This window comes from Symsagittifera roscoffensis, chromosome 5, assembly GCF_963678635.1.
Source record: "Symsagittifera roscoffensis chromosome 5, txSymRosc1.1, whole genome shotgun sequence".
NCBI classification, from domain to species: Eukaryota; Metazoa; Xenacoelomorpha; order Acoela; family Convolutidae; genus Symsagittifera; species Symsagittifera roscoffensis.
In genome coordinates, this window is record NC_087066.1 from 50,390,216 (window position 1) to 50,461,902 (window position 71,687).

The following is a 71,687-nucleotide window of genomic DNA, read 5'->3' on the forward strand; positions in this document are numbered from 1 at the left end:
TTTGACCACATTATTTCAGAAGCACTAACAGACACACAAGCCTACGAAAGTTTTAAAGAACGCTTCCAAATATTTTCACTAACCTTTCATTTCCTTGCACCACATGAAAGAGATTTGCACTGCTCACACGATATTATGTTGCGCACTAAACAAACACACACATATACTTATTATCATTTCATCCAAAATCACTTTGACCTACACACTCCCTCCAGACAACCACACCATCGTTTTCAATTCATCAATTCCAAATACACCTCACCATTCTTTCTTAACTTCACATATTGCATTAAAGATACTAACCTTCATGGTATTCTTCGAAATTATGATCCCATAACCCAAATGTATATTTTTTGTCCCATCACCAAGACCTTCAACGCAGAAGAATCCCGACTCTTCCTTATCCCACACGAGTTTGTACAACCTATAGAAATCCCCATTTTAGAATTCATCCATAACACTAAATTCAATCACAAATTATATAATCTATTCCAAAACACACCTTATGAATTTGCAGTTGGCACTGAAGAACTAACCACCATTAAAGCACTTCAATTGCTTTGGCCACTACTTCAAACTAAAAATATCATCCGCATTTTAGCTAAATTACTAACAACTTCAGATCTCATCCACGACATCTTCCCCCACGGTTTCTTCCCCGACGACTAACAGGTAAGTATGAATTATATATATTACTAACTAATTAAAATATTAGAAACTCACCATTCTTTATCCATGTTTTCTTTAGAATTCAACGATTCATCCAACGATCATCTGAAAAATTCACAAAAGAAAAATAAAAAATAGCAAACTTCTTCAAAACTGTTTAAAACCCTATTAAATTTTTGCACCAAAAATTAAATAAATATAATACCAATGCAGTAATTTAATTTATAAATTTTCCCCCCACAAGCAGTAAATCTAAAAATGATGAAAATTTGTAACTTAATTTTCCCCAACAACTAGCAGTAAAATTAAAAATTCTATGTAATAAATTGATAAAACGAAAATGCAGTACTAACCTTTTGATACTTCCATTCATTCGCACAAACATTCTATCCACACTCGCACAGCTCGCCCACGAAGAATTGTTTAAAATAATGAATTTCAGTTTCAAGCTTTCACACTCGATAACTCTAACACAAGATAACACGTTTCAAACTTTCCTTTAACCCGGTTGGAAAGGAATTATACACTAAACAACACTAACCAACGCAGCTTACTAAACACCACAAATCATAGAATAACAGCATGACTAAGAAAAGGAAACCAACGGTACCCAAACCGGATTAACCCAGTTTAAAACTGGATAATTTATTCTTTTGAAGACTACTATAAAGTCTAAAAAAGAAATAATAAAACACAAAAAAGTCAAAAGACAAACCCATACCACAAACAAATTGATTTTTGAAAAAAGGACACAACCAACGAGACATAAGAAAAACCACAACAAACCCAACATAAAACGTTGTCACATAACAGGACCTCTCACAAAAACCGCATGCAATCATACTCCCACTCCTGGCCTAACCCACCAGGAAGGACGTCCTGAGCATGCTCTATAGCCGGCCTATCCCACCGCGCTACATCCACGCTTTGTGACCACACTCCTATTTTTAATAAGAGCTACTCAAGGGTGAGTAACTCTTCAAAATAACTGAACTAAAACAAAAAGCTTTTGTGAAAACAACTAACCAAAATCATAATTAAAAAACATTAAACTAATAAAAGTTTTATAAAATTTAAATTATATTATGCAATATATAGATCAGCATACAACACCAAAGACGAACATCCAAAGACAAAATGAACCCACTACACTCGAAAAAGAATGGCCAACCACAATCAATATGCCGCCCACAATCACAACTCAAAGGATTTAGAGTACGACTCGACTTCACAGAAAAGGACTTCATTGAACTAGACCAATGACCACCTCGATGTTCAAGTATACGTACAGATCCGAGTAACCAGGCATCCCCTCCACGCACAATCTCCACGCCATTCCCAGACAAGATCAAAACACAAAGAAGTTCTCATCAATGAAACAGAAAAACCTGACATAGCCAACCATTCTGAAATCAGATTTGAGTTTGTTGCGAAAACCCAGTCGTTGTCATGAGATGACACAACGATCGAACCTGGAACTTCTCTAACAAGAGAACCCAGAAGAAATATGATTTTCGCCTAACACCAACGTCCATCATCCATCCTTTGAATTACAGAAAGACTATTCTAAAAAACTCTGTAAAACCCGGATGGGTGGAACCTGATCTAAACTACATTTTATGATTGGATAAATTAGATATTTTACCAATGTAAAGTATTTAATATTAACCAATCATGATCCATCTGACTAACAATCCACTTATTTGTAAGTGCTGAAATTACTTGTAATTTCAGCACCAGAGAGATTTGAATTTAACTTAGAAGTTAGTTGAACTCTCCCGAGTACTTCAGCAGCCGCAATAAACCAGTATACCCTAGATCTATTGAGCCTAGCAGAGACTAGTTAAACAACCTGAGACTAGATAGTATAAGAGTAAGATTAGGACCGGTATTAGACTAAGAAGTTGCACGAATCTATCCGGCCGAAAATAAGATAGCGTGACGAGCAGACGGTGTACCCTATCCGAAATTACTCTATGAGTTATACGCTTCGGTCATAACTCAGCATGTTATCCAAAATTATTCTTCTAAATTGAATTTGGGCAATTCTATTACTTGTTTTATCGAGTCGCTTGTCTAATTCAATATTAGTTTGTTTTTCTGCTCTTAGACCATTCTGCTCATAAGTGGCCACCATTTTTTCAACGGTGGCGCAGCCGGGTAATTAATTATTTGACAAAGTTTTCCAAAATTTTCCGAAGCAATTTGCTGGCTTCCTTTTTTTGAAACTAAACCTTAGCGCCAGTAACTTCGGGAGAGCGGTAAAAACTTGATGATAGATGTTTATTCTAAGACAGGGTTGAGGGAAGTTAGAAAAATAGGACAATTTAATGAAACATAAATCCATCTGATGAAAATAAAGCTGGGAATTTTACTACTGGCAGAATCCTAAAACATAGGGGTACTTCTTCAAATTCAAATTGAGAATTTACAATAAAATTATTTGAAATTATCAACTTATTATTCGACTTTGGTTTGCCTCTCGTGAATTCTGGCTTTAAAATAAAATAATTGCATTAATCGGCGTTGTTTGACCTTTTGCATTTAGTTAATGTATTTTTTGGAGTTGAGCTTCGTTTTGGTTTACAAGCAGGTTTTTCACAGAAATCGATAGACGGAAGTTTTCTGATAGACGGAAGTTTTCTGAATAGACGGAGGTTTTAGTTCTATAATCTATGTCCTATCTTTTCTGTTATAATCATTGCTATTAAAAGCCTTTTCAAGCGCTTTTCTGATAGATTATAATAAGAAAAAGTGAAAAGATTATTAAAGATTGTTGATTTATTTCCGTCTATTAAAAAATCAACAATGGTTTTCAGGCACAGAGCTGAGAAATCTGCTCTAAAACCTATTACAACCTCAAAAAACACAAACCACGCGACAAATAATTCGGTGATTTTAATAGTTTGAGAATTAAAAAGCCTTGGTATAAGTTTTCAAGGTATTTTTGAGATTAAAAGAATATTTTTACGCGGAAAATAATTAAGCAGAAAATTCTTCCCGATTATTTATGGTTAAAAGACGAAATGAAAAATGGGAAAAACAGGAAAGTTAGTTGCTTTATGTACAATTTGATTCAAATTTTTTCAGGAGAATTAAATTATTTCTTTTGTTTGTTTCTTTCTTTCTTTCTTTCTTTCCTTCTTCCTTTCTTTATTTCTTTCCTATTTACTTTTCGGTCATTTGAGCATTGAGTGCTTCTCTCGTGAGAATAGCCCACAAAAATTTTTTCAGCCCATTGAATCTACCTAAAAAAATAATATTGGAAAATGCATTGCAATTATTTCATTGAAAAACCCTTGAGTGGTTGATTAGATTGCAAAAAAAAACATTGAACAACATTTTAAACTTTTGAACTCAATTGAGCCGTCTCATCAAGTTTCTAGACCTTTTTCTGTAAAAATTTACGTTCGCTTTTTTCAATTTTAAGAAACATGCAGGTCAAAAGATAGCTGAAAACTTTTGAGGCGTTGTCCAAGAAATCTGTAGCTAACTATATACACATACGAGAGGCAATGAGCCGATGGATGACTAATCCTTAAAAGCCAAATAGCAAGAAACTGCGACTACAAGAATGACAGCTAGAGAAATGTAGCCGAGAATCTGGCATGTCTTCTTACATCCCCTCCCACACTCCTCGGAGGGGTCGTAGTCGGAAGTGATGGAATCTCTATCTGTGACTGGGTCTCGTTTCTTAGAAGCGCCCGCTCCTCTTGTTCCGTCTCCTCCGAGGCCGCCATCGCCACTAACATCCTGCAAAGGACTCAATGGTCAAGTCATTCGAAAACAGAAAAGCTCAACAGAAAAAATCGGCAATAGTACTTAACTACCTCTGCTGTAAAGATTATCGATTGATACATGCAGGCAGTGGCGGATCTAGGATTTTTTCGAGGTAAAGGGGGGGGGGCGGATTTTCAAAAAACTTTTTTTTAGTTCGACCAAATTGATTTTCGAACTCTCACAAGCACTGTTTTGTCCTTGTTTTGGCCAAATTTTCTGCGCCGCAGGCAAAGTTTTGAAAAAACAGGCCAAAAGAGGCGTTTTTAGGCACTATTTGGAAAACTTTGATTAAAAAAATCGCGTTTTTTCGACGCGCTACCCCCTCAAAATTAGTATATATTGGCGCCGAAGGCGCCTTTAGAAAACTTTTAGGGTCCATCACCAAAGACCCTTTGGGTCGGCAGGGGGTCTTATCCCTGAGGAAAAGGCGTCCCCCCTAAATTCGCTGGTAGTTTTCGTTCTATAGTGGTCAAACCGATGTAGGGAAATTTTTGCCAATTATGAAGTATCTATTTTATTTTTGCGTCACCTTTTTGATAAAACTGAAAACTTATTACTGGCTGAAGAAAGTGAAATATATATGTGACCTTCATCTCTATGGCAGAGGGGTCATTGTCCACCACTACTGTGACCTCTATGTGTCTCCTCCAGTAAAGGTCACTTTCCTCGTGGGTGAGAACAGACGCCTTCCTCATCTCCTGGTAATCTGTGTGATCAACTGTCAGTTCAACACTATTCTGAGGTGTGACGTTGCTCTTCAACCTATCACTCACGAACACGTCATCCTCGGTTATCGTGACGTCACAAGTCGAAATTTCATCGTTGCTTGCGGAAAACTGCTCGTTATTTTTTATTTCACGCTCATGCACAGGTGTTGTGACGTCTCGGCGGCTCGACTGTGATGTCGGCTTCCGAATTCGGACGAATGAGACACGTCTCTGTCTTAGGACTTTGCAAGAAGGCTCCCATTGGAGGAAGAGAGAAGGTAGATTCTGGGTACCCTGGGGGTCGGCTAGAACCGACTGAGACTGAGGTAGAGATTTGAACTCGCTGAAGGAGCTGTAGCCACTCGACTCTCCGAATGACGAAGAGGTGTCGGCTGATCTTTCAATCCGTGATTTTTTGCAACAAGCTGAAATTTACACTCTTGATAAAGTTTAAAGAACTTTTAAGTAATTTGAATTTCCTCATGTGCCTAAGTTTACAGGCCAATATAATTTTTCAACAGACTCGTGAATCCTTTGTTTTGCTTGGAGACGATTTCTGGTTGAACACTTTAAGGCGCTTGAAATCTTTGAAATAAATGACCTTTATAAAATAGTTCATTTTAATTAAATTTTTTCACCTGTTAATTAGAAATGAAAGTACCTTTTCAGGGTATTAAGAACGTTTTCACTCACGAATAGTAAAAAATAATACTAAACCTCCTCTTGCTGGGGCCCCAAAAATTAATTTCAAAATTTGGAGAGAAAATGAATTTTCTCTTATCTTATATTCAAAGACAAATGTGACAAAAATATTCATGATCACAATTGAGCTACAGTCGCTGTTTTTCTTTAAGCCGTTTTAAATTTTTTCAAGCCGTTTTTTGTGAGCTAGTAAGCTGAAAAAAGGGATAACCTGATTTTTCCACAATTGTTTTCAAAAAATCTTTCCCCGTCTCTTTTTCGAATTGCTCGTAAGGCGATATCTCCATACTCGTGAAGGAAAGAGACCGATTCAGCCATCTGTGCTCGGGTTTCAACTCGGATCGGACATCGGAAAAATCCGAGAGGGACATTGTGTCCAAGTTTTCCTGCGTTACGTCATCGTATAAATCCGAACACAGCATACGACCATCCGAATCAATTCTCTTCAGTTGTAGAATTGTTTCCTCGAAAGCTTGTAGTGATTGGTACAGACCAAACTGGTCGAGTGCATTGGTAAAATAACTCGTCGGCTCAATTGGGCCCTCAACCGACCATCGGTTACCCGTGTTGTCGACTGCATACGGCCGAATATCGCTGGGTAAGTTGTCGTCTTCTTCGTTGGATTCTATTGAGGCACTTTCCTTTACCCTGTTTAGCGTCGACATTTCTCCACAGGTCCCAAAAATTTATAATTCAAAGCACATTATTAGTAAAAACAGAAATTGACTTATTTTTCGATGTCGTTTTTTTATTTACATTTGAATATATAAAATGGCGAATTTATTCAAAAATAAATTCATACCGCATACTTGAAGAATAATTGGGAAAAATAAAGCGCGGGGCTTCGTTAGTGAGTTTTTCTCCTTCTAAAACAATAGAACGTTGCTTTACATTGACTGAAAAGCTATTTTAATTGTCGAACATCTTTTTGTAGAGGAAGCAGATAAAAAAGCTCTATACGTTTGCGAGCGGAAATAGAATGCGAGAGTTTTTAACCTGTTGCCTTCTGGAGAAAAAAAGACACCCACATATTTTCTAGCCAAAAATTGAGTTCAACCATTAAGTTCATTGATAAGTTTTTGCTGTAGCCCTCATAATTTTTGACACTCTTTGCCAAATAAACTAAAATCTTCCTAACTGCTGGGAAAAACTTCAGTATTCGAAAAGAATCATACCATTAACTGTAATTTTAAACAAATTGGTAATGGAATGTAAGGTAAGTTATGCGGTCTAAAAACGTATTCTAAATAGTGGCGGTTTTGTACTATAATGGCAAAAAAACTAGAAGGTTGGAAATGGATTAAGTTTAACCATGTAAATTTAAGAGAAACTAGAAACAGGAAACAAACGTGGAAAATATAGCAAAATTCACCTCACAGAATGGCGTAATATAACTTTGAAGAAGGTTTGCTTCAAATTCTATCATCGCTTGCGTCCGTTGTGACGAAAAAAAACGCCATTTGCAGTTTGAAAGAACCCATTTTCAAATGAATTGAACCCAATTTAACGGATGAGCTATTTATAGAGCTTTTATTTTGACGATGGAACAAATCAAAGAAGCGAAGCAGCAAAAAATAACCGAAAGCAGCGCCAGTCGTTCTTCAAAGATCGATAGGAGCGAAAATCTTTTGAAGGTTGATTCAGTTTCTTAATTGTTTCGTAATTACACAATTGCTTTCAAATTTTGTTTTTGTTCAGGTCGCTAACAAAGCCGACAAACCCTGATATTTTTCCAATAGCCTCAATACTATTCCAAAAATGCGTATCATACAATTCCATTATTGCAGTCTATTAAAATAAATGCTCAATCAAACAAATTCTATTGATAAAAACTGTTTAATAAACATTTTCCACAAACAAAAATTCAGACAGCCTTTAAATTCGTTTTTATGTAATTTTGAATAAACTTTTTGCCGTTTTATTTCCTGATTGAGAGTCCTAGGTTTGTCAACAATTCATGTTTTTTGCATGTGAAAACTGCTTGTCATACAATTTCTAATCATGGGAAAAAGCTAGTCATGCCATCTTTATCATTTTTCCATGGAAGGGTATTTAATTGTATGATAATCTTTCTTCCCTTAACGAAAATTGTACGACTAAGATTTGTTGGCAACCCGGGAAGCGCGAGCCAACAACGCTAAATTTTGTTTAAAAACTTCAGAAAAAACGGAAAAATATTTCATCGAATCATTGAACTATTTTAATCTAAAAACTACGGGTCGTAAAGGCCTAAAAATGAAGCTCGAAATAAACTCCGCCTTATGAAAATAAGCTGGAAAATTTTTTCCAAAAAACACTGCCCATGTGAAAAAACCCAAACAGGAGCTTCAGAAAAACAAAACAAAGCTGGAGATAATTTCTAAAAAAAAACAAACCCCGTCCAAATTTTCTAAAGAGTCATTTTTTTCTCAGAGAAGAAAACAAAAAACAATTTTGATAGAAGCATTGTCGCAAGCAGAAACTTTTGACCGAATAGGCGGAGCTTTTATTTTGGCGCGCGCTTTCCCATCAAGTATAATAATATCGCGTCACAGGTAAATTTACAAAAAAGAAGGACTGGTCAGCCATAAAATGACTTTTTAAAGTTTTTGTCTGAAAATTGCGTTTTTTGGCATGCGCTAGCCCCTCAAAATATTTAGATTTCTTTTCAAGTTCGAATTTCCAAAAAACTATTTTTATTTGATATCTGTAGCTCGATTAGAGAAGCCAAAATTACACGCAGCTAAATAATGCAGCTACATAACGCTGATCTTCAGCTCTAATACTTTCCTCCCAACCTATTTTCCTCCCAATCTATTTACTTGAAGCCTAATTTCAGAATTGGATATAATAGAAATATAATCAAGTAGGCTACCACAAATATTCCGAGTGGTTTTTTTCAATTTGCCATAAATTTACAAATTTACGAAACAAAAACCGATATTTTTCGTATTTTTGCGTTCAAGTCATAAATGATTTTATTTTGATATAACAAAAATGGTCAAAATTGGTTTGCATTTGATCCGTTTTTATGATACCCCTAATAAGATAAATTTTTGCAAATCAAACTCGAAATTGTGTTGATTTTAAGTTGAATTTGGTATCAGGGCTTAAACCAGAGCCCATAATTAGCTCAAGAAGCCCAATTGCAATGATGCAGAGAAATTGTAGAAACCGACCGCATTCGATTTTGTATTTATGCGGTTCATGCGGACAAACTGACGAAAAAATTGAAAAATAATTATTTTGAGTTATTGTAGAACAAATTGCTTTAGCTTCTCATAAAATATGAAACAGAAAGTTTTGAAGAAAAATCTATGCAATTTTGTATTACAAGATTTAACTTCTGTTTTCCATCCAACCGTTTTAGATTTGAAAAACTGGCCAAAACAGATACCTTTACTGAACTGAGCATATTGGTCGAAAATAAGCTTTGATTTTGTAATTTTTGCTGATAAAACCGTTATGATTTCAAGCTGTGCTCTGGATACGCGCATCGTTTGATGTGTGTAGGTCACTAGAATCCAGAGAAGAGTCTCCAATTATGCTTAAACTTTGTTCAGAGATCAAAAGAATCAGAAGAAAGATCGAAGAGAGGGTCTTCTGCGGAACCCGCTCACAATTCACAAAGGACCAATTAACGTCAGAGTTTATTTAAAACGTCATTTACTTTCAGTTGAACATAGCCAACAAACAGCCGGACAAAAGACAATGAAACCAAAAAAAATTAGACTGTGTTTTGAAAAACTTTTATTGTCTATTTAAAAAATACATGTGGTCTTGAAGGTTTTTGAATTTCAAGAAAATCTGATGATTAAAATTTTGTTTTAATCAAAGTTAACTCAATTTGAAAAACTGAATAGTTAAGTGAAATTTTGTTTTGCTGTGAAACCTGAAAACTAAATTCAACTTTCGTAACTAGAATTTGATCACAATTTTGGTGATTCTTACGTCTTAATAGTGCACGCTTGAGGCCACAATCCAATATTTTTTTGAAAGCATATGCATTTTAAACACGACAAAATGATTTCATTGTTTTACACCAGTCGACAAACTTAAATGCAAGGTCAAGTTTTTATTCTCTGAAAAGCCTAATTGAAGGACCATTTTAGACAATATTTACTTTGAATTTTTCAAAAAAGTTATATTTACCGATGCAAAATATCTAAAGTACCCTCTCTGAAAGTCTCAATTTTTAATTTGAAGCACTTACGATTATTTTTGGGTCTGAAAAAGCCAGTTTTCGTTATCCGCACTGAGTATTTCTACTTCGCGTGAAAAAGTAAGAAAAAGCCGTTGTTAGTGAAATTTCCTCTTTATTTGTTTCAAATTTCTCGCTGAGAAGGTTTCACGTCGCGCCAAAAAATTTAAGGCTGATGAGAAAAATTGGCGTTTTCAGACCCGGATTACATTGGTAAGTCAATAATAGTGTCATAGAGGGTAGCTCTGATACTTTGATCTTGGTCTTTGTAAAGATTTTGATTGATTTCAACATGAAAATTAACCAAAATCATCCTTGAAAACAGGTATTTGAAAGACAAAAACAAAAATTTGCGCTCAATTATGCCCAGTAGTGTAAAATGACACGCGAGACAGAAAAGATTTTCTATAATTGTTTCCCCTTTTTTTGCTAGTTTCCATTCTGTTTTATGTAACATTTTACGCTGTGTTCCCTCAGACTTTCCATTTTTATTATTAACATTTATTTGCATTATCATTATCCTTATCATTATGATTAAGATTATTATGATTGTTAGTATTAGAATTATTAACATCATTGGATCTTCTTAATATTCTTACCCCCTCCCGACAATATTATTTACTAGAGAATCTCCATCCGTTTAAATAAATAAAGTAAATTAGCATTCTGTTGAGAAATCGAATTTTCCTGCATTCTGATTGGGCAAAAATTAACCAACTTAATCGATGTAACAACCTCTCTCCTTTTCTCAAAAAGGGTTGCCGGAGTTGTTACTTAAATCCTTAGTACTATTAATTTGATTATGTTTATTTTGATTGTTATTATGGTTATTAGGATTATTTTTGTTATGATTATGATGCTTTTTATTTTTTTTAATGATTATTGTTTCGAATATTATGATTATGATTATTATGGTTATGCTAACAATGATTTTCATGATAATAATTATTATTATGGTTATCATTTTTGTACATCTGCAAAACTTTTCTTATAATAACAATATATTGTTTCCAGTATAGATTCACATTGATCAATAAATTTTATATAAATGACCACTTGACAGACCCCAATCTGGGAGATCGTCATTAGACAATTTATGCCTGTTTTCAGACGTCTCTGCGAGCTTGTACTATTAGTTACAGTCTCTCTTCACATCTTCGTTTGCCTATCTTTCCTTCCCCCACCTTTTCTAGTTTGTCCGATTGCAAACAATTTTTGCGTGAAACTGGTTTTTTGTAATGCAAGTTTTTGTCTGAATTATAACCAAGTGAAATTATAATAGAACCACGTAGAGGGCGCAGGCTTGCCTTCTCCAAACTATTTCCTAACATCAGAGCGCAAAAAAAAGACAAATTTTAATTCGGAGGTGGTGTAATACCACCGTTTTTTTTGTTACAGTAGTATAGAATGAAAGTTTTCTAAGAAAATAGAAAGAAAACTTTTAGTTAGAAATTTGAAAAATTAAATAAGAAAATTTTGGTGAGATTTAAACATTTATTAATTTTATTAACTTTTTCATTCCTATTATTGTGGTCTCTACAAACTTATGGAGAAAGTTGTTAATTCTATTCCGTTCATTTTGCTAATCATATCAAAAAATCGGGAAAAAGTTTGAGAAACAATTGTAGAGTTTTCGTGTTTTACTAGCAATTGAAAAGTTATGGTGTTTCTCAGAGTTGATAACTAATTTCACGTTCACCGCGAATAACTAATTTCACGTTCAACGTTCACGTTCACCGCGAGTCACCAATTTACGTTCACCGCAAATAATTTCACAGAGAGGTTTTAAGTATAATTGAAGCACTTTTACGTAATATAATTTTTTTTTACGCGAAATGCATATATATTGATTCGATTTTTTTCTCGAAAGTTAAGAATCTAATTAATCTGTTAGTGTTGAGATCAATCTTGTCAAGGTTTGATTTGGACCCGTATTTCAACAAGCAATATTGAACAACAGGTTTAATGTATGTTTGGTAAAACTGGTTCAGTTACATTTTATTCAAAATTTTATGCAATTGATATACGAATTCTCAGATTTAATTAAAATTAGTACTAAAAATATCAATGTGATCTATGAGTTTCAGTTTTTTAACGAGATACAAATTCAAATTTTTGAAAAGGGTTTTTGTTCTATGTCTTTGTTATTCATTTTAATTGAGTGGTTGATTTTTTGCCATTCCGGTTTGTGAACTTAACTGTTTTATTTTTATATAAGTTCAAAGTCAGCTTGCTTTCGTCGACCCATTCCTTTGCTTTTGTCAATGCATTTTCATGGTCTTCAATCACTATTGATTTTTCAGTCTGAGTTTTAATGGCTTTATCATCGGCATAGCGATAAACATTTGTAATTGCATTGAATTTTGGTTTACCATTAATAAACTAAATGAAAAGTAGAGGTCCTAGGATTGAGCCTTGCGTTACTCCGTCTTTTATTTTTTCACTTTGCGATTTGGTCTGTTGATGCTAACAAACTGATTACGTTCTAATAAAAATGTAACTAGAATGTCATATGCTGTTCGTCTTATACTGTAATCACAACATTTGTTTAACAGAAGCTTGTGATCAACATAATAAAAACTTTTCCTAATTCAACAAAAGTACACTGAATTTCAAAAGTTGGGTTGTTCCAATCAAATCAAACTTGTTCCAAAAGCAACAGTACTTCTGTCTAAATCCGAACTGAGATTGATCCAATATGTTTTGGTGATTAACATAATGTAAAGTTCTATTGTATAAAAATCGTTCTAGTATTTTTTCAAAGACAGGTAAGAGTAATATTGGTCCAAAACCGGAAAGTTCGGGTTCATTTGCCTCTTTCAGTGTAGATATCTTTTTTGCATTTTTTTAGTTCGGAAAATGTCGTTGTCAAAACACTTCTTGAGGACGGGCTCAAGTTGTTCTCTTATTGAAAGAATGAAAGCATGATTGATGTTGTGGCAACCCAGGCTGAATTTCAATTTCAAACTTTCCAAGATTTGTTTATTTTCATAGCTTTTCACTGGTCTCAAAAGTATTGATTTTTCAATATCTTTTTTGCTGTTTTGTCTGTTGTGTGGATTATGGAAAGCATTTGCTAATTTTTTGCCATTGTCAGCAAAATAGTTGTTGAATGAATCTGCATCTGAGATAGTGTTCTCTATGTTAAATCGCTTATTTTTAGCAGTCCCAGTGAGATTGTTAAACAGTTGAAAAAATTCGTTTTTTTTTGCGGCTTGCGTCTGCAGTTTGTTCTGATAAAAATCTTTTTTCCATTTTGCTATAAGTTTTTTCAGTTTGAATTTTTTCACTTGCCACATTTAAATGATGATTAACCAAAAAATGATCTGAAATCGATGTTTTCCTTGCCGTACTGCTGCCTTTGTGACTTAAAAAAAAAACAAATTTATGCTTGTTTTGACTTCATTTTTACCCTTGTAGCTTCTTTGGTTTTCATGCAGAAAAGTTCAATCTCCATCAATTAGCTACTAAATTAATTCCATTTTTTTGGGCTATTCATACTTACTAAATTGAAGTCTCGCATACAATTTGATAAGATCTTGGGTCAACACTAAATCTCACGCACGAAGATACCTACACCTCCGCCCATTTTCTTCCTATCACTACTCTCGATGTTTTTTGTATCCTTCTAATAAGCACAATAATTTAAGATACTCCAGTTTCAAACATGTTTCCGTTGCACATATTCATGGAGTTGTTCAATCTGAACCTGCAACTCATCGACTTTTTTCTAATAGAGCGAATAATTTGAAGTAAAACAATATTTTTGGTATTTTTTGTTTCTCCTAGCCTGCATGATTTGATATAAAAATTAAGTAGAGCTATCTTCGCTTGACCCAGTTTGTATTCTGCCCTAAAGTTCAATTTTTCAATAATTATTTTGTTGTACCACTAATTTTTGAAGTAACCTTATGCTGCAGGTTGCTACTATGCAAAATTTACCTTTAAGATTTTTTTCTTTGTTAATTTGTTTTTACGAAGCACTTTCCTTGCACAATCACAAGGATGCATCGTATCAGTGATTTCAAGAACCCCTGCTCTGGCTCTAAAGCTGCAAATCACAGCGAGCCAGAACGCCCTGCGTAGTCACAGGAAGGCTGAAAAAACTGCTCTTCCTATGTTCAATTTAGTCACCTAAAATAAAAAAAACGCTATTCGCTTTGCAAACTAAAACCAAAAAAACGCAGATTTTCTTTCTGGTGTATTATAAAAAAAAAACAAAAAAAGAAATCGAAGCCTAGCAGTTTGGGTTCTTTTTCAATAGGTGCTAATGGTTATTAAGTTTCAAGTACGTTACGAATTCGACGAAAAAAAAATTTTGCATAGTTTCAAATCAGTTCCTGCCGAGTTCGTCTTTCATAATATCTTCTCTTTAAAAAAAACAGGTTTTTTTCAGTTTATCTTGGTCATTTATATAGTTGACTTTAACAAATTTTCGTTTATTTTTAGTGTCATTGATGGCCACTGATACAACGCAGTTATTGGTAACCGTCCTCATTGCACGTTTCGCCGCCTGTGCTCTTATTTCGGCTTCCGTTGCAGGAAGTCGTTAAAACACATTTTTTATTGGGTTTTTTTATTTCGCAGAATTCGTCTCGCGTGAAATACTCTATCTTTGTCCGAAAAATTCTAAAATTTGCTTATCACACTCAGAAAGATACCATGAGTGTTTATTGGTAGTACTTGGCATGCTTTTATTTTTTGTGTTTCAGCGTTATTCTCAAAAACTACCAAAAATTCGCAGTGTTTCCTCAGAGGCGTCTGAAACTCTCTTAGCATCAAACAACGGGCTTAGAATAACTACACAGTTTTTGCTAGTACACCGTTTTTGGGTCTTGGACAATCATCCATGTTTGTTTTTTGCTTTTTCTGTAGAAGTTCAATCCGTTTTTGTTGTTCCTCAGTCAGGGCTCTTGGTTTAACAACCTCGTTTAATACATCAACTATTTTATCCCCCTCAACTCGATTTGTACTCACGGATACCCCTCCTTGCTGGTCACTAAGGACGGCATCCATGGTGTCGTCCACGATTGGTGCCATAGCTTCTTGAATGTTCGTTTACAAAAAAATATAAGCAAAGCTTTAAACAAACTAAACTTTTCAATCTTTAAAGGTCTTCAGAAAAAATTCAAATTTCAGTTCAAATTCATGCTTATTTGTTGAAAATCAACCGACTGTTTCGCAACCTCAACGTCAAAAGACTGTTTCTCAATCTCAACGTCATCGTCAACGTTATAGTGGTAATGCGTGGTAAAGCATAGTGGTAAGGCGTTCACTTTGTGATCGTAAGATCGTGTAATCGATCCCCTGCCACGGCAATGATAGTGTTTGAGAACGAACTCTCACTTGACCTCCAGCCTCAGGTCTACCACAGCCTGACCAATTTCGGCTGCAATAGTGGTACCACGTGATAGTTCTAGACGCAAAAAAAAACGACCTTGAGTCGCAAAAAAAGAGCTTGGCTCAACAAATTAACTCAGTCAGGAATGTGAGGAAATAGGAGAACTTCAGTATGCTTAGACAAGCTGCAAAGCCTTTGGTAGATCCTCTGCGAATCGCAGGAACGACAATTATTATTATACTTCTTAGTTTCCCACATATATTTTTGACGTCGTTTAAATGAAGCATTTTCTCTGTAATTCAAACTGCGGTAAAACATTTCTTCTTTCTGCATTTTTGCCAGTTTCGAGAAAACTTAGTTTAAAATTTCTGCTTCCAAATTTCCAAAAAAAAGAATAAAATAGCCGTTTCAATGCTAAAAATTTTGGGTGAAAAATGTTTGATTGTTTGAGCAACAATTACTGGCGAAGTAAAATTTTAGGCTGCTAGCACAACGACCATTTTTTTTTCAATTTGAATTCTCCAAATTTTTAACCAAGTTACAACCAGACAGGAAACATTTATGTCCTGGCTACAATTTTTTTTGTTTTCACGTAATAATGCATTTCATATCGTACAACCATTCACATGGCAAAATTTTTTTGACCATTTTTTACCATAAATTTGATAAATTAAATCAGAAACCATATTTGATATATGAACACTTAATATGAGGTTAATGGACATTTTAAAAAGTGATATACAATTTTTATTCATTGTCTTTGATCTTTGCCGTATAACTCTTTGATGAATCCGGACAACTCCTCGACATTACTCATCGTCCAGATCTGCTTCGCATTCAAAGGATCGCAGTGCTCCAAGTTGAGGGATCTTCTGTCCTGTCCGACAGTCAAACACATTGCAGATGTCTTGTGAACAATCTGTTTCGTTTCCTAAAAATGGAAAAATAGCAAGTATAATATTTTATTCGAGTGCACGTTCATCTTGAAAGGAGGGGGGGGGGCAAATATTTTCAACATTGTTTGGGTAACATCTTTTTGTGGATTTAAAATAGGTTTTGGACAAAATTGCTTTCAGTGTGCTCTATCTCCGCAAATTTAGTAGATATTAAGGCCTATAGAGCGTTTATTGAAAAAAGTTCGGTCAGACAAAACTTGGTGTCGTGAAAAATTGCCAAAAAAGAAAGCTTTTGGGTGCCAATCTTTTTCATTTTAAAATTTAATTCTGGCAATAGCTTTTCGGTCGGCCAAAAAACTCAATGTCAATCATTTAGATAAAGTGTCTTTTTCTGTCGCTTCATTGAAGTTCTGTACCATCAAATCAAAAGATTGAAACCACAGAGATTTCTAACAATTTACATTTAAGCTGTAATTTTTGTAAGTGTAAACTCAAAAGCTCAGACTATTTTGTTTGTCTGCGATAGATTTTTTTTGTATAAAAAAAGACGAATTTTTTCGTATCTTAAATAGAAATTTTACATCATTTCTTAAAGATTTTTTGCGCCCTAACGAACATATGAAACGATTGTCCAATTCAAAATATATTTTTTTAAATTGTCAATAAATTTTTCACAAGTTGTCCTCTAATTAGCAACCCTCGAAAATTTTTTACTGAAAACAGACATAATTTCTATAAAAATTTCACATGCACAATTTTAAGCATCTAATGGAAATGAACTGCAAAAAAAACGCAGATGTCACGTAACTCCTTTTTCTATCCTTTTTCGTCCTTTTTCAAAAAAGTTGGACACAACTTAAGGAATCAAATCGCCCCATAGCACGTCTCATTTTATGTTCATTTGAATGTAAGTTTTCACCTTCGTGCAATTATTTTTCTAAGAGTGCGGTCACACGCACACACACACACACACACACACACACACACACCCAGCATACACTTGCACCAGACACTCAAACGTCTTTCTTTCATCGTATGTATAGGTTACTATATCTGCCTTGTACCTTTTCGTCGTATATCCAATACTGGTTGCCCCCCTGCAGATGACATGGCCAGAGAAGCACATTGTGTTTCTTGTTAGTGCTGTCACCGTCTAGACACAAGTTGTCCTTTCGGATCTCGTGACGTCGGGTGAATGCAAACACCTAAGTAGAGATGCATGATTTTTCTTGATGTTAAGGAGTGCTGATAAAATACTGTTGTTTTTCCTTGTTACAATCAAAACATCAGTCGCTTCATTTGCAAGAAGTCTGTTCATTTTGAGAATTGACCACAAGGCTTTGCTCATTTCACAGGCCAAAGGTCAACTCTGTAGGTCATATAGGTCGCTTCATTCTCGTTAAGACCATTTATCCACGAGGGAAAAGACCAACATTCGAGCTGTACCGCTCATCACGGCGAATGATTAAATTGAATGCGGATTCCTGTATAGAGAGTATCTTTCCCTCAGAATTAGTAAAAAGCTAACAGCTTAAAGTCTTAAAAGTAAGGGGGAAAAATATTTCTTAAAGCTTAAGCTTTTTGTTTTTCTACTAATTCTTTTAGAAAGATACTCTATACAGGAGTTTCTAATCAATTCAGCTGCTGATTTTGAGCAAAATTGTGATGGCGTAAAGATCGATTTTGCAAAAATGAGTTAAGAAAATGCTGTAAAAATACTATAAAAATGTACTTGGTGTCCACCCTTGTAGTGACAGCCAGAAACTCCTGCTGGTTTCTCAGCCTTATGTCCCATTGTGTCCACACATAGACTCGTTGCTGGGTTTTTGATCTAGATTCAAACATACAAAATACAAAATAGTTCTGTTCACTTTTAAAAGTGACAATGGTTCGTTGCATTAAGTATGGCACAGTTCAGCAGCTATGGACCAACTATCAAAGACATGCAGTTGAATTGTTTAATCTAAGTTTCTACGGTTGATTTTTTCAAATACCAAATAATTACACTCAGATCACAGAAACCCGAAAAAAAACGAATAAGTTAAACAGTTTTTTTGTGTCAGACGAAAGCAGGGGCGGTTTGAATAGGAGAAGGGGGCGTCCACCCTTTTACCTCTCAGGGATTTGACCCTCTGATCGAGCAAAGTGTCTTTGATACCACTCAATCGTTTTCCATTTTAGAAAAATTACTCTAAGCAACCCTAGGAAAACTACTCTAAAAAGCGCCTTTGCCGCTAAAATATAGTAATTGTGGCGAAACGTCATCATATGGTCTCAAATACTAGCGTCATTTTTGGTCGGTTTCTCAAAATTTTTCCGGCTTCAGACATTTATTTTGAAATAGAATCTTAGTAGTGTATTGGAGAAGCTCGGAAAATAATTTTGATTGGCCTAAAAAGCTCCAAAAACATGTAAGAATTTTTTTCGGAAATTTCACAGGGGGCGTTAAACATGCCGGAGTACAACAAAAAATGTGTTCAATAGTGCCAAAAATTGACGATATTTCAAAACTTTGAGTTCTGTTTAAGAATTGCTTGCAATTTTGCGTGAATACTATTATGTTTTGTAGCGAAACCGAGAAGAAACTCAATTTGCTGAGTTAATTGTTTGTTCAGAAATGTTTGTGGCGCCACGCGGGGAACTGCGGAATGTTTGTTTGTTTAGCAAGCGAAATCAATTAAAATGGCAAGTTGTGTCTTTTCAACTTCTGTCGATTTGAATTTATTTACTTGTCAGTGATTTGGGATGATTAAAAACAATATGTAAAATAATTTTCTGTATTGTTGAACAACATTTAACTTTTTTTTGGCACTTTTGTACTGCCACACCCACAGTGATAAGCACCCAACCTGAACACGGATTTCTTCAATTATATTCCCCCTTTTTGCAAATCTCATATGCTTAACCGTTGATTTATTTCTTTAGGGAGGATATTCGATAAACTTTGGAAAACTCTTACATAACCCAGGTTGTATACACGGAGAGTGAATCCAGACTCAGGCCAGACATTGTCCAAATACCATTGGAAGCTCTTGCACTGCAGTTTGGCTCGCAGGGCTTGTCTATCCGAGACGTCTCCAAAGTCAATGTGTTTTGTTTCTGAAAGTAAATAGGAATCGCCTTGGCGGATACGGTTCATTTTTTAAAACTTATAAGTAGGAGTTTTTTAATTATAACAAGAGTGCTCGTATCAGGGCAAAGCCCTGAATGTTCCGACTGCCTTTTAAGGTGTATGGAGCAGTAATAAAATTTAGAAAATATACGAAATTTAAAAAAAATGAAACATTTCTTTAAAATTTTTTTATGAAAACCATCACCCCACACGCCATATACAGTACAAAAGAATCTAATTTGCTCCTTGTAACAAACCAGTAATGACAAATAGGCTTCTTTCAACCAATTTGGAACGATTTCTAAGACGGATTAACTCTCCGCTTACGCGTTAATAGCGCGAAATACATCGCGCGTTAATTGTCCCAAATTGGCCAAAATGGCAATCTTTAAACCCCCAAAACCTTAATGATCCCCAAAACCGAAAAATGATCACAGGTAAAATATCTTTCCAAATTTAAGCTCAGGACAACAATAGCTTTCGAATGATATGAAAAAATTCCGTCAAAAATGGCTAGTTAAAAAGTCGAAATTAGTCTGAAGAAAAAAAACCCACCCCGGGCACAAATATTCCGTTACTTTCGTATCGAAAGTCGGAACAACTATTCCGCAAACGTATGAAAATATATTTTTGAAATAAAATGTGTCCAACCATTTTTTGTTCAAAAGTAGAAATTATAAAAATTTCGTTTTGTAAATGGATTTTTTTCACCCGCTCTTCGCTAAGTTGAAAATTGAGTCAGAATAGCAAAACTTCAGACTAGTTTTTTCAATACTTAGAAGTTTTTTGATTCTTTTTGAGGGCTCTTACTTACAATTTAGACGGAAAGATAACTTTCAACTAACTACTGAAAAGAATTTAAAATTATATAGTCGATGGCTTATGAGCATTTTTCTCGGCACCTAGTTTGCTTGAAAAATCCACACAAGCTCTAGTACACCTCCCCCCCCCACCTCCCTCATCCGAATAATCTCACTTCTACATTTAAAAAAAGCCATAATCTATGAATATCATTCACAATTTGAACTATGGATATCTTTGCTGTTTTCATTTCAGAGTGAGAAAACCAAAACTCGATCTCATTATAGGTTTTTAGGGAGCCCTATTTTTCATCAAACTCAAAATTTCTGAGGCGAGCAAAATTCTAAATGAGCTTTCAGAATGAGATTCGTTTAAAGGGCTCTTTTCTTAATTAATAGCATCCTGTGCTAAAACTGATCCTGGTTAGTGATTTTTGTGGCTTTTAGAATAAAGTACTGCTTTGCTTCAATGGAGGTATCGATATCGCGATAGTTGAAGATCAGTTGGCTTACCTGGGACCACATACATCCAGAAGAACCTATATTCATCCATCCACACTTCGGCCAGGCGTCTGTTGTTCCTGTTCAGGATGCTGGCCACGCCCCCTGGCCACGAGTAGGGCGAGGCATTTCGGAACACGTGACCAACATGTGAACAAGGAGAGATCTTGATGCGACCTCCGCATTGCCAAATCTAAACAAGAACTGGGGTTTTTTGTTTAACCTACACCAATCGAAAAATTTTGTGACAAAAACTGGATTACAAAAATCAAGGCATTATTTTTAAAATCGAGGCATTTAGCATTAGAGGCACTTAGCATAGTCGTAAAGCGTTCAATTTGAAACCGTCAGATCGCGTATTCGATCCCATGCCATGGCAATGATAGTGTGTGAGGACGATCTCTCACTTGACCTCTAGATTCAGGGTCTACCACAACCTGACCAAATTTGGCTGCAATAGTGGTACCACGTAAAAGTTCTAGACGCAAAAAAACGGCCTTGAGTCGCAAAAAAACAGCTTCGCTCAGCAAAATAACACAGTCTGGAATGTGAGGAGATAATACAAATGGACAGGCAGGGGCGGATGTAGGTTTTTCTCTTTTTCTCGAGGGGGAAAATTTTGACGACCTTTTTTTTTTTTAGGTCGACCAAATTGATTTTTCGAGCTCTCCCAAGGCACTGTTTTGCCCCTATTTTCGCAAAATTATCTGCGCCGCAGGCAAATTTTGAAAAAACAGTAAAAAAACCGTTTTTGGGCACTTTTTGAAAAATTTTGGTAAAAAAAATCGCGTTTTTTTGGCGCGCGCTCCCCCTCAAAGTTAGTATATATTGGCGCCAAAGGCGCCTTTAGAAAAATTTTAGGGTCGGTCGGCCAAAAATGGATTTCTGAAAAAGTATCAAAGGGGGGACATTATTATTAAACTTGATTCCAACAGGTTAAAATGCAGAAGTTTTTAAGATTATTGCATCAGAAAGGCGGCTCTTGTAGGAATGTTGCTGTCAAACTCTTTCGCGATAACTACGAAAAACCTTTGCGAAATAAAAATGAGTTGTTGTATCCCGGATAAAATTAATGTTTTATAGCAAAATTGAGATTCACCCTGAATGATATTTCGACATTCTCTGCTCCCCACACATCCATGCCATCATCGTATCTTCCCAGCTCCTCAAAGTATGACTTGTCTATGGAGAACAGGCCACCTGCCATTGTGGGCGATCTGGACGGGAAGAAACACAGAGCAAGCTTAGTTCTATAAATCCTCTGATCATTCGGCTTTTCTACTGTCGACCCACCAGCCCAGCCTCCTAATAAATTCTTCAATGAATCTATCCATAGCTTTTTTTTGGGGGGGGGGGGCTTCAGTCGAAGAGTTGATTTTTCGTCCGTGAAAAACTTGGGCAGACCTGTTCACATTTTCTTTTGTTGGAGGTAATTTTAGCCAATCAGATTAGAGCATTATGAACAAACTTTCAAAGTAAAAGAAACATCTGTTTTGGGTGGTACGACAAAAAAGACCCTATAGCTAGCTTAAATTTCTTCGGCTGGCTTAAAAGTTTCATTCGTACTCAATGGATAAACTGTTGTCGCCAGCTATTCTCCGCTTCTCCCTCTCTGGCATGGGGAACCAGTTGAAGGTGAGACTCCACTCGAAACCCCCCACCTGCAACAGGCCAGTGCCCATGCTAGCATAGTTGAAGGTGTTTAGGTTTATGTTGCCTATCACCGGAGTCATCACTGTCGTCCTAAAAAACTACTTTAAGCCAGCTTGTTTATAGTCTAGAATTGTTTTTGCTAAAAGCAAATCTATGCGGTTTCCGAGTTATTTTTTTTTACTAAAAAATATTCCTGCTAGGGTTTGCTTTCTGAAAAACAAAAATAAACAATACAAAATGTTGCAACTTTTTTTGTAAGATTTGCTTCATTTGAAAGAATTTAGCAAGGTTTGATTTGTAAATAAAAGATCAAGCCCTGTACTTGGAATTCAATTTTTTCAAAATTAATGCGATTAAAGCTACTATAGCGGGAGAAGTTTTGGGGTTCGGGTTCGGGTTTTTTACACGCAAAATTAGTAAACACGTAAGATAGAATCAATTTCTATAAAATATTCAAACCTTTCGAGCAACAGTGCAAGAATCTTGATAAATTTCTTGGTGTCAAAAACGGTTTGAAACTTTCGTGCATTGGTCGTCTAATATAACGCAACGAAAGGATGAAATTGAGTCCTTCATTCTAATGTTTTAGCTAAAGGTTATCAAATTTTATAACTGTATTTTTATACCATCTCAACAATTGACCTCTATGAAAAACGACAAAAATTCTAGCAACCGAGTCAATCAAAAAGATTTTAAAAAAATTGACGCTTGAGATTCAAAAGAAAACAAGACTGCTCGTATCAGGGCGAAGCCCTGAAAGTTCCGACTGCCTTTTAACGTTTAGAGAGCAGTAATAACAAAAACGACATAAAAAAATAAATGAAATGAAATAAAATGAAAAAAAAAAATTTTCTCTAAAATTTGAAGATTTTTGTATGAAAATCATCCCCCACACGCCATATAAAGCACAAAATAATAAATTTTACTCCTTGTACCAAATCAATTATGGCAAAAAAGCTTCTTTCAACCAATTTGGATCGGTTTCTAAGACGCATTAAGTCTCCGCTTACACGTTAATAGCGCGAAATATATCGCGCGTTAATTGTCCCAAATTGGCCAAAATGGCAATCTTTAAACCCCCAAAACCTTAATGATCCCCAAAACCGAAAAATGATCACAGGTAAAATATCTTTTCAAATTTAAGCTCAGCTTTCGAATGATATAAAAAAAATTCCGTCAAAAATGGCTAGTTAAAAAGTCGAAATTTGTCTGAAGAAAAAAAAAACCCCTCCCGAGCATAAGTGTTCCGTTACTTTCGTATCGAAAAACGGAACAACAAAGCTGTTTGTATCAAAGCAAAAAGCTGAATGGTCTCTCTACTCTTTCAGATACCTGAAGTAAATATTGTTTGGAAAAATCTTCAAAAAAATTATAGAAAAAACTATGTTCCCGCACTTCTCCCACACAAAATGTCACGCAGAGTTTATTTCATCTAGTAACAAGATATTTGGAACAGTTAAACTGCCCCAAGTTTATTTAGATTGCAATGATTCCACGCGCACACACTACGCGTTAGCAATGAACTAGAAAAAGGTGCGTGTTTCTTTCAAATATTTACAAAAAAAATAAGCAGCCAAATATCTACATATACATCAGCTAAGAAAATAAAGTCTATAACCCTATTTTTGTTTGAAACTTGATTTTAAACAATTTTTTTCTGGTACTACCAATTGCAATTTTGGAGAGCTTGACAAGCAATTGATTTTGACTTGATTTTAAAAAATTTAAAGTCTGGTCCAAAAAAAATCGAGTTTGAATAATTTTTTGAGTGTTTAGTCTTTTTTCCTTCACAAATGTATATTTTTCTTCTTATCTAGAACTGATCATTTATTATTTTGAATGGATAATGGAGAACTTTCGCTTTTGTTTGAACTACTATTAATGACAAAAAGTACCTGTCTAGAGCAATTTCAGCCAGTAGTGGTTCAAGCCAACCCCTGGATGCCTCGCAGTGACTGTCCAGAAAAGTGAGTACCTTTCCCTTGGCCACATCTGCACCCGCCAGTCTGGCCCTGATTAGACCTTGTCTCTTAGGAAGCCGAATCACAAACACGTGAACAGGTAGCTTCGCCAGTTTCTCGTCCAGGGGACTGTGTAAGTATTCTGGAGCAATTTTATTATAACTTATTTTTTCTTGCATCTTACACAAGGTGGAAGTCTTCGGTTAGTGTTCGTTTTTCGTGCATATAAATTGGCTAGAAATGACATTTGAAGCTTCCACGATAAAAAATCATGACTACGAAATCGACTGTGTTCAGTTTGCAATTAGCCTGAATTATAGCTCAAACAAGGCTCCAAAAAAACTTAATTTGCAATTAGCCCGAACTAAAAAAGCTCTAGAAACCCTGCATGATTGACAACTTTTCTATTCAAAATATCTGTTTTTGCAACAAAAATTATTTTAACATTATTGAAATGATCTCCGACGTTTCAAAAAAATTATTGTTCGAAATTTTTTTGAAGTTAACAGTTGACCTGACCTCTGCCCTCGCTGAAGTCGTCGACTAGGATGATCTCCTTCAGCAAGTGTCTGGGAGTCCTGTTGATGACACTGTAGATTGTGCGGAGTAGTGTGCACTCTGCCTCGTTGTGGAACACTATGATCACACTCGTGTCCGGCAAATCCACTGGGTACTCGTGCTGTTTACACCTGAACAGAAATAAATTCGATGTTTTTATTCAATTTCGACCCGATTGCAACAGATGGGGATAATTTGTTACCAGGTACAAATTTTTTATATGCTAGACCGTTAAAATTTAGTCCTTATTTGGATATTTTTCGTTGAGTATAGTTGGAAGCAGAGTTAAAGAACTTCGACAAACGCCTCCTTACTACAGCTTATCATCGATATAAAACGATTAAAAGGGTTATCTACATTCACCAGTGGTTTAAGTGTGGGAGGCGGACGCACCCCCCCCCCCCCCCGCCTTCAGGGACTCGACCCCCTGCCGACTCAAAAGATCCCCCTTTGTACTATTTTGAGTTATCCATGTTTGGCTGACTGGCACAAAATTTTTTCTTAAGGCGCCTTTGGCGCCGATAATTATTTAAATTTTGAGGGGGGAGCGCGCGCCGAAAGAACGCAATTTTTTCTAAACAGATTTTTCAGAAAGGCTTTTTTTGGCCTAGTTTTTCAAAAATTTGGCTGCGGCGCACAAAATTTGGTCAAATGGGGTCTTTAAAGTGATATGGAAGAGCTCAGAAAATCAACTTGGTCGACCTAAAAAAAGGGTTGACAAAATTTTTGAAATTTTTTGAAAATCCCCCCCTCGAGAAAATCCTAGATCCGCCCCTGTCTACATTGTTTTGCTATGCTATTGTTCCGACGACTAAAACTTCCGACCTTGTACTTTTCCTCGCAATCTCATTTACCACGTCAGATGGTTCGTGTGATATTCCAATAAACGCTTTCAGTCGTATAAAAAACTTTTTTTCAGTCGTGATTCAGTCAAATTTTACGATTAAAAAAACTGTTTTGTTTCTGTGTCTAGATAAACATGGTAAGATTTTTTGCTTTTTAATCAATTTAAAAAGAGTAAAACCAGTAAGTCACTAGCAAACAGAGCAAATTTCACCATCTCTGTGAAAAGCTTAAATTATGTTTTCTGAGCATGTTCTATAAAAAATCATAATCTGATTGATTTAGTTAATGATACCTAATTGTTTTAGTACTAGTTAGTTGCTTATTCTATTAAAACCGTTAATTTCAAGTGTTTGAAGTTCTAATTGAAAATACTCAATGCAATTGTAGCATCAGTTTTGCCACTTATAATCAATTTCCGACAATTTCAATTGAATCTCCGGACATTTTCAAAGGGCTCGCTTTGAGGGGCGAGCTCGGGAAATTAAAAAGTGTACCACCCAATGGAATGCTCGTAGTTCAAAGTTACGACACTCAGTTTCGTCCAATTGGTCCTCAGCTTTTTTAGTTACGCTTCAGTGTCATTACAGAAAAGTTTTTGGTGTTTTTCTCACCAATTTGAAGCGCGCGCTATAAAAATGCAAACTTAAAATGCGTTCCAAACTTAGACTGCTTTCCAAAGTTAAGTATGCCTCCCAATTAGTGTAATGAGAATAGCTGGAAAATTAGATGGATTGAGCTTGGAATAGCAAAATAGTTTTTTCAATGTAGCAGTTTTTATTACAACAAGGAAAATTTGTGAAACATTTTGTAACAGTACAATTTTATTACGATAGTCAAACCACTTTTTAGACAGAATTGAAAAAAAAAACGTAGAAGGGGCTGCATAAAAAAGACAGCATCACACGTAGTGGAAATTTATAATTAAATTAAAGAGTTTTTCATATCCGATATCAAAATTTGTCTTTCCTTTTTCTTTTGAGAAAAAACCAATTGACTTAAATTATCATTTGATGTCATCTCTTTTTAAGTGCTATTTTGTTGTGATAAATCAAATTATTTTTTTAAAAAAAACAAGGAATACTTTCTTTTTCTTAAAAAATTACTGAATCAGAGGTCCTAAGCCTTTTGCGATTCATAAATGACAAACTGAGTTGTTTTGCAACAGTTTTGGATGGTGTTTCTTAGCGTTGAAGGGTGTGTCTCCATTTAGTTCTTAGAGCTGTCGTACTGAAAAGTTCGCACAGTGTACTTAACCTTAACAGATAAAAGAAGCTTCCGTTTTAAAATTTTCTGGCAATGATAACATGGTATAAAGTAAACCAACCCGAACTATTGAAAATAGTATCGAAGAAAAAATAGGTTTAATTTTTTGATTTTATTTCAATTTTGAGCGAATAAAGCGAGCACGCGAGCTACAACAGCTTAATTATACTTCATTTAAGAACTGAAAACTTAGTTTAAAGCAAGTTTTATAAGTTGTGTGAGTGTTTTAAATAGTGCACCACCCAATGGCTGGCACTTAGTTCAACTTCACGACACTCAGTTTCGGCTAACTGGTCCTCAGCTTTTTTAGCGAAACCTTCACTGTCATTTCATAAAAGTTTTTAGAGTTTTTCTCACCAATTTGAAGCGCACGCTATAAAAATGCAAATTAGGAATGCCTTGCCGACTGTCTTCCAAACTTAAGAATGCCTCCCAAATTACTGTTGTAAGAATAGCTCGGAAATTAGATTGATTGAGTTTGAAATAGCGCATAGTTTTTTCAATGTAGCAATTTTCAATGCAACAATGACAATTTTTTTTTTGTAACTATGAAATTGTATCACATAAGTCGGATCCTTTTCTGAAAGATTTAAGAAAGCCGTGGAAGGGGCTGCATAACAAAAGACCGCATAACAAGCTGTGAAAATTTTCAATTAAATTAAAGAGTTTTTCATATCCGATAACAAAATTTGTCTTTCCTTTTTCTTCTGAGAAAAACCCCATTGACTTAAATTATCATCTGATGTCAACTCTTTTTAAGTGCTATTTTGTGATGAATCAATCTATTAAAAACAAAGTTACATGAAATGCATTGTCTTTCTTAAAAAAATCGTGAATCACAGGTTCAAAACCTTCTGCAGTTCATAAATGACAAACTGAGTTGTTTTGCAGCAGTTTTGGACGCGTTGTTTCCGAGGGTTGAAGGTTAAGTCTCTAGTAAAATTTTCGTGTTCTCGTACTAAAGGGTTCACACAGTGTAGTTAACAGATAACAAAATCCGTTCTAAAAAATGATAACATGATATAAGGTAAGCCAATCACAAATAAAAAAGAAGATCCAATCAAAAACTTTGAGAATCTAGATACTTTTCTGATCATTCGAAAAATGTGGATGAATTTTTTATTCGGAGATTTTTTTTTCATGTTTTTCCACGCCAAATCACCTGCCAAAATTAATCATAGGAATGAGTCAAGTAAAATAGCAAATTGACGCCTTATAAATTGTTATTCGATCGAAATTAAAACATTGTCAAAAATTCCAAAAAAAACTTAAGAGCAAAAATTTTTCAAAAAAAGCAACATTTTCTCAGTATCGAGAAAAACGGGTATAATGTTTTTTATTTTTTATTTCATATTTGAGCGAATAAAGCGAGCGGGCGGGCTGAGAATAGCTTAATTATACTGAATTTAGGATCTTAATTTATAATTTTAAGCAGATTAACTTAGTTTCGTGAATGTCTTAGCGCCATTTTGGGAATCTTATACCTCACGAAATTCCAAAAACTTTCTTGAGGTGTTTGGTTCCGATTTTTTGATTTTTTTTGTCATTTTTCAACAAAAACTTGTTCAATTGTCTATTTTACTATAGTTTACGAATATGCCTTAATTATAGATTTACATCAGATCTTTTTAGCACGCAACGCAGAAAAAAAAACAATATGAAAAAACTCGTTTTGTAGTCTTTTAAAGACTGTTGTCGGAATATTCTGTGCTAATTGCGCAGTAACCGGTTATCCTTGTTAAGCAATTGGATTGTAAAAACTAGTCCGATTAATGCAGAAACACGAAAAAATAGATAATTAGAGAGCTAAAATTTATTTAATTCAGACTTAATTCGAGATAAATGTTTGATCTCTATTTCGCACATATAATTTTTTTGCTTGTTATTTTTACGATTTCACTCGAACTAAATTAGGTAATTGACAGTGAGTGGTTGAAAAATTACTCCTAGTTTACTTTTTGGGTCTGAAGTCGGGTAGAGATCTGTTGACACTAATTTTGTTGCAAACCAGAAGGTTGAATTGGTTCACACTGAACAGTTTTTTCTCCTCTTCTTTCTCACTTGGGTCCACTTTCACCCCTTTTCCCCTCTCGCCCGGGAGGTCAGGCGGGTTCAAATCTCGCTCGTATGGATCACCGAGCATGTCAACTGAAACAAGTATGCTATGAATAATATAGCCAAGTTTCTGAATTTAGAATACCTATTAAACACTATATTTTTTCACCTCTCTAATTTGAAACTTAATCTCAAATATCTACCGTCGAGAACTGAAAATTTGCAACAAAACTAGTACTAAAGAATGTTTACATTAAAAGGCGTTTCACATTTTTTAGGCACCTATAATCGATTTTTTTTTTCAATAGCAATGAGCTCAATTTATTCATCAAATCCTAATAGCATGCATAAATATTTGATTTTGCTTGTTCGATCTAAAACCTATGTTGAAAAAATGTCGGACAATTAGTTTATAACAATGAACAATGAAGAGGAAACTGTACCGAAAGTTTTTTTCTTCGAGAGATGACCATCTTCTTGGTTCGCTTTGATTGGTGGATAATCTTGCTCCATTCTGATTGGCTCAGCAGACAGCTTGGCACCAATTGATTCATTCTTTGCAGCATCCAGTCCTTTGATTTGATTTGGCAGTGCTGATTTGATTACGTCCGGAATATTTAAATTGGGTAATCCGTCTTTGGACAATTGCGTGTTTTGGTTTTGAACAAAGTAAAATATCAGGAAGGCATCGAAAATAAACCAAACCATAGAAGTGAGAAAAATTAATTGGCAGTAAAGAAAAGAATTTTTGGTTGAAAAGCAACACATCAATTTTCGAAGCAACCTTGAGCGCATTGTAACAAACTTAGTGAAATAGTTTTTTCAAAAAAGTGATATTTTTAAGCACATGAAACTTATTGAAGGCTGAAAAAAAACACATTAAACCATGTTTATTAATAATTGATATATAAAATTGTTTCACAAAAAAGGAAGAATATAAATAAATGACTTGAAATATGAAATAAGGACAGAAATTAAAAGTGGAAATAGGAAAATCTTTTTTTTCAAGCTTAACAAAAAAGTAATTAAAATGTCACATATGTTTTAGTGTTTGGATCCACAATATAGCGTTTTCTTTTTGTGTGAAAAAGTCAAACACTTCATGTATATGAGACATATATAAGGTAAATAGAAACATCCATTAGTACCATGTTAACATGTTCCGATTTTTTGTAAAGACTTGTAATTGAATGACGCATTTGCTGTTACGTAATTGACCATTAGAAAAACCAAAACAACAATGAGCAAACATTTTTTTCTACAATAAGTTTCGCACCAAAATGTCACCCTAACTCACAACTTAAGCAATCATCTAGACCCCATTATTTACATCTTTGTAACTTCAAGTTTTCAAATTTTGTTTGCATGTTCGGAAGTTACAGCAAAGGACAGCTTGTGGCTTCCAAAACTGCTCCTCAACTTTTCAACTTTATTTCTGTTAATAATTTTATTTAATGAAGAGTACACTAAAGAGTTGATAGAACAGAAGGTGGAAGAAACTGTTTAAAGAAATTGTATTTTATAAGGATGATTCTTGTGAGTTAGCGTGACATTTTGGTGCGAAACTTATTGTAAAAAAAATACAATTGGCGTTTTTTTGTAAATCATCTTTTCATAGGTGAAAACTATGCTTTTCCATTACTTTATTTTTTAAATAAAAATGATTTAATAATGAAAACATTGAAACTGGAACATAACCCAACATTATAAGATTAAACTTAGTTTTGATATGCGGCTAAATAATTACATAAAGATCGCCCACCATCGCGATCCAGACATCCAATTCAACATCCAGCTATGACTAAACGTTTCCAAATTAATTTAGGACCACACCGCTCAACCGTTATGAAAATGACCACTAAAACTGTGTCTTATATCAAACACACCAAGTGTTCATAGATAAGCGTTGTATATTAACACTATAACCGTTAGAAATAGGAAGGCAGTCAGTTTTGTTGCAAAAATGCAATTGAGCAGTGTGATCAAAAATTGTAGGGCTATGGCTATTTTTTATTATATACGGCCCAAAATTGATCTTTTGGTTATTGTGAAATTTGAATCATAATGCTTAAATCTGATGAGTTGAAATGATTTCCAGCGAAACAATTTCATTAAAAAGAGAATGTTAATTGAAATTTGCCAATTTTGGGACGAATAGCAGAAAAGACACAATTGTAAAAACCGAAATCGGTCGCGAGGAAATCGTAATAGGAAAAAGGAAGCGAGTGAAATTGTGTTTTTTATTTTGAATCATCCTTTGAATATTTTTTGAGAAGGCCATCCAGCTCCTCGGCGTTCCTGAACTCCCATGTCTGCAGTTTGTTGTTTTCGTCACATGTCTCCAAATGGAGTCCAGTTCTGTTGCTTGATATGGTCAGACATAACGAGGAATCTCTGTGGATGATGTGTTTCGTAACCTAAATTAGAAAGTGTACTTCGACTAAATAGTGGCAGAGCAATTAGCACAGAAATACTTTTATTGCTTGAAATGGCGCCGAAAATAATGAATCTTGTTTTTGTTTTTTAAATGAAATTTGTTTTTTGTTTTTTGTTTCGAAAGGAGTGGCGAGGTAAATTCAAGCAATGAACATATAGTTGATTAAATCTATTCTATAATTGGCATCTGACTGTCCGATTGACGATTGTATCCTGTGGCATAATGTAGTCTCCAATTGTAATTTTCGATTTTTTAGCAATACTGGGAAAAAACATAAAATAATTGACTTATAAACAAACTTGCCGATGCGATCAAATTAATTTAAGAACATAAAGTCATGTAAGAAAATAATTTAAGAACATAAATTTATGCAAGAAATTAATTTAAGAACATAAATTATAAACAGTAAAAAAATTTTAGATAAAAAGTACTTTTATTTTTTTGTTCAATTTTTCTTTTTATTTTTTCTAGTAAACGCAACCGAATTAGTATAAAAAACAGACAAGCATAGGTTTAAAAAATAGCTTCGAAAGTTCAGTTTCACAACAAATTCAGTCCAATAAGTCTGAAAATTGAAAACATTTTATTGTCTTTTCTTACACTGAAACGACATGAAACTTTTTTGAAGCTGAAACGACCTTTTTGATTTTTTTAGAATCCTAATCACGAACAATAAAACTTTAGTATTTCAATACCCTTGCGAGGTACTTAAATTGGCTAAAAAAACGATGTCAAAATGCGAGAGAAAACTATGCGACTATCAATGAATTATTAAAAAAAAAATTTTTTTTAAATACATGTTGTTCCTTAATTTTTCTCAATGAATTGAGAGAAAAATAAATAAAACTTGGGGAAAAAATGGTTGTCTTAATTTTTTCAAATGAAAATTTAGAAGATCAAAGCTTCAGGGTCTTTTGACGCGTTATTCTGTTATTAAAAATTTTCATTTATGATAGACGCCTGCAGACTCTTTTAATTGCAAAGACAGCCAATTATTGCAATTAAATACAGTATTTTCTGACAAAAAATGATTTAAGCAAAAGAACTCAAAAAATATATAAAACTTGAAGAAAAATTTTTTATTTTGCTTTCAAACTTCATTATTTTCTCAAACTTGTTTTGATGAAGTGCAATTGATTTGGTATTAGCGAAACTAAATTGGTGTTAGCTAGGAGCTAAATTAGGTATGGATCTAGGAGGGGGTGACGGATTTTGAAAAATTTTCAAAAAATTCATCGACATTTTTTTTCCAAATCGTCGCACAAACTGATTTGCCGAGCTTTCCCAATGTAGTACAGCGACCCTGTTTTTGCCAATTTTTCTTCGCGGCAGGCTAAATTTTGAAAAAGGAAACAAGCAAAAAAAAACATTTTTTTGGCATTTTTTGAAAATGTTGACCAAAAAACCGAGTTTGTTCGGCGCGCAATCCCCCCTCAAAATATGTATACATTTGCGCCGAAGGCGCCCTTAGAAGTTTTTAGTGTCCGTAAGCCAAAAATGGATATCGCAAAATAGTACAAAGAGGGGACCCTTTGGGTCGGCTGAGGGTCGAACCCCTGGTGTTCTACATTTTAATACCAGCCACTTTAACACCGTACATTTTAATACTTAAATATTTCGCTACTAAAAAATCTAAATCCACAAAATTCAATTCCTATTTAAAAATTGATCACCAAAATTAGTGCTGTATGAATCCCTATCTCAAATCTTACCGCAACAAAGTTAAACCTCCACTTAACGCAGGCGTCACAATTGAAAATTTTTTGTTTACCTCAGTTATACATGCTGAAATGAGGCTTCACAAAACACTTAGGACTCTTTTTGACGAGTTTCTTATTTTTTTCATTTAGATGTTTCGCTAAACCATTATGATTACTAAAAAGACCTGCTTGAGCTAACTCATAACAATTCGAAGTAATAGTGCTGACAATTAAAAAATAATGAGGGTCTTTTTATGCTGCACTCAAGTGATACACAAACGCAAACACCAAACACAAATTATGATTGAGTATTCTTTGGAATTCACAGTGTCAACTAGAAGGAAGCCATTTCGTATAGCGTCCGGTCACGGAAAAAATAAGTTTGCCGAAAACTGAATTTGCTCAAAATTACAAACACTTAAATGTCGAGCATCTGCCATAACAAAAAAAAACTGATTGACCAACGCTTGAAGAGCATAACCGTGACAATTCAGCGGGAAAATCAGTTGCCCGAAACATCATCCAGTATTTAAAATATCTCAGCGAGACGGTTTTCAGAGACGGTTTTCAGAGACGGTCGCAGTTACTAGTGCAGTTTCGCCAGTAACAAATGATTTGGCCATTCATTTTGCCCTCCTATTTAAAGACAGACGGATTCGAACTACTGCGCGCACACGTAAGCAGCCAGATGGAAATATGCTATCCATCCCAAAAAAAAACGAAATTTCGAGACCCCCGAATTTTTCGGAAATTTTATCCGATATGACAGGGGGTTAAAAAAGTTCGTTAGATTTGAGCAAGCTACTCTTCAGTCCCTCCTACAAAAGCTTTGGAGCGAATTTATAGGACTGTTTTTTTCCATCTCTCACATAGTTATATTAGAAAAATAACGAATTTTGAATGAGAAGCACCTACAAAACGAATCACGATTTATCGATGGCCTTAAAAAATATGATGGCCTTCTTTTGCACTTGAAAAAAATTGGCGAGTCCTATGACATGATTGTTCAGGAAATTCAGTGTGTATGCGACAGAAACTGTTTCAAACTCGAAAAAATTGAAAAAATTGACGAGTTGTGTCTGTACTTTGGCTCTACTTATATGAAAAGCATGGTGCGCCAAACCATGAAGATTCATTCCCAACCTCCCTTTGAAACCAGCCAGATGTGGCCGTGAGTGGGATTGCAAGAACAACAAATGCTCTTGGAGGATGGTATTTTTGCATCCAATCCTATTTCAGCGGAGCCCAGCCAAATATGTGGGAAAAAAACTGGGTAGCCTCAAAAAAACAACTCCGCGAAAAAACTTTTTTTTATACATCTAGTGGCTATAAACTCTCAAAAAAAGAAAAAGTACAGTGTATAAAATAAAAAAGTACAAATTATAAGGTCCATTTAGGAAGATAAAACCTCTTTGTACTATTACGCTATCTAGTTTGTGTTAAACCAGTGTAAAGTTAATCTGTTTTTGGTTTTGCTGTTTCGCTTCATTAAAAAACAAGTTTAAAAACTTCTTAATTTATTGTTCAGCTTTTTGAAAAGAAGTTTCCTCACAGAATTGCAGAAAACGTAAGTAAACGCAAGAACTTGAATCGTGCACTAGTAATTCAATCGCCAGATAATCAATCTTTTTTTCGGGATGCTAGGTTGGGACTATGGGCAGACAAACTCTTCAGCTATACGTTTATATGCCAACAATTCCAAAAAAATGAACAAAGCAACCATATTATAAGTTCCAATTCGAGACTGATTCTAAAATTGAAAGTTCTTTAAACTTTTGGCGTTGGTGAAACGTTTATTTTAACTTCTGTATCGGCTTAAGTTTTCTGGAAAAAAAACACCATTTTAGTCAAAGATCGTTTTATTACTATAGGGCCCTTGAAGTTTGTTGAACGATTGCTCATTTTTGATTCGAGTCATTTTAACAATCTGAATTACTGGCAAGGTCAATTCCATTCAAATCTTACTCGGATTAAGTAGCGCAAAATTGTCTGCTTTAATTTCTTGCTTTGTTCTTTGATGTTTCACGAAATCCCCTTAGAAGTTAGTTTTTTTTTTCATTTTGGATAAAAAAGGTGTCAAGTTGTTGAAATAGTTTTAAAATATGGTGTTTTCAAATACTTAGGCAACAAAAGTAAGGACTGAAATTGTATCGTGTTAAATTGTTTAGAGTTAAGAAAGTGGGAACCGATTCCTTGAGAGGGTAGAGAGGCTTTCCCCCTCAATCCTCCCCTTGCTACAGCATTTATCAAAGTGTGGGTAGTTTTATTTAGTGATTCAGTTTGTTTTTGCATTAAATTCAAGGTAATTGAGTCTGTAAAAGGAACAATTCAGGCCTGTTTTTCTCAATACAAGAAAAAATATCTCAATTTTTGAAATTTAAGTTATTTCAAATTTTGATTAAATCTGATTGGAAAAACAAGTACAACACGCCAGAAGCCTGTTAGAAAAATAATCCTTCCGAATCCAACAACACTGGCTCCACCTTTTACAAAAAAGCACAGGAGCAGCAAATTTTAGCCGGAAAAACTCTATGACAAACGAACAGCCATTAGACCAAAAACCAATCAGATGTTTCGCCTTTTTTAAAACAGTTATTGTCTGAAGTTTAGCTATAATTTTGATGTATAAATAATGTAGCAATTCAATTCTTTTTCATTCAAATTGGACTTTTTTCCATGTAAAGTTTGATATCTTTTTGAAACCAATATGTTCATAGCCTAAAAGTGAATGAGTGTCAAAAGTTAAAAAGCTTTTTGTTTTGAAGTGTAACAATTATTTTCAAAGCCTTAAATTTAGGTACTTGAGTTTCAGGGGCCTTAACTCATAATGAAAACTTTAAGAACAATTTCAATCAAATTAGGATGCACGTAGTTAGTTCTTTTTTCATTATGGAATTAAATTGCCAATAAAACGTAGAGTTCACAGTTTTCGATGTTCGGCTTCTTTCTCTATAACTACTGGACCAAACTGAAAATTTTTAAACCAACCATGCCCTGCACACGAAAGATATCTATACGCAGGGGCGGGTTTAGGGGGGCGGGGGGAAGGGCTCAGGGATTCGACCCCCTACCGACCCAAAGGGTCTCCCCTTTGTACTATTTTGACACATCCATGTTTGGTGACAGACCCTAAAAAATTTGTAAAGGCGCCTTTGACGCCATTATCTTCTAACTTTGAGGGGGGAGCGCGCGCCAAAAAAAACGCAACTTTTCGGTCAAAATTTTCCAAAAAGTGCCTAAAAACGCCTTTTTTGGCCTGTTTTTTTTTTCAAAATTTTGCCTGAGGTGCAGAAATTTTGGCCAAAATAGGGTCTTTTTAGTGCTTTGGGAGAGCTCGGAAAATCAATTGGGTCGACCTTAATAAAAAAAGAGGTCGACAAAATTTTCAAAATTTTTTTGGAAATCCGCCCCCTTGAGAATATCCTAGATCCGCCCCTGTCTATATCTCTATAAGTCTACAAAACTTTTCTAGTTGGTTAACCTAATTAGTTGGAACAGAAAAACAATCAATTTTCCAAAAAAGCACGCACAAGGGATGTATCAGAATAGATAAGTAGCCACAAAAGTTTAAATGGTAACAAATCAATTTATAAAACTGATCAAACGTCATTTTATTATTGCTTGAAAAAAAAAACATACATCCACTGACTGAAAATGACCCTTTAGATTATATGCGGCGCCAGTGTGAGATTATTGCAGCCCCAGAGTGAGTAAGAGAAAAAATATAGAAAAACGCTCTTTATTTCCAAAACTTACTGTTTCGTCATAAAGCCAGTACTGATTTCCTGCTTGCAAATGGCATTCCCACAGTAACACATTGCCCTCCTTCTTCAAAGAGTTCGCATCGAGACACAAACGGTTGCTTCGTATTTCGTGGCGTCTCGTTAATGCAAACACCTATAAATTAAAGTTCATAAGTTAACTTTAAACTGTTTTTTCCCCTCAAGCTCCAAAATGCTAAAGATAGACATATTTTTACCTGGTTGCCTCCTTTGTAGTGACAGCCACTAACTCCTGCTGGTTTGTTATTCTTTCTATCCATAGTGTCAACGCACAAACTTGTCAATGGGTTCTTGATCTAGAAGCAAAAACTTGAAAACTGCGACTAATTATTTTAAAGAAAAATTTAAGAGAAAGTGCAAGCGTTTGTTAATGATATTATCCCAAGTTAGAATTAGGTATGGAGTGTTATGACAGCCTATCCTACAATGTCATAAAAAATTCACACAAAAAAGGAAAAAATGCGTTTTAATTCAAAACTTATATTACTACAACTCCGCGACACTATTTGACAGGAAAATTGCAGTGAGTTAAAAAGGTGTGTTTCAAGAGGCTAGCTACCAAAAATTAATATTTAATTGATCAAAATTTGTAACGCAAAAAAACTACTTTTTAAGTTGTTAACTGAAAAAGATTCTATTTGAAAATGACTTTTTGGTGACCGTGAAATGTAATTAAACTTGATTCAATTTTGCGAGGTTAAAGCAAATAAAAAAACTGATGATTTTGAATGATTTTTTAAAAATACCCAAAGACATGACAAAAATTAAATTTGAAGTAAAGAATATATTAAAAAGTATAGACTTGTCAAATTGCTTCTTACAAATCCCAAATTGTAAACATGCAGAGAGAAACTTGATTCTGGCCAGACATTATTCAGGTACCACTGGAAGCTTTTGCACTGCAGTTTTGCTCGCAGGGCGTGTCGTTCAGACAAATCTCCGGCATCAACATACTTCGCGTCTGAAACAAGTCATCACCAATTCATAGTTTTCTTCGATGTGTAGAGATCAAAAGAAGTAACAACAGAAATCCTATAAAAAATTAAAGTAAATTCGAGTTAAGTTCGAGATTAAAAAACGGGAGAAGTCCTGTCATGCTGAGTACAAAAAATGGAAACTAACAAGAGTGGTAATTTTTTTTCTTCAAAATCAAAACAGTGGCTTTTTAGTTTCTTTAATTTTCGAAATTAAACGTAACTTGAACCTAATTATTCTAAAACGGTGTTATAATGGCATTATATTTGTCTTCTGGATTGCGAAGTTTGGCTCAACTCGCGCCAAAACAGAAAAACGTGAAAGTTTCGCCAATTTAGGTTGGCTGTTTCGGTTTACAATTCGGTTGTTTTGCTGATGCTCATAACAAAGATAGTTGTCAAACATTTTTGTTTCGACTATCTTAACAAAAGTAACGGAATATTTGTGCTCGGTTGGTTTTTATTTCGACTTTCGTTACGAAGGTAACGGATTATTTTCAAGGGGTGGTTTTTTTTCTTCAGACAATATTCGACTTTTTAACTAGACATTTTGGACGGCAATATCTTTCAAAAGATATTGTTGTCTTCAGCTTATCTTTGGAAAGATATTTCACTTGTGATAATTTTATGTAAAGTCATGTGGGCTTAAAAACTGCCATTTTGGCCAATTTTAGACAATTAACGCGCGATATAATTCGAGATTTTAACGCGTAAGCGGAGATTTAATCCGTCTTAGAAATCGTTCCAAATTGGTTGAAGGAAGCTTATTTGCCATAATTGATTTATTACTAGGAGCGAAATCGATCAGTTTTTACTTTATATGGCGTGTGGGATGATGATTTGTGGGACTCAAATTAAAAAAACTCATTTTATTTTTTTTTACTTATGTGTGTAATTTTTCGTGTTATTATGCTCCATAGACCTTAAAAGGCAGTTGGAACATTCAATGTCTCGCTCTGATATGAGCCATCTTGTTTTTTTCTTCAGACAAATTTCGACTTTTTAACGAGCCATTTTTGACGGAGTTTTTTTATATCCTTCGAAAACTATTGTCTTGAGCTAAAATTTAAGAAAAATATTTCAACTGTGATCATTTTTGGTTAGGTTAGGGGGTTTAAAGATAGCCATTTGCGCCAATTTGGGATCAATAATGCGGGATACATTTCGCGCTATTAACGTGTAAGCGAGATTTAAACCGTCTTAGAAATAGTTCCAAATTGGTTCAAGGAAGCTTATATGCCACTATTGGTTTGTTAATAGGAACAAAATCTATCATTTTTTTTTACTTAATATGGCGTGTAAGGGGATGTTTTCACACAAAATTTCGAATTTTTCTTTAAAAATATTTTATTTTATTTTATTACATTTAAATTTTTCATAGTATTACTGCTCCATAGACCTAAAGAGGCAGTCCGAAATTTTGCAAATATAACGGTTTCTTGTAATTTGTTTTACTATACGATCTGAAAATATTGACCTCCTGAGCTCTAAACAAAAAAATTTCAATTTTTTTTCTCAATTTTTGGTACTCATATTGGCATAAAAAATACCAATAATTTGGCTAATTTATAATTAATTGTGAGCGCTATGTACAAATATCTTATTGATGAAAAACGTGTTCGAATTGAAATGAGAGACTTCAGTTTTCCCTTCAAGGAAAATTGGGAAAAAATAATTCGTGGTGGATTAATTTGTTCACACCACCTGGGTTGACCAAAATGCTAGTAATACAATTTTCATATATGGAAAAGTGCTAATCATACACTTTTCATATTTTTCCATAAATAGAGAAAATTGCAGGAAAGATCTATGATTAGCGATTTTTCATATATGGAAAATGTATGACTAGCATTTCTCCATACACCAAAAATATTGATTTTTTACAATGTATTTCTCAAATTTTTTTGGTTGTGCTCGTAACCAAAAACAAGTGACAAAAACCTTAGTTACTCAAAGTAGAGTAACCAAACGTTTGACCGTCTCGCAATAAAAATGAATTGGAAACGGATGAAATGTCTAAATTCTGTTTTACACAAAAAATATAACGAAGGTATAAAACTTTTAAACGTTGGCAAATATGGTCAACGATGACGACTCTTAAAATTTGAAAGTTTAAATTATCACAAATTTATCAAGGCATACATAAGCATACATGCCAAACAAAAAAAGGGTTTTTTTAGCGTTTTTAAAAAGAATAGTAAGCGAAAAGGAAAAAAAATCCAATATTAGTGAAACCAGGATCACGTTATGCACAAAAAAAAAAAATTGCATGTAACTTTTTTTGAAATGTGTTTGTCTGAGTACAAAGTTCAATTTGCGGTTGAAAAAAACTAAAGAAAATTTAAAACTATTTCAAAATTACTTGGAAAAACTTTTGCTGTCGCCATCAAAAAAATGCTAGTCTTACAATTTTCATTTATAGAAATTGTTTGATTAGCATTTTCTTTGACAAAAAATTTTTCTTTTTATTTAATACGATACACCAAATTTTATGCCATACTTTTTAATAGACTTAGTTTATGGAGTTAATTGATTATCATTTTGGTCTATGAAGGTCAACCCGGGCAGTTTATGGAAAAAAAGTTAGAGCGGCGATCAAACCTAGAATCTGCACCTTCCCATGCAGTTTGGTACGAAATATCTTGTATAGGTTTAGTCTGTATGATGCTGAAAGCTTAAAACCAATTATTATTGCGCACATAAAACTGTTCCGAATTAAAAAATGGCAAAGTAAGGTATTTTTGTATTTTGCTTCTGTGGATGTATTTTGCTTGTCGACTTGTCTCAATATTGTCAAATTTTTGACTTTCAAAACAATTTTTCAAAAAGTTCAAAAAATTGTTGTAGGCAAAAGTATCTTCTAGGTTTGAGCTAAGGTCATCTTTTTTTTCAGTTTTTCCTTCAAAAATTGCTGATTAAAAAGTCGTCATTTGTCTGAAGTTAACGACACAACTATTGCAAACATTCCATTTTTTAATCAAAAAGTTAAAATGAATTACTACTCTTGCAAAAAGTAAAACTATGTCGATCGAAAATTGAGGCACATTCACATGATATTTTTATAAACACACACACACACACACACACACACACACACACACATACTTCATACACACACCCGCATCCAGTTTCAAGGGTTAATATTCGATTATATTACAATGTTAGTACCAGTCTTACTAAAATTGAGAAACAATCGATTTTAATCAATTGATAATCAATTATAATCTCTCTTTTTTAAATCAAACTATAAGTTACCATAATCCTTTATAATCGATTACAAGCGATTATTTATTCGTCTTTTTTACATACAATTATAATCAATTATAATTTATTATAATCCCTTATTTTTATTCAAATTCCTAAATCATTAGTTTTGCACAAAAATCCATTATAATTGATTATAATTGATTATAATCATTTTTGTTTGTCTATTTTGTCTTCGAAGTTGCATGTAAATTGCTTATATTTTATGCTTTTTGTAGACGTTGGTTCCTATGTAAAATGAGAAAAATGTTTGTAAAGTTTTCCAATCAATTCAAATTTATAAGTTTTTTTTTCATTTCTTCCTTATAAGAGTTGTTTTGTGATGCATTTTTGAAACTTTTCCAACCACCAAAATTTCAGCAAATTGATTTAGTTTCATGATTGATTCGGAAATTTTATTTTTCTTCTACCGCGGGAACTTTTCCACTAATATGAAAGGATCTCTTTGAAACTTTTGTTCCGTGGTATAACTTTGTGTTCAGATGAACCAAAGTGTTCAAGAGATATCTCTTTCAGAAGTTTTCTTATTGACACAAAAATTATAACCCATAAGATATAATTCGAATAAAGTTTAGAATTGACAAAATTTGGCAAAATAAGAGATTATAATGATTCATAATTATGATTTACCTTTTCAACTCATTAGTGTTGCACAAAAATCCATTATAATCTATTATAATTGATTATAATCCCTTTTGGTTTGTCCATTTTGTCATCAAAATTGCATCTAAATTGCTCATATTTTGTGCTTTTTGTTGACGTTGGTTCCTATAAAAAATGAGACAAATGTTTTCAAAGTTTTCCAATCGATTCAAAATTATAAGGTTTTTTTTTCATTTCTTCCCCATTAGAGTTGTTTGTGATGCATAATTTAAGCTTTTTTAATCACCAAAACATCAGCAAATTGATTTAGTTTCATGATTGACTCGGAAAATTTTTTTCATCTACCGCGAGAACCTTTCCACATATGAAAGGATCTCTATGAAACTTTTGTTTCGTAGTAAAACTTTGTGTTCAGATGAACCAAAGTGTTCAAGAGATCTCTCTTTTAGAGATTTTTTTATAGCACAAAAATAATAACCCATAAGATGTAATTCGAATATAGAAAATTTCAGCAAAACAAGAGATTATAATTGATTTCAAGGGTTTTTTGTAAGAACTATAATCAATTATAATCGATTATAAGAGATTATAATCTCTTGGAAAATATCACGTTAACATTAAAATTGTCAAAAAATCATCATAATAACCGTTATAATCAATTACTTACGCCTAAACTTGGATGCGGGCACACACACAAATATAGACACATACAAACAAACAAACAAACAAACAAGCGCGCACACACTCACTCACACACACCCACACACCCCCAGACATACACTCACACACAAAATAGGCTTATTAATTATTTCACTAGGCTTTCAAAGCAGACCTGCGCTGATGTAGAACCAGAGGAATCTGTATTCGTCCATCCAGACATCAGCCAGACGTCGGTTGTTGCGCTGCAGTATTTTAGACACCCCGCCAGGCCATTTATAGGGGGAGCTTTTGCGGAACACGTGGCCAACGTGTGAACAAGGCGATATTTTTATTCGACCACCACACTGCCAAATCTGGAAATCGCACGCAGCCAATGTGATTTTTTGTCCAAAACACAGTCAAGAGACCGCTGTTAATCCAAAAACACCAAAACGAAACGACAGATTTTTTTTAAAAAAACTTTCATTGAAAAAAATTGAAGGCTTTTAAGTTTATGTAGATTTCAAGAATCTTTTAGAATTGGCTCGATAAAATTTACCAACTTGGAAAAATTGAGTTTTGCAAAAAAAAAATTGGATCAACAGTTAAATTGTTTTCGCGAGGGAAATCTATAAAAAAAAAACATTTACAATTTCATCATAGACCAGCGTAGTGTAATTTGGTTTCCTTTTAGCAACTTTTTCCGAATTGAATTGAGCATGAACAATAATAAGACTTTTTCCAGAAAAAGAACAACACTTATATAAGTGTTTTCACTGCGTTCAAATTCACACTCAAATAGGAACAAATGTTTTGCCCAGCCTACTAAAAACTAAATTTTTGGTCCTGTTTTTGCTATTTTTGTGAAGGCTTCGATTTGCTTTTTTGTTGGTGTTCGCTGTTTTTACTAACCTCAGTTTTTTACTAACCTCTATTCGTCTCTTGATTTCGAACTTTCAGGCCTTTGTTTCTACTAACTAGTAGCTAATAATTATAAACGACTTTCTACATGTGTTCACTTCTACATGTGATCCACTGTGTCTGGTAAATCTAAAAATTAAGATAGAAATTAATTTTACTCTGAAAGATATTTCGATGTTCTCTCCTCCCCACACATCCATGCCATCATCGTATCTTCCCAGCTCCTCAAAGTATGACTTGTCCATGGAGAACAGGCCACCTGCCATTGTCGGAGAGCTGGAAAGTAAACAATCTGCAGTGTTATTCAATGAATCATCATGGTTCTACTCATCTTCGTGAGAAATATTTCTCAGATTTGATGCTGAAAGTTTTATTGAATTATTAAAATGAGTTAAGAAAATTCGTGAAAAGCGCGTTTCTTGAATAATTAAGTTTTATGCTGTTTTATATATTGTGGCCGTTGACATATAATAAGAGCCCCCACGAAACATTTTTTTCTAATATCATTTCATAAATGCTGGTCTCTTCATAAATCATTTTTCACTGATGCTCAAACACGCAGTAAGGCGTGGTTTTCTGCTTGCTACAACATTGGAAATGTCGACTCATAAACTAACTGTGTTCTTCTACAAATATATATATATTTTTTCATTTTTATTTATGTATAAATACTGCATGCAAACTATATTAGGTCAAAATAGAGACTATATTAGGTCAAAATTCAAGTCCGAATCTTTTTTTCTGTCCAATCAGAATTAAAATGCTCTTCAGAAAAAAGCTAAATAACTATGTTCTGTGTAATTTTTTTTTGTCATTTTTCGATGTTTTAACTAACTGTTTTCGATAGACATTTTAGACCGCCTGAAAAACATTGTTGTCCGCCGAAGCTCAAATGTAAAACAAAGCTCAACCGTAAAACCTCACCCCGCTCTCCCTCGCTAAGTGACCTTCTGTAAAATATCCTCTCCAATCACTTATTTATTCTAAAAATTAAATCTGTATATAATATGCATTTCATACGAACGCGCAAAAAGTCACTACTTTTTGAAACTGACAATTTGTGGACTACAAAGTTATTTATTTCGACGTTTTAATTGTGTTTTGATTGTTAAGCAATTTGTTATTTATGGTGATATAACAAACTATTTGGCAGTTTATGGAAAAAAAGTTAGAGCGGCGATCAAACCTAGAATCTGCACCTTCCCATGCAGTTTGGTACGAAATATCTTGTATAGGTTTACTCTGTATGATGCTGAAAGCTTAAAACCAATTATTATTGCGCACATAAAACTGTTCCGAATTAAAAAATGGCAAAGTAAGGTATTTTTGTATTTTGCTTCTGTGGATGTATTTTGCTTGTCGACTTGTCTCAATATTGTCAAATTTTTGACTTTCAAAACAATTTTTCAAAAAGTTCAAAAAATTGTTGTAGGCAAAAATATCTTCTAGGTTTGAGCTAAGGTCATCTTTTTTTTCAGTTTTTCCTTCAAAAATTGCTGATTAAAAAGTCGTCATTTGTCTGAAGTTAACGACACAACTATTGCAAACATTCCATTTTTTAATCAAAAAGTTAAAATGAATTACTACTCTTGCAAAAAGTAAAACTATGTCGATCGAAAATTGAGGCACATTCACATGATATTTTTATAAACACACACACACACACACACACACACACACACACACACACACATACTTCATACACACACCCGCATCCAGTTTCAAGGGTTAATAATCGATTATATTACAATGTTAGTACCAGTCTTACTAAAATTGAGAAACAATCGATTTTAATCAATTGATAATCAATTATAATCTCTCTTTTTTAAATCAAACTATAAGTTACCATAATCCATTATAATCGATTACAAGCGATTATTTATTCGTCTTTTTTACATACAATTATAATCAATTATAATTTATTATAATCCCTTATTTTTATTCAAATTCCTAAATCATTAGTTTTGCACAAAAATCCATTATAATTGATTATAATTGATTATAATCATTTTTGTTTGTCTATTTTGTCTTCGAAGTTGCATGTAAATTGCTTATATTTTATGCTTTTTGTAGACGTTGGTTCCTATGTAAAATGAGAAAAATGTTTGTAAAGTTTTCCAATCAATTCAAATTTATAAGTTTTTTTTTCATTTCTTCCTTATAAGAGTTGTTTTGTGATGCATTTTTAAAACTTTTCCAACCACCAAAATTTCAGCAAATTGATTTAGTTTCATGATTGATTCGGAAATTTTATTTTTCTTCTACCGCGGGAACTTTTCCACTAATATGAAAGGATCTCTTTGAAACTTTTGTTCCGTGGTATAACTTTGTGTTCAGATGAACCAAAGTGTTCAAGAGATATCTCTTTCAGAAGTTTTCTTATTGACACAAAAATTATAACCCATAAGATATAATTCGAATAAAGTTTAGAATTGACAAAATTTGGCAAAATAAGAGATTATAATGATTCATAATTATGATTTACCTTTTCAACTCATTAGTGTTGCACAAAAATCCATTATAATCTATTATAATTGATTATAATCCCTTTTGTTTTGTCCATTTTGTCATCAAAATTGCATCTAAATTGCTCATATTTTGTGCTTTTTGTTGACGTTGGTTCCTATAAAAAATGAGACAAATGTTTTCAAAGTTTTCCAATCGATTCAAAATTATAAGTTTTTTTTTCATTTCTTCCCCATTAGAGTTGTTTGTGATGCATAATTTAAGCTTTTTTAATCACCAAAACATCAGCAAATTGATTTAGTTTCATGATTGACTCGGAAATTTTTTTTCATCTATTGCGAGAACCTTTCCACATATGAAAGGATCTCTATGAAACTTTTGTTTCGTAGTAAAACTTTGTGTTCAGATGAACCAAAGTGTTCAAGAGATCTCTCTTTTAGAGATTTTTTTATAGCACAAAAATAATAACCCATAAGATGTAATTCGAATATAGAAAATTTCAGCAAAACAAGAGATTATAATTGATTTCAAGGGTTTTTTGTAAGAACTATAATCAATTATAATCGATTATAAGAGATTATAATCTCTTGGAAAATATCACGTTAACATTAAAATTGTCAAAAAATCATCATAATAACCGTTATAATCAATTACTTACGCCTAAACTTGGATGCGGGCACACACACAAATATAGACACATACAAACAAACAAACAAACAAACAAGCGCGCACACACTCACTCACACACACCCACACACCCCCAGACATACACTCACACACAAAATAGGCTTATTAATTATTTCACTAGGCTTTCAAAGCAGACCTGCGCTGATGTAGAACCAGAGGAATCTGTATTCGTCCATCCAGACATCAGCCAGACGTCGGTTGTTGCGCTGCAGTATTTTAGACACCCCGCCAGGCCATTTATAGGGGGAGCTTTTGCGGAACACGTGGCCAACGTGTGAACAAGGCGATATTTTTATTCGACCACCACACTGCCAAATCTGGAAATCGCACGCAGCCAATGTGATTTTTTGTCCAAAACACAGTCAAGAGACCGCTGTTAATCCAAAAACACCAAAACGAAACGACAGATTTTTTTTAAAAAAACTTTCATTGAAAAAAATTGAAGGCTTTTAAGTTTATGTAGATTTCAAGAATCTTTTAGAATTGGCTCGATAAAATTTACCAACTTGGAAAAATTGAGTTTTGCAAAAAAAAAAATTGGATCAACAGTTAAATTGTTTTCGCGAGGGAAATCTATAAAAAAAAACATTTACAATTTCATCATAGACCAGCGTAGTGTAATTTGGTTTCCTTTTAGCAACTTTTTCCGAATTGAATTGAGCATGAACAATAATAAGACTTTTTCCAGAAAAAGAACAACACTTATATAAGTGTTTTCACTGCGTTCAAATTCACACTCAAATAGGAACAAATGTTTTGCCCAGCCTACTAAAAACTAAATTTTTGGTCCTGTTTTTGCTATTTTTGTGAAGGCTTCGATTTGCTTTTTTGTTGGTGTTCGCTGTTTTTACTAACCTCAGTTTTTTACTAACCTCTATTCGTCTCTTGATTTCGAACTTTCAGGCCTTTGTTTCTACTAACTAGTAGCTAATAATTATAAACGACTTTCTACATGTGTTCACTTCTACATGTGATCCACTGTGTCTGGTAAATCTAAAAATTAAGATAGAAATTAATTTTACTCTGAAAGATATTTCGATGTTCTCTCCTCCCCACACATCCATGCCATCATCGTATCTTCCCAGCTCCTCAAAGTATGACTTGTCCATGGAGAACAGTCCACCTGCCATTGTCGGAGAGCTGGAAAGTAAACAAGCTGCAGTGTTATTCAATGAATCATCATGGTTCTACTCATCTTCGTGAGAAATATTTCTCAGATTTGATGCTGAAAGTTTTGTTGAATTATAAAAATGAATTAAGAAAATTCGTGAAAAGCGCGTTTCTTGAATAATTAAGTTTTATGCTGTTTTATATATTGTGGCTTAGACTTAATAAAGAACGTTTAACCTCAAGGGAAAGAGCAACGAAACATACCTAGGCTCAAGAATTACGTGCAGTTTTTTTTAGCTATGTGATAATGCCTGATCCTCAAGCATCGAAAAGGGATCTTAAGTGGCCCTGGAACCATCGATTTTTGCTTTTGGATTCAATGAGGGAACCTAACCACTTCACGATCTCTCCCCTAAATAAAAAACTAACTCGACTGGGAGACTGAAGTCGCCCCTGTTGCGTCTCCTGTCTCTCTCCAGCATGGGGTACCAGTTGAAGGTCAGACTCCACTCGAACCCCCCCACTTGCGGCTCCCCTCCCACACCCTCGACCACTGCCAAACCGAAGGTGTCCTTGTTTATTATGTCAATCATGGGAGTCATCACTGTCGTCCTAAACTATTCTAATTTGAGCTGCCATGAAAAATTTTATTCATGGCAGCTCAAATTACGAAACACTGGTCTGAACGTTTTGTGTTTCATAATTGTTTGTTTTCTTAATGGTTTTGATTATTTGCGTTTGATGATCCAATCTTGATTTTACCTACAGAGACTAAAAAAAGAAATGTTCAATTCACAGTCAAAAACCAGTCCTCATTCGAAAAAAAAAAACAATTAAAAAAATTTCTTTATTTTTTTTTCAGTTTTTCTTTTCAAAAATTGTTCGAAAAAAGTAGAAGTACACAAACAATTCTCAGCTAGGGGAGTAGCGAATAGAATGGTCTAAAACTGAAACTGATCAGCGAGCAGAGTGAATCTGTTGACATATAATAAGAGCCCCCACGAAACATTTTTTTCTAATATCATTTCATAAATGCTGGTCTCTTCATAAATCATTTTTCACTGATGCTCAAACACGCAGTAAGGCGTGGTTTTTTGCTTGCTACAACATTGGAAATGTCGACTCATAAACTAACTGTGTTCTTCTACAAATATATATATTTTTTTTCATTTTTATTTATGTATAAATACTGCATGCAAACTATATTAGGTCAAAATAGAGACTATATTAGGTCAAAATTCAAGTCCGAATCTTTTTTTCTGTCCAATCAGAATTAAAATGCTCTTCAGAAAAAAGCTAAATAACTATGTTCTGTGTAATTTTTTTTTGTCATTTTTCGATGTTTTAACTAACTGTTTTCGATAGACATTTTAGACCGCCTGAAAAACATTGTTGTCCGCCGAAGCTCAAATGTAAAACAAAGCTCAACCGTAAAACCTCACCCCGCTCTCCCTCGCTAAGTGACCTTCTGTAAAATATCCTCTCCAATCACTTATTTATTCTAAAAATTAAATCTGTATAAAATATGCATTTCATACGAACGCGCAAAAAGTCACTACTTTTTCAAACATACAATTTGTGTTTTGATAGACTACAAAGTTATTTAATTCGACGTATTAATTGTGTTTTGATAGTTAAACAATTTGTTATTTATGGTGATACAAACTATTTGACGTTATTTTGAAAAAAAAATTGTTTTTATCCCCCTAAATCGATTTGGGGGTGAACGTGGAAATTGTACGGTTAGAAAAAAAACCAGTTGTCGTTTTTTAAATCAATTTCGCGGCCATTAAATTTTTTAATTGCCCTTATGTTCAATAGAAACATTCACGGCTTCGTCTGAATATAAGAGAAAACTTTTTTTGTTCCGCTCGGGGTGGGTTTTTTTTTCTTCAGACAAATTTCGACTTTTTAACTAGCCATTTCTGACGGATTTTTTTTATCATTCAAAAAGTATTGTTGTCCTGAGCTTAAATTTGAAAAAATATTTCACCTGTGATTATTTTTCGTAACGTTATGGGGGTTTAAGGATTGCCATTTCGGCCAATTTGGGACAATTAACGCGCGATATATTAACGCGTAAGCGGAGATTTATTCCGTTTTAGAAATCGTTCCAAATTGATTGAAAGACGCTTATTTGCCATAATTGATTTGTTACAAGGAGCGAAATCTATCTTTTTGTGCTTTATATGGCGTGTGGGGAGATGATTTTTAAAAAATATTTCAAATTTTAGAAAAAAAAATTTCATTTTATTTTATTTCATTTAATTTTTTCTTATGTTATTACTGCTGCTCCATAAACCTTAAAAGGTAGTCGGAACATTCAGGGCTTCGCCCTGATACAAGCAGTCTTGTTTTTTATGAGACTGAAACTTTGATGTACTTTACACGGTTTTTTGAGAAACATTTACTCCACTGATTGAAAATGGGGCACCCGGAAATGGGTGCCAAAATGAACAAATTTAATTGGATAAATAAGATAATCGGACTTGGTCAGTAAAGTTGTAGCATAGTAGAGTATCCGAGGTGTCTTCTCAGCAATGACAGCTCACTGCGCTTAAATCTACCGCAGATTTTGCTTTTACTTTTGAAGAAGAGGGCGACTGATTATTTGTTGTCGAAGTGGTTTTTCTTCGACTTTTACTTAAAAATTTATTCTGAAATGTAGAAAGCCAATTCATTAAATGAAAATTATTAGGATTTTTTCTTTTTGATTGTTAAAAGTAAAATCATGGTGTTCTAAAAATTGTCAAAATTTTAAATTTCCAAATTTCCAAAATTAAACATCGATAGCCGATTACTTTGCAAGTAGCACAGAATGTTCCGACAGTAGTTTTTCAAATTAATGTCGCCGCTTTTTTCTGGTGTGATAAAACAATCTGAACGAAAACCTGGAACTGCATACTCGAGAGTCATACTAAAATAGACAAAATAGACAACAGATTTTGTAGAGAAATGTCTAAGAAACAAAAAAAAAATGAATTCAAAAAACTTTTCAATTTTTTTTGCAGAACTTTTTTTTAAAAATGGAGCTTAAAACTCCAAAAACCAATTTTACTTGAGTAAAATCAATTTTTCACGGCATAAATTTGGAATAAATGAGCTATTGTAAGACTGCTCGCTTTATTAGATTTTTGATCGAGTTTAGACCAAAAATCGAAAATTTTTATTATGTTTTTCTCAATATTCGGATAAATTTTTTGAAAATGTTTTTGTTCCGACTTTCGATATGAAAGTAACGGAATATTTGTGCTCGGAGTGGGTTTTTTTTTCTTCAGACAAACTTCGACTTTTTAACTAGCCATTTTTGACGGAAATTTTTTACATCATTCGAAAGCTATTGTTGTCCTGAGCTTAAACTTGAAAAGATATTTCACCTGTGATCATTTTTCGTAAAGTTATGAGGGTTTAAAGATTGCCTTTTTGGCCATTTTGACCAATTTGGGACAATTAACGGGCGATATAATTCGAGCTATTAACGCGTAAGCGGAGATTTAATCCGTTTTAGAAATCGTTCCAAATTGGTTGAAAGAAGCTTATTCGCCATACTTGATTTGTTACAATGAGCGAAATCTATTCTTTTGTACTTAATATGGCGTGTGGGGGGTGATTTCATAAACAAAATCAAATTTTAGATATATATTTTTTTTCATTTTATTTTATTAGATTTAATTTTTTTAAGTTACTACTGCTCCATAAACCTTAAAAGGCAGTCGGAACATTCAGGGCTTTGCCCTGATACGAGCAGTCTTGTTCTAACTTTGGATTTTTCTGCTCTTTATTGCTTAGCTTTTAGACTGGTTTCTTGTTTTAACTTAACGGATCAGTGGCCAGCCATTAAGCAGACTGTGTAAGAACAGAAAGTGTCTTAGTCCTGCAGAAAAATCTTATTTGTAATGTTATATGGGTTAATGGATAAAACCTTAATTAAAATCGTCATACTATCAAGGAAATGATTAAATTATACGTTAATTGATAAACTTTTAAATTAAAACAAGACTGCTCGTATCGGGGCGAAGCTCGCCCTGATGTTCCGACTGCCTTTTAAGGTCTATGAAGCAGTAATAACGTGGAAAAATTAAATTAAAAAAATTAAATAAAATGAAAAAACAATTTTTAAAAAATTTGAGATATTTTGTGAAAATCATCCCCCACACACCATATAAAGTACCAAGTGATAAATTTCATTTTTCTGTTAATACATCAATTATGGCAAATATGCTTTCTTCAACCAATTTAGAACGATTTCTAAGACGAATTAAGTCTCCGCTTACGCGTTAATAGCGCGAACTAAATCGCGCGTTAATTGTCCCAAATTGGCCAAAATGCCACTCTTTAAACCCCCATAACTTTACGAAAAATGATCACAGATGAAACATCTTTACCAATTTAAGCTCAAGACAACAGTACTGTTTGAAAGATATAAGAAAAAATGGCTAGTTAAAAAATCAAAATTTGTCTGAAGAAAAAAAAGCCACCCCGAGCACAAACATTCCGTTACTTTCTTATCGAAAGTCGGAACAAAAAAGATCGACCGTAAGCTTCCCTTTTCTCCGAAATTAATGGTGGGAGAGAAGATACATTTTTAAAAATTTGTAGCGATTTAATAAAATAAATTTGTAGAGAACTGTAGAGAGCTTGGAGAGCGATAGACGGTCCTGGAAAAAACCAAGTGTGAAATACGGGTCTCAAATTACATTAACTTTAAGCAAATACCGCAATTAACCACCTCAAAATGCGCCGGTCGGTCAATTCAAAACTTTTTGACACGTCACAAACGCATCATTTGCGCAAATTCATTTCGAGGCCCTTTAATTACATTAGGGACCCAGTTAATTTCTTGCGACCCCTCTATCACACTTTTACCCAAATTTCATTATCAAAATATAATTAAATTTTTCAATTTGACAGTTTTGTAGCCCATCAAAATACAAACTAAACACAAACTTTCGAAATATAACTCCATTTGGCGCGGTTGTAAAAAATGCATATTTTATACAGATTCAATTTTCAGAATTAATGCATGTTTGGGAAAGGCATTCTTTGAAAGGTCAATCAAGGGGCGGGGAGAAATAAAAGTGTAAATCCAAAAAAAAATTGATTTAGGCAAAAATTTTTCGTTTATTTAGTTGAATTGATAATTCTAATATTTATTTGACCTATTAGCTTATAAAAATTAGAGTTTTTCTGTTTTTCTGCTCTTGGAACCCTTTCTGCTCTTAATTGTCCATTCTGCTAGACCATTTTTTTTGTTGTTTTGCTTCCCTCTTAAAATATTGTACCAAATTATTCGTCCAACAAGATTGTAAATGACCAACGGCCGATTTGATATTCTTCAGGAGTTAAAAGAACATCGTGAAAACTCATGCCGTGTTTGCGATTGGTTTTTGCCTAAGTCCAAGAACCATTTAGAGGACAATTTAGTAAAATCCGTCGGCCTTTTGTCCTTTTTGCAAATTGATTAAGCAAATTGGTTTGTTTCTTCTCTCAAAAAATGATGAGGAGCAGGCTGCCGACCCAAAGGGTTCCCCCTTTGGTACTTTTTACGAAATCAATTTTTGGCCGACCGACCCTAAAATTGTTCTAAAGGCGCCTTAGGCGCCAATATATACTAATTTTGAGGGGGGAGCGCGCGCTGAAAAAACGCAATTTTTTGGGTCTAAATTTTCCAAAAAGTGCCTAAAAACGCCTTTTTTGGACTGTTTTTTCAAAAAATTTTGCCTGCGGCGCAGAAAATTTGACCAAAACAGGGAAAAACCGTGCTCAGGAAGAGCCCAAAAAATCAATTCGGACTACCTAAAAAAAGGTCGATAAAATTTTTGAAAATTTTTTGAAAATCCGCCCCCCCCCCCTCGAGAAAATCCTGGATCCGCCCCTGGGAGCAGCATTTAACAAACAGATTTATACCTGTCTAGAGCAATTTCTGCAAGCAGGGGTTCGACCCAGCCCCTGGATGCCTCGCAATGACTGTCCAGAAAAGTGAGTACCTTTCCCTTGGCCACATCTGCACCCGCCAGTCTGGCTCTGATCAAACCTTGTCTCTTAGGAAGACGAATCACAAACACGTGAACAGGTAACTTCGCCAGCTTCTCGTCCAGGGGATCGTGTAAATAATCTAGTGAAACATAATTTCTCTTCAAAGATGTAGTACTTATAAAAGTTACCAGAACATTTCTTTCCCAAGTTATCGAGATTTTCCCAAGTTTCTTTCCGTTAAGCAAGATATTTTTCTGAATGCTATATTGACCAAAAGTCGAATTGATAAATAACTCAGTAATGTTTTGTATGAGAAAAACAGAGTTTTGTGTCGTAACTGAGAGCGTTATCACGTTTACAGGTTTCCAGAATGTCGAATCAACCATTGTAATGGATGCGATGCGTCAACTAATTGAACCAATGAATGAACGTTTTATTCAATACTGTAAAAAACCATAATAGTTATGTCTTAATTGTAATGTTTTGAATCAATTCAATTTGAATCAATTCAACTAGCGATTAGGAAAAAAGACCCTATAACTGCAGAGCAAATATCAGACTCTTGTTCAGCTCAGATAGTGAGTCATTTTCGATTTACCCCTGGAAACGACTTACCTCTGCCCTCGCTGAAGTCGTCGACTAGGATGATCTCCTTCAGCAAGTGTCTGGGAGTCCTGTTGATGACACTGTAGATTGTGCGGAGTAGTGTGCACTCTGCCTCGTTGTGGAACACTATGATCACACTCGTGTCCGGCAAATCCATCGGGTATTGTCGATTCTTACATCTAGGCATTTAAAGTACACCAGATAATATCTTTTGAAACTTTAATTCAACCATGACTATTGTTGCTCCTATGTTCTAAATGTTTCACTGATTTCAAAAATCATTATTTTGATGTTATTTGGATCGCGGGTCGAAGGCTGCGACTTATTTCTAGCCCGGGTTGACCTCCATACACCGAAAATGCTTATCATACAATTCCATACATCAAGTGTGTGGGAAAATGCTTGTCATACAATTTTCATACAATTTCTAAAAATGTTGAAAACTGGTATAAATTCATTTCTGTGGCTGTTTGTTTCTTATAAAACAATCTGGTGATAAAAAACTGAAGTTTTCGTTTTTTGAAAAAAATGCTTATCATACAATTCCCATATATGGAAATTGTATGACTGGCATTTTTTTGGTGGCGACACAAAAATTTTTTCAAGTAATTTTGAAAATTTAGCACAAAAATTTTTTTTGTTTTTTTTTTCAACCGCAAATCGATTTTCGTACGCAAACAAACATTTTTCGAAAAAAAAATTTTGCATGCAAAATTTAATATTTTGTGTGCATAACGTAGTCCTGGATACGATAAAATTGGCTTTTATTTTCTTTTCACTTAATTTTTTTTTTTCAAAAACGCTGAAAATTCCTCTTTCTTTTGTATGGGGTGTTAATGTACGCCTTGATCAATGTCTGATAATTTGAAAATTCAAAAATTTAATATAATCATCATTAGAAAATTTTGCCAAAAAATAAAAGTTTGTTACTTTTGTTATATGAATTGTGAAAGACGGACAAATTCAGGTCGTTTTCTATGCATTGTAAATGCAAGACCGTCCAACCATTGGTGTTTTGCGTAACCAAGGTCTTTGTCACTTGTGTTCGGTTGCAACTACAACCGAAAATTTTTCAGAAACTAAAGTTAGAAAGAAAAAATCAAAAATTTTTGGTTAATGGGAAAACACCTATCATACAATTTTCATATATGGAAAAATGCTTATCATAGAGTTTTCATACAATTTTCTGTACGTATGGAATTGTATGAAATTGTATGACAAGAAGTTTCTCATATATGGAAATTGTATGATAAGAAGTTTTGGTCAACCCGGGAGACTATCACAACAAATTTTTGCCGTGTCCAGACTTCCGCGACCAAAGCTTGGCATACCAGAGTTCCGCGACCAAAAATATTTGTCAAATTTTTGCGACCGATGCCAAAATGGAGCGACCAGACTTTCGCGATGCAACCCGGCATGTTCAGACTTTCGCATAATAACTGGACTTTTGCAATCAAAATTGATACGGCGCGATTGGTAATTCCCAGGAAACTATGGTCGGCTCAACCAAACGTTGCGTTTTTTGCGATCAAAAAGATCCATCAAGACTATCGCGACTATGGAGGCTCTATGTTACATCAAGTTTTATTCGATGCCGTGATAAGCCGCTACAGATAAGGCATCTTGCATAACGACGCGGCTATTGCATTCAACCTGCTATCCCGTACTGAGATACTTCTTTTATTTTTGAGCGCGAATAATCTAAATTTATTCCATGTTTCTGGTCAGACACTCTTTGTGAAATATTTAAATATAGCAGGAATTTTCTTAAAATTCATAAATTCTCATGTTATTTCTGATCAGAATTTAGATAAATCTAGGCTATTTCTAGCTAGAAAAGTTGCTCCGGCTGCGGCTCGAACTCCCGACCTGCGAATATAAAAGAGGTTGTGCTAACCAATAAGCCACACTACATAAAACTGCAGGATAGTTTTAGCAGTCTAATTCAAAGCAGCACTTGTTATAACAAGCGTTAATTTGCACTGTATTGCAACGGCTATTGTGTATACTCGAAGAATGTTTAACTCGTTTCGGTTGAGCAGTGAACTGATTTCTGGTTATTTTTTTCCAGAAATTGTTTATTTCTAAACTAAGAAAGAAATAGATCATTTCTGTACAGAAAACACCAAAAAATTGGCTAGGTAATCTATATAACATTTCCATCTAGAAAAACAGCTTTCACTGGTTACGGTGTGCAGCATTCGCATTGACTCGACAGTGAACATTTTTAGTGAAAAACATTATTGATATTTTCTGGTTATTTAAAATATTTCGGCGTTCTCAATTTGAATATACAAAGGTCAAATGTTTTCAAGAGCCCTGATTTAAAAAACTTCTGAACAGAAGTTAGATCAGAAAAAAAGCTTTTTTTGATTCGAAATAGCCCAGTTTTAGAAAACATCTGAACAGAAATTAGATTAGAAATAAGATTTTCTGATGAGAAACAGCCCACATTTAGAAAATTTTTGAACAGAAATTACAGAAGAAAAAAGAATTTTTAAAAATCCATGCTTTTTCTAAACATTTTGCGAAGAAGTTTTGAACAGAAATTGAGATCGAAATTAAGTATTTCTAGACAGAATTAAATAATTTTCTAGGTATTGGCATGATTCACTGTTTGTCGCAAAACTTGATGGCTTTGTTTGTTGTTTCGGCCATTGAAAAATGGGACGGAAATTGTGTTCGGGTGTTCGGTTTTAGTGTTCAAACTTGTTTTTTTCTGTTTTCTTTCTTTTTGTTTTCCAAGCAAAAAAAATCAGATACCAAAAAATCATGGGAGGAAAAAAAATGAACGATATATTATATTCAAGTCCTTTTATTTGTGATCTGAACGACATTAAATAATTCCAAAAAATTAATTTTTTTGTTGTTGAAAAAACCGGCTAAATATGACCTAAAATCAAAATTATTTAATTCAAATTGAACCGTAGAAAACTTTTCTTTCATTCCAATAAAAGTTGTTCCCGAAGTTTTTTTATTCGGAAAAAAATGCTACAAAATCAACCAAATTTAAATTAAATTTATCGTCAAAAACATTCAAATTTTCAGTCGATAAGAACTGTAATATGATACCGCAGCTGTCTTCGTAATGTTTTAGTTTTTTAATCTGAGAGATTGATTCAATAAAATTCAAGTTAATGAAAAATTTCTTAAACTAGAATAAAACTGCAGATGACACTGGTGAGTTGCCTAGGAAATAACTTTTCTTTTCGTAATCACTCACTTTTCGGGCCTGAAGTCAGGCAGGGATCTGTTGAGACTAATTTTGCTGCAAACTAGGAGGTTGAATTGGTTCACACTGAACAGCTTTTTCTCCTCTTCTTTCTCACTGGGATCTACTATCACATCCTTGCCCATTTCGCCCGGGAGGTCAGGCGGGTTCATGTCACGCTCAAAAGGCTCGCCGATCATTCCCACTATAAGCAGAAATTATTTTTTAAATTTGCGCTGATAAATTTAAAGGGTTGATACATCATTTCTATTGTTTATATTATGAAAGTTCATAAAACTTTTAGTATAAAAAACTTATTTTTTTGGTCCTTGCCCGAAAGTCCGAAATTTTGAATTAAAATTATAACAGTAAATACTATAAATTTCAGTTTTTTTGTTACGAACACTTTCCTTGTTTTTAGCAAAGCATTTTGAAAGGGTTCAGAGTTCAAAGAAAAAAAAATTATTGAAAATGTTTGCTCCAATTTTCTTTTTTTTTCGCAACAAAAAATCTTTACGAGGCCAAACTGTGCATTTTTTTATTTTCTTTGATTGTTCAGACAAAAATATAGCTTGTTCAAAGACTTGTCTCTGGAATGCAGGAACATACAGACGCAAAATTGTGCGCCTATCCAGTGCAAAGTTTGGCCTCGTAATGCTGGGGCGTTCATATTCTGTGACTCATATTCTTTGTTCAAATTTTTTGTATTATTTTCGAATATTACACTCAAAATTGCCAAAAATCAGTAAAAAGTGGTCAGTTTCAGAAAGCTTCTTTTTTGTTATGTGAGCTTCAAGACTTGTAGGAGTATTTTTTTAAATGCTCATTATAACCAAAAAAAGTCGACCTTAAAAAAGTCGACAAGTTTTTCAAAGTTTTTTTCGAAAAACTGCTCCCTAGGAAAATTTCTGCGCACGGCACTACCTGTTGCTTTTCCTCATTTTAGCTCCGTCAAACACGATTTGTATTCGAAAATTTTAAACTTGTTAAATTAACGAATTACCGAAAGTTTTGTGGTCGGATATAGGTCTACGATTGATTATTGCGCTGTCATTATGAACGTTCTTCGCTGTTTTTCTTTGTTTTTCGACTTGACGAAGTTCTCCTTTTTGATCAGCAATTGAGTTATTTTCAGCTTTTTCGAACGCTCTAAGTAGCTTTGGCATGGTGACATCAGGCGCTAAAATTGGTTGATTGTCTATGCCAAGAGTAGGATTTAGAGGGGAAGCAAGATACAATAATAAAAATGCATCAAATAAAAACCAAAATACAGAAGTTACTAAAATAATTTTGCAGTAGAGAAACGAACGCTGGGAAGAAATTCGAAAATATTTTTGAATCAGCCGGCAGCCCATTTTGTATTTCGTTAATTAAGTTTCAAACTTATACTTTTTGGTCAATTAGTTGAGCGGTTTCATCGATCAATTGGCTTTAGTTTCTATAATACGGTTAACCGTTAACATCAGTGCGAAGGATGATTTTAAAATAATACAAACAAATTGTAGTTTTAGAAACAAAAAAAAAAAGATTTTTTTTTTGTAAAAAGTAATAATAGCCAAGTTAGTTAACCAGTGACAACACAACTGTGCAAGTTTAGATCGGTGATAAGTACTTTTAAAGTTTTTTCACCAGGATATAAGAGCTGCATAATCTAAACAGTTTTAGTAGTCTAACCAGATTCATTCATACGTTCCATAATTATTCTCAACGAGTGCGGTGCGACTATGCTTAAACCATATATAATTTATAAGATTGCTTTTCTATTTAAAAAAAATGGCAATAAACTATTTCGTAAATAATTTTTATATGCCGATTTTTAAAAGACGATTTTTAAAGCATTGAATGTTCCGACCACCACACTTTGAGCCAGGGGCGGATCTAGGATTTTCTCGAGGGGGGGGGCGGATTTTCAAAAAATTTTCCAAAATTTTGACGACCTTTTTTTTTTTTTTTAGGTCGACCAAATTGATTTTTCGAGCTCTCCCAAAGCACTGTTTTGCCCCTATTTTGGCAAAATTTTCTGCGCCGCAGGCAAATTTTTTAAAAAACAGTCAAAAAAGCCGTTTTTGGGCACTTTTTGAAAAATTTTGCGTTTTTTTCGCGTTTTTTTTGGCGCGCGCACCCCCTCAAAGTTACTATATATTGGCGCCAAAGGCGCCTTTAGAAAAATTTTAGGGTCGGTCGGCCAAAAACGGATTTCTGAAAAAGTATCAAAGGGGGGACCCTTTGGGTCGGCAGGGGGTCGAATCCCTGAGGGGGAAGCGTCCGCCCCCCCCCCCCCCGCCCCCCCCCCCCCCCCCCTAAATCCGCCCCTGCTTTGAGCTTAATTTATTGAAAGCAAAATCCTAAATATTTTTTCTGAAAGAAACACAAGTACCAAATTAAACACAATTTATTAAACTCGGGCCCCTATGATATTCGACCAACTGACCATAAGAAGAGTCCCTCCTTGTTTTTTTTTTGTAAAATCAATTTTCTGTCAGAAGTTCAAACATTTCAGGGTTTTTTAAAAAGTGATTGTGGCGAAAAGTATAACCATCCAGAGAGAATAGTTTGTTTCTTCTCATTTTGACTTTTCTGGTTGTTTAGGAAAATATAATTAACAAAATTCAGTTATATCAAGCAAAATTCTAAAATAAAAAACATGTTTTGATAACACGATTTTTAGTAATCATCTCCCATTTTACCAATAGTTAAGCTATTGAAGCCATTTTTTTTAATAGACAATAAAATTTTGCCAATTTTTGATGATACCTTTACTTCAGATAATAACTTTGAGAAAAATGAGTTTTAATCGTTTGAGATCAAAACTTCGGTTTATTTTTATCCAGTTATTTTAGGTTACCATTGTAACAACTAGTTCAGCTCAAAATAAATTGAAAATTCAAACAGAAACTAATGAATTTAATTGAATGAAAATCAGAAATTAACGAAGCTTTACCGCCTATTGCAAAACAATGTTTTCAATTATCTAATATTGGTGAATTGAGAGATAATTTTTAAAAACACCCTGAAGATGACAAAACACCAATCAGCGCTTAAAATCATCACTGAAACGTATTGTGGACTATCTACTGTTGGAAGCTTTCTAGTTATCTATTCTTAACTGAAATTTGAAATAAAACAAAAGTATTTGGTGGATGCGCAAATAGCACAGAATGTGTCGAACACAAAAACTTATGTAGAAAAAATTCAAAAAACAGAAAAAAATGGCAAAAAATTTGAAAGATAATTATTGTCTGAAAATTCCCACGAGTTTTCTTTGATTTCATCAAAATCATTCGAAAAAGACACCACACATGCTATAGTTCCTTTTCACCCCTAAAGGGGTTTTTGAAACATAAATTTTCATTATACTAAATTACGAGATAGAAAAAGACTAGGAGGCGATATTTAAGAACTCATCATGATGAAAAACGTCTATTAGTCTTTTTTTTTAGATCGACAAGATATATTGTACTCATGAACTAAACTATAAATCGAGTAATAAAAACCTATCGATAATATGAAAATCTTCCAATATTTTGAAGATATCATTATCTAACTAAAGGAACCTTTTATCATTTTGTATGAACTCGTCATAGAGAAGTCTGTGAAGACTCTTCGTCCAACTTAGAGCCGCACTTGCCTTACAAAACGGTAAAAATACACAAAACAGTTTGTAAATATTTCGATCTATTGTCTCAAGAACGTCCCCAGCCGAGCCGATGAAGATAGTCCGTGTGAACAAAAACTGATCACCGCGCCACGCAAACTCCACAGTTCGGTTTTTTGCTGTCAGAACTTCGTTTACATGGTATGCATGTGTGATAATCTTGATCAAGTCCCTATTTTGCGAGGACAGTTTGAATTTAGGCGCTATTCCAAATTTAGACTGGACGTTGGTGTGTACGAAATAGACAAGTGGTGGAAATTGGGCTATAATGGCCCCACATTTGAGAAGGTTCTCCGATTCCCATCCAAGGTGCAACATAGGATCCAGAACTCCAAGAGAAGACAACGTGCCTCGTGCTGCAACTCTAAAAAATCAGGGCAATCAAATAATTCGAAATATTATTTTGAAAATCGATCCCCATCTTGCGAAAATGTAAAGGCTGCGACCCTGCTTTAAACGAATCTCTTAAGAGGATGAAAACACGACAAATCTTCCTCGCTAATAATTCGCTCACAAATGTTTGATATTCTTGTCCTTGGTTATGATTTTGTCTTTGTCTTAACTTCTGTTTTTTTCACCCTTGCTGTACTTTTTTCAATATTTTTCTTAGGTACAAAGTACGTTTATGTGGAGAGATATACTTTTTTTAATGATTTTGTCGGCGGTTCCAATTTTAAAATTTGAAAAACTTCGATTACTTTAACTTGTAGAATAGAAAAATGAAATAAAAAACAAAAAAGGGGCAAGGGAGAAAATTGGTGCTTTTTTCATCGCAGAAGGTTCGGAACGCTTGAAAAATTGATACAATCAACGTACTCTACGGTCGTGGATTGGTTGCAGTATTTTGAGTGTTCGGTCCTATTTTTGCAATTCAGAAACTCGGAAGAAAAAGTGCCACAATCTGTGAAACAGTTCCAATATGACTGATTGTTTTTCTTATCTCGGTCAAAGGTCTATGCAGACTTTCGAAATACCCGAGAAATCGATAGAAACAGATAATACTGATTGACATTTGTTGTTGCATGATAACTCAAGTACCTGAATTTAACAGTCTGTTCTTTTATGACGTCGAAGCAACTTGCAAGTTTTTCGTCTGAAGCAACGTAGAATTCTTGGTTCATGAACATTTGTTCATAACTGTATTTCATGGCGTTCAAAATGTCGCTGCACTTCACTATTGTGGATCCCCGTGGCATGTGTCTGTTGCCAGCTGTCCGGTTGAACTCGTTCAAAACAGACGAGAGAAAACTGATTGTACTTTCGCAATCTTGCAAATCAAGAAGCTCCTCAAAAGTTGAGTTCAAATCTAAAAAAATAATAATTCAGTTAACTTAACTCAAAACTAAATTGAAACGAATCATTTTGCTCCTCGCTAGTATTGGAGCAGGTAGAAGTTTATGACTTTCAAGAAACAGTTTGTCTAACTTTTTTTTAGATCGACAAGATATTGTTTCCGAGCGCTGCTCAAAAATCAAAATGCACCATTTGCAGATAGTTTTTGAAAAATTTTTTTTTTCAAGCGAGTTGTAGAAAAAACTTTCAAATAAAGATATCATGGTTCAGGGGCGGATTTAGGGAAGGGGGCGGGGGGGGGGGACGTTCCCTTCGCAGGGATTCGACACCCTGCCGACCCAAAGGGTCCCCCTTTGGTACTTTTTAAGAAATCCATTTTTGGCCTACTGACCCTGAACATTTTCTAAAGGCGCGTTTGGTGGCGCCAATATATACTAACTTTGAGGGGGAGCGCGCGCCAAAGAAACGCGATATTTTTTTGTCAAAATTTTCCAAAAAATGCCCAAAAACGGTTTTTTGACCTCTTTTTTCAAAAATTTCAGAACAGCGTCTTTTTAGTTCTTTAGGACAGCTCGGAAAATCAATTTGGTCGACCTAAAAAAAAGGTTGTCAAAATTTTCGAAAACTTTTTAAAAATCCCCTCCTCGAGAAAATCCTAAATCCGCCCCTGTCATGGTTTGAAAATGAATGAAAAAATATTTAAATATTTTGCCTGTAAGGATTCGAGGGGCCATTTCACCATTTCAATTAATTTTTACAGCCATTTTTGGCCGACCAATTATAAAGTTTTGCTGAAGGCGCTTTGGCGCCAATACAAAGTGAATTTAAGTGGAGGGCTTTTTTCAAAACCTACAAAAACTGCCCTTTGAACCTCATTTCTTTGACACGTTTTGTTGAAACAAAATTCGCACACGCCATTTAACGTTTCCGTTTACCTTTTACGTAGTTTGTTTGCTTGCTTTGTTCTTGATTTTCGGTTTGTAGAAATTCGATAAATGTTTGCAGCTGCAGAATCATCTTTTGTGAAACTTGAGCGCATAACTTATGATCAGGATCGTGAACAGGACAGCCAAAAGTTAGAATGAGATCTTTGTTTTTAAAAGGTTTCGTGAAAATGACATAATAGTGTTCCACAGGCACGGAAGTCGGCTTCGTCTTTTCGTTTTTGGGAGTTCGTCGCAAGCAGACGCGAATGATGTGATTTTGACTTGCAGAATTCTTCTAAAGAACAACAAAGTATCCGACAACTTTACAAAACAATCACACGTCAAATAATTTTTTAATTTTGACTTAGGGAATGGATCTTATCAACATGGTATAAAAAAATTCAAAAAAAATCCTTTTCCAAGAGTCGAAGTTTTTTGATGAAATCTGTTTTTTGGGTCTTTTTAACTATTCCTTCCCTGTGGTACCTAATAACGAATTTATCCACACCTATAATGAACTGATTTAATGTTTAAACATATGTGACTTTGGTACGTAGTAGTAAATTTCCCTTTTTCAAAGGGGGAATAGATGGAAAACTCTAGTTGTTTTAAGATAAATTTTTGAGTAGCCCATATTTCAACAACCTAAAATGTTGAGGAAGACCGTTTAGATGCTGCAAATGTCGCGCAGAAACACTCTTCGTGTTACCAATTAAATCTCACTTTTTGATACGTGTACATGCGAGTTACTTGAAACAAGACTGTTCATATATAAGGGCAAAGCCCTGAATGTTACGACTGCCCTTTACCTTGTCTGAAATAGTTTTTGGAAAATGAACTAAAGGCTGTATATACAATCAGCTTGCATCATTTCAATTTGGAATGACTTTGTAATACTGGATAATTCGCGCGCAGTATGAAACGAGCAGTTTAGGCTGAATTTTGGAAGGTTAATATAGTGACGTGCACACTTGGTTGGGCCCATGCAGATCAGGCGATCAATCCCCCGAAAGACTAAAGTTTTGTAAAATCGGTCTGAATAGAAAAAATCAACCGAGCATTTAAATTCCTCACTTTCCACGAAAGTTGGAACAATAATAGTTGAACTAATTTTTAATGCTGATAATGGACGCTGAGATATTTTCTCTTAGCATGATCGAAGTTCTTTTCTTTCATTATTCGAGGAGGAATTAAACTTGATAAAAAAATTGGAGATTGTACAAACAATCAGCTTCAGACCAGCAAAAAAATCAACTCCTTTAAAACAAACAGTAGTGGATTTAGGGGGGAGGGGGGAGGACGCCCCCTCTCAGGGATTCGATCCCCCTGCCGACCCAAAGGGTCCCCCCTTTGTACTATTTTGAGATATCCATTTTTGGCTGACGTTGAAAATTTTCTGAAGGCACCTTTGCGCAAATCTTCTATACTAATTTTGAGGGGAGCGCGCGCCGACAAAACGCGATTTTTTGGTCGCAATTTGTGCCTGAAAACGCTTTTTTTTACCTTTTTTCAAAAATTTGCCTGCGGCGGAGAAAATTTGGTTAAATTAAGGGCTCTTTATAGTGGTTTGGGAGAGCTTAGAAAATGCATTTGGTCGACAATTTTTTCAAAATTTATTTGAAATCCAACCCCCCCCCCCCCCCCCCTCCTCGAGAAACTCTTAGATCCGCGCCTGAAAAAAAACATTAACATTTTCATAAAAGGAGGCTCAACTCGATTGCTTTCTGTCGATTGTAATTTAATCATTTTGCTGAAACTTCCAATTTATGTTTCAACACGAGAGAAAATATTGCATAATTTCCGAACGGTGCTGCCAGAAATATCATTATCAAAATGCATAAAAATTTATGGAAGTTTTTGAACTGGAGTAGAAACTAGATTTGTTCTCAGAATTGTGGTGGTTTAATTGCAACGAAGTTCAGAATTTAAGTGTCAAAGTTTTGTCAGCTTGGAAGTTGGGTTAATGCACGTAAAAGTTTGTTGGGTTAAATGGGGTTAAAGCAGGACTTGTCCGTGTAACTTTAACAAGCTGCAATGTTGAAAAAAGAATACGCTGAGGTGACAGTAAGGCAAAATTTTTCCATCATAATTATAATTATAAAAAATTTTGTCAAAAATTTGAAAATGATTTCCTTTTTTTGGTTTTTTGAATTTTGTTTCACATTCTTTTTTATCATACTCATAATATAGAGATAATGAACTGCAAAAAATGGAAATCAGGTGAAATATTTACAAGTTGGTTTCAAATTGCAGAATAAATAGTTCCTTCTGTATATAACGACTCATATAAAACTCTTATTATTCCTTCTGTATAACACAGGTTCTGCAATTTCAACCAGCATTGTTTAACAAAATATTTGAAATTGGTCTGGAACAATTTGATGTCCTGATATCAAAAATAAAGGTTTAAAAATGCCTTTTTTGTCAACTAACGATATTTGATGAGCGCTATATATTTTTCAACGCAACCCAACCCGGCTCAAAAAATAAAGGCAACCTCATTCAACCCAGTCTAGTAAGTTTGCCTGAAAATACCCAACTTTTATACTTTTATAGTTCATCTGATAAGCTGGAGGAAGAATTTTTTGAATAACTTTTACCATTCTTTTTGGAAAAATACTAATTTAAATACATTACAGTACTAATCATATCAGGGTAAAGCCCTGAATGTTCCGACTGGCTTTTAAGGTCTAAGGAGCTGTAAAAAACACGAAAAAAAATAAATAGAATACAATAAAAGGAACTTTTCTTTTTCTATTTTTGAGAATTTTTGTGAAAACCCTCCCCTCACAGGCCATATAAAGTACACATAAGTTTCACCATATACATTTCGCTCCTAGTAACAAATCAAATCTGGCACTAAGCTTCCTTCAACCATTTCAGAACGGTTTCCATATCGCGCGTAAATTGTCCCAAATCTTTAAACCCCCATAATTTTACGAAAACTGATCTCAGATATATTTTCAATTTTAAGCTCAGAACAATAATACCTTCAAATGATCTAAAAAAACTATCAAAAATGGTTGATTTAAAAGTCGAAATCTGTCCTGCACAATTGTGCCGTTACTTTCGTTACGAAAGACGGAACAAAAAGGCAGTCAGGGGGTTTCAGTGTTTTTCCCTGTTTTATATAAAATCGAAACGTTTTTGAAGAGCACCAAGACTGCTCGTATATCAGGGCAACGCGCTGAATGTTCTGACTGTCCCTTAATTCAATTCAAATAGTTGTTGCTAACAGAAAATTTTGAAAACTTATAAGTTTTGGACAATATCAAACTGTGAAAAGTTGAGCAGTTTGAAATTATTACGACCGATTAGCTAGCCTTAATTCATTTTGGAAGAATTTCGTTGTGCGTGATAATTCGCCGCGCATAAATAAATCGCGTTAGACTTGTAGCAATAAGATTAAGTTCTTCAAAGCGCAGATATTTTAGTCCACAGCATGGCCAGTTGGCAATTCTCAAACTCCTAGAATTTTACAAAAAAGAATCAGAGGTAAAATACCGTTTTAAATTTGAACTCAAGAAGTTGATATTTTCAATGGGGTATCGGCAAAAATTGACTGATGAAAAAAAACCACATCGAGCATAAATATTCCATTTTCTTCGAAAGTCGGAACAAAAAGTTTTGTGCCTACGCTACGCGTTAATAGAAACCTAGCGCAAATTATTTAACAAAGCTTTGCCAAAATTCGCAAAATTTAAGTCCGCGGAAAGTCTCAAAAAAACAGCGGCGTGTGTGATACTTATTTTATAAAGTTTTGAGCTGCCGGAGTTGCAATCTTTCCGATTTTGTAAAAAATTTCACAAACTGTCAAATATTGTTTAGAAAAAATCAAAGTTTTTCTGAAGAAAAAAACAACGAGGTCAATTTTTTCATGATTTCTTCAAACTAAAAAAAATGAATCACGTGAGGCATGTAAAGGAGCCCCTTCAGAAAAATTCATAAATTGTAAATTTCTTCGAATTGAGGAAACTTCTTTGATCTTCTTTTACAATTTTAAGCCAAATCAAACCTACCAAAGCCTTTTCAACTTACTTCAACCGATTTAATCCAGTTTGTTTATAGCAGGTCGTTTTTAGTTAGTGAATGCGAGAAAAAGTGTACTTAATTCTAAATATTGGTTCTCGTCCAATTTTTTAAAAGAGCGGGTGATATTCTAATTCCAATGCAAAAGCAAAAAAGTTGCAAAATGTACCCTTAATAGTTTGGCCAATGTTCTGTTGTTGAACCCAAGCTGACTAGATCTTGAGGCTTTCGTTTCTTCATCATTATCATCATCATCATCATCATCATAATCATCATCAACGTCCTTATCTTCTTCTTTTTCGTTTTGTAGCTGTTCGTCGGCTTCGCGCAGCATCGACAATCCTCTGTGCTTTCGAGATAAGTTTTCGGTTGAGAAATCAACGTTGGGGAAATCGCGGACAAAGCTGGATGTGGTGATGATACTGGAACTTCGTCTACACGACTGGTGCTCCGATAGAGTTGAACAGCTGCTCGCAGTGCCCGAAATCTCCCTTGAACGATAGCTGCCTCTTTCACTGTCAACAGAATTTAGCATCGAAAATAATCAAAATGCAGCCTCTTATGTCATAGATTGAGGTCCAATTCGTTTGATCACGGTCGAAATGTTCTGACGAGCAAATTCCCAAATTCGATCAACGTCAAAACTCACCCTAGTCCCGACAAGTACGGTCAAAATACACCCTAATTTGACTGAGAACCGAAACAAAGTAGCTCAAGAACAGTCGAAAGCTGCTCGTTTTTGGTTGGTCATGCCGGTCAAAATTTCCCGGGTTACATAGCTGGGGAATACCTTGTGTTCGCGCTCAAATAGCGTAAAAGTAAATGCACATAACGAAACGAAAGTGTGAAAATAAATAAGAGCTAATGGCCTAGGACAAAAACTAGACATAATAGTTGAACGGTTGGGCGGAAGATCAAGCCCTCCACCTACCCATGTTATAACATACTAAAATGGGGGTGATACCCTATTTTAACCGTTTTTTTTTCTCTTACTCGGCTCAGAATTGATTAAGACTGACCTATAAAAAAGAGCAAAATGTCTCGAGCACAAAAATACCAGTCTTTTGGGAGCTTGCTTTGAGTTTTAAGCTATAAAATGTTGTTGATATGAACGATTAAAGTTTTCAAATTTAACGATTGTCGGATTTACTTGCCGAGAAATTTTTACCGTTAATTCAACTGTTCGGATTGGAATACTTTTAGGTTTTTTCAGAGTTCGAGATTGGAGCGAGCATACCTTTGACTTTCTGTCAAGAATTCAAGATTCCTAACCAATCCTTAACTTACTAACAGAAACTATCTACAAATCCTGCCCAGTTTAGTTTTTCAAAGTTTTCGAGAAAAAAAATTGTGTATTTTTCAGTCAACCAGCCCGGAGGCCTAAGCCGAAGGTTAATTGGTTAGGTTAATATGAGCGCTTACAACCATCGCCCAGTTAAGCCACGAGTTACTTGCAAGATCTCAGCTTGCAAAGTGCAGCGCACGCGCGATTTGAACGAGCAATCATTGGATTGCTGGACACCATCACTACCGGAGCCCCACAACGCCACAGGCCTATTTCAAAGTAGTTAAACAACAAAAAAATTGAAGCGTCGGATTGATTTAGAATTTTAAAAAATTGAAAGCCAGGCCTGGACACCTGCTAGGTACCTTTCCAGGAAATCCAAAAAATCAACGGTTTAACGAATTAACAATTTTGTCGGCAACCATCGCTTTTTGTATCCTTAGAGAAACAATAACCAAGGTTGTGACGCTTACATCTTTGAAACTGCGCAAAATTAATTGAAACTGAGCCGGATTACTCTCGAATAGTTGAATGTTGAATTCTCTTTAGCTAACATATTTTTTTGATTTCTAGTTTTTCTTGCGTAATAGATTCAGTGGCGTGTCACAAATCCGATTATTTTTACAGCCAGATAAACCATGGTTAACAAATCTGGGAACGAACTTTTTGGCTATCCGAGTACTCGGCTTTGTGACGCGCCAGCTAAGTCTAGTGACATACCAGAAAAATCTGACAATTGAATTCGTGAGTTTATCATGTTAGCTCTATTTCGCTCCACTTGGCTCCCTTGTGCTTAAATTCGGCGCAAAAACTGTGATATGCGTGAATCGGTTTTTGCTACTTTAGGTCTCCGAATTAAGCTATTATTCTGGCTATCCAAAAATGTTGAGCTCTCCGGGAGTTTGACCCAGTGGGTACACAGCTGGGATTCCTCTGCCAAGGTTCTGTTAGATACCCGCACTCAGTAAAAAGATAAATTAATCGATTATATTATAATTATAATCGTACTTTGAGCAAAATTATAATTAATAATGAGCGTCACTTTTAGATGTTTAAACGATTTTTAATCCATTATAATGATAACCTTTTTGGTGCCATTTTAATAAATACAATCAATTATAATTGATTATACTTTTTCCGAAAATCTCTTATAATCTAATATAATAGATTATAATCCCTTCTTCTATCTATGTCACAAAAATTTAATGTAAGCTTAAGCTATAAGCAGGGGCGGATCTAGGACTTTCTCGGGTGAGGGGGGCGGATTTTCAAAAAAATTTCGATAATTTTGTCGACCTTTTTATAAGGTTGACCAAAGTGATTTTATGAGCCCTCCTAACTCACTCTAAAGACCCCATTTTGATCAAAGTTTCTGCGCCACAGACAAAATTATGAAAAACTAGGCCAAAAAAGGCGTTTTTAGACAACTTTTGGAAAATTTTGATCTAAAATCCGCGTTTTTTTGGCGCGCTTTCCCCCTTGAAATTAGTATATATTGGCGCCAAAGTTCTTAGGCTTCATCACCAAAAAAGGATATCTCAAGATAGTTCAAAGAGGGAAATCCCAGCTAAAACTTTTTCAAAAAAAAATCGATTACAATTGATTATAAACAATTATAGTGAATTTTATAGTTTCGAAAAATAGTAACATTATAATCCATTTTTAATCAATCATAATCAACTTTTTTTGAAATTTAAGGAGACCGACAAGAAAAATCCATTGTAATCTATTATTTTTTCTTTTTACTGAGTACGGGTAGTTATTTAAGACCAACAACACCGCTAGTATCAGCGCCAGGGGCGGATCTAGGATTTTCTCGAGGGGGGGGGCGGATTTTCAAAAAAAATTCGAAAATTATGACCTTTTTTTTGAGGTCGACCAAATTGATTTTTCGAGCTCTCCCAAGTACTCTTTTGCCCCTATTTTGGCTAAATTTTCTGCGCCGCAGGCAAATTTTTGAAAAAACAGTCAAAAAAGCCGTTTTTGAGCACTTTTGGAAAAAAATTGGGATAAAAAAAATCGCGTTTTTTTTGGCGCGCGCTCCCCCTCAAAGTTAGTATATATTGGCGCCGAAGGGTCGGTCGGCCAAAAATGGATTTCTGAAAAAGTATCAAAGGGGGACCCTTTGGGTCGGCAGGGGGTCGAATCACTGAGAGGGGGCGTCCGCCCCACCCCCGCAAACCCCCCCCCCCCTCAATCCGCCCCTGATCAGCGCGAAGCCCTGATTTTTCCGACTGCCTTTTAAGCTCTCTGCAATTCATTGGATCGCGCGTTAATTATGGGGCAAATTGGCAACCGTATTACCCCCTTAACTCTACAAAAATTTTCACAAGTGACATATTTTTTTTTAATTTTAAACTATTACTGAGTTCAAGACAAACATAATTTTTGGATGATATGAAAAAATTTGGTCGAAAGTTTTTAGTTAAAAGGTCAAAATTTGTCCGTAGAAAAAAAACCCCCAATACACAATTATTACGTCATTTTATTCGGGACAATTATTCAGCATACGAGCTTTTCAACTGGTTGAATTTCTTTCCTGGCTAGGAAATGTAGTTTCGCTCTCAAACTAGGCGGAAGCTCAAGCTACCTCAATTGATCGGGAGAATCCCTAGTGCCATAAGAAACAAATTGCCAAAAGTTATCCAAAAGAACTCAACCCCCCCCCCCCCACCCCCACATTTCTCCCCTCATTTGCTCCCTTAATATTGTAAAAGGCAAAAGATGGGGTCCTGGATTTCTCACCTCGATTCTTTCCTGGTTTCTGCTGGCATTTTTTTGTTGCAGTTTTTACTTGGCAACACAAACTGCTCAAAATCGTCTACTGGATACAATACGTGTAACACAGACAAAAGCAGCTGCATTGTGTCACAGTTCAACAACTGCTGGTCGGAACTTTCGGTGAAAATTTGGCTCATTTTGTGATTTGAAAACAGAATCGCAAATGTGGCTTGTTGAGCTTGCATCGTAACATTCGAACAAGCAGTGGAAAGAAACGATTGCAGTTTCACACTTTCTTTCTGCGGTGCAGGCGATCGCTCGTATATTCCGAGCTTGGAGGCAAGCTCTGTTGCTTGCAAGAATTCTTGAGCAAACAGC

General features: G+C 34.5%; 4 protein-coding genes across 5 annotated transcripts in view; all 4 read right to left on the reverse strand.

The window, feature by feature from the left end:
• Positions 1 to 4,150: 4,150 nt before the first annotated feature.
• LOC134846476 (uncharacterized) lies at positions 4,151 to 7,100 on the reverse strand. Its single transcript, XM_063863849.1, has 3 exons — positions 6,070 to 7,100; positions 5,037 to 5,581; positions 4,151 to 4,422 (listed from the first exon to the last, which is right to left on the reverse strand). The coding sequence occupies exons 1-3, from the start codon at positions 6,521 to 6,523 to the stop codon at positions 4,201 to 4,203; spliced, it is 1,221 nt and encodes a 406-aa protein (XP_063719919.1). The 5' UTR covers positions 6,524 to 7,100; the 3' UTR covers positions 4,151 to 4,200.
• Positions 7,101 to 15,917: 8,817 nt separating this feature from the next.
• LOC134846044 (polypeptide N-acetylgalactosaminyltransferase 1-like) lies at positions 15,918 to 30,046 on the reverse strand. Its single transcript, XM_063863222.1, has 11 exons — positions 29,468 to 30,046; positions 28,925 to 29,117; positions 24,822 to 24,991; positions 24,237 to 24,444; positions 22,255 to 22,431; positions 21,788 to 21,905; positions 20,701 to 20,881; positions 19,235 to 19,374; positions 18,008 to 18,106; positions 17,340 to 17,480; positions 15,918 to 16,310 (listed from the first exon to the last, which is right to left on the reverse strand). Exons 1-11 carry the CDS (start codon positions 29,817 to 29,819, stop codon positions 16,131 to 16,133), a joined length of 1,959 nt encoding a protein of 652 aa, XP_063719292.1. The 5' UTR covers positions 29,820 to 30,046; the 3' UTR covers positions 15,918 to 16,130.
• Positions 30,047 to 31,168: 1,122 nt separating this feature from the next.
• LOC134845665 (polypeptide N-acetylgalactosaminyltransferase 1-like) lies at positions 31,169 to 58,949 on the reverse strand. The gene is made up of 11 exons (XM_063862694.1): positions 58,404 to 58,949; positions 57,413 to 57,605; positions 54,199 to 54,368; positions 53,515 to 53,722; positions 48,037 to 48,219; positions 47,520 to 47,637; positions 46,634 to 46,814; positions 37,765 to 37,904; positions 37,141 to 37,239; positions 36,918 to 37,058; positions 31,169 to 31,441 (listed from the first exon to the last, which is right to left on the reverse strand). The coding sequence occupies exons 1-11, from the start codon at positions 58,753 to 58,755 to the stop codon at positions 31,265 to 31,267; spliced, it is 1,962 nt and encodes a 653-aa protein (XP_063718764.1). The 5' UTR covers positions 58,756 to 58,949; the 3' UTR covers positions 31,169 to 31,264.
• A 1,936-nt stretch (positions 58,950 to 60,885) lies between these two features.
• The window catches only part of LOC134845666 (uncharacterized), a 12,154-nt gene continuing 1,352 nt past the window's right edge, over positions 60,886 to 71,687 (reverse strand). For both annotated transcript variants that reach the window (XM_063862695.1, XM_063862696.1), the window contains exons 2-6: positions 71,334 to 71,687; positions 67,473 to 67,818; positions 63,284 to 63,569; positions 62,094 to 62,361; positions 60,886 to 61,419 (exon numbers count right to left, since the gene is read on the reverse strand). The exon at positions 71,334 to 71,687 is cut by the window's right edge and continues 10 nt beyond it. In XM_063862695.1, coding sequence (XP_063718765.1) covers positions 60,945 to 61,419; positions 62,094 to 62,361; positions 63,284 to 63,569; positions 67,473 to 67,818; positions 71,334 to 71,687 — 1,729 coding nt within the window. In that variant the 3' untranslated portion in view covers positions 60,886 to 60,944. The remainder of the gene's footprint in view (positions 61,420 to 62,093; positions 62,362 to 63,283; positions 63,570 to 67,472; positions 67,819 to 71,333) is intronic.

What these genes read in the sequence shown, in the direction of transcription:
- LOC134846044 (XM_063863222.1), bottom strand. Translation starts at nt 29,819, where the DNA reads ATGCGCTCAAGGTTGCTTCGAAAATTGATGTGTTGCTTTTCAACCAAA. An exon ending in CTCGAAGAAAAAAACTTTCG is followed by an intron (nt 29,118 to 29,467) that starts GTACAGTTTCCT and finishes TACTTGTTTCAG; the next exon opens with TTGACATGCTCGGTGATCCA. An exon ending in GCTGAAATTGCTCTAGACAG is followed by an intron (nt 22,432 to 24,236) that starts GTACTTTTTGTC and finishes GTAGTTTTTTAG; the next exon opens with GACGACAGTGATGACTCCGG.
- LOC134845665 (XM_063862694.1), bottom strand. Translation starts at nt 58,755, where the DNA reads ATGGGCTGCCGGCTGATTCAAAAATATTTTCGAATTTCTTCCCAGCGT. An exon ending in CCTGACTTCAGGCCCGAAAA is followed by an intron (nt 54,369 to 57,412) that starts GTGAGTGATTAC and finishes TTAAATGCCTAG; the next exon opens with ATGTAAGAATCGACAATACC. An exon ending in ACTGGCTTTATGACGAAACA is followed by an intron (nt 31,442 to 36,917) that starts GTAAGTTTTGGA and finishes TTTCTAATTTAG; the next exon opens with GTTACGAAACACATCATCCA.
- LOC134846476 (XM_063863849.1), bottom strand. Translation starts at nt 6,523, where the DNA reads ATGTCGACGCTAAACAGGGTAAAGGAAAGTGCCTCAATAGAATCCAAC. An exon ending in AACAATTGTGGAAAAATCAG is followed by an intron (nt 5,582 to 6,069) that starts GTTATCCCTTTT and finishes TGTAAATTTCAG; the next exon opens with CTTGTTGCAAAAAATCACGG. An exon ending in CCTCTGCCATAGAGATGAAG is followed by an intron (nt 4,423 to 5,036) that starts GTCACATATATA and finishes AGTCCTTTGCAG; the next exon opens with GATGTTAGTGGCGATGGCGG.